We start from the raw sequence: 51,918 nt of genomic DNA, 5'->3' as shown, positions 1-51,918 counted from the left end.
GATCTCGCTTCCATACAGGGCAATAGGCAGTATAACACTATCGAAAATTTTTGTCCAAATTCTGATAGGGATATTTATTTTGAATAATTTTGTTCGTATGGCATGCAGTGCCCTGCGGGCTTTTATAAGTAATGTTTTTATTGGCACATTGAAATTTCCTGTGGGAGTTAAAACTAGACCAAGATAGCTATATTGTAAAACATGTTGTAGTGTGGTGTTGTTTAACGTAAATATATGTTTATGTTCTAGATTTGTGTTTTTTTTTCTGAAATATCATAATCTTAGTTTTTTGGATGTTGACTTCTAAGGTCCAGTCATGGCAGAATTTAGTTAAAATGTCAAGGTTGTTCTGGAGACCTTCAGGTGTTTTAGATAAAATTAGCAAGCCATCTGCATATAGTAAATATTTGACTTCTGTGTCAAATAATTGTAGTCCAGGACTGTTTGATTGATCCAGTAGATCTGCCAGTTCATTGCTATATATGTTAAATAAAGTCGGGCTGAGGCAGCAGCCCTGTCTCACTCTTCGTTGTTGAGAAAAATAATCAGTCCTTTGGTGTCCAATTTTTACTGCACATTTATTTTGGTTATGCATGTTTTTAATTAAGTCATATATTTTACCCCCTATGCCACTTTGAATGATTTTATAAAACAGTCCATTATGCCAAATGGAGTCAAAAGCCTTCTTAAAATCTACAAAGCATGCATATATTTTTTTTCATCTTTCTTTTGGTGTACATGTTCATTTATTAATGTGTGTAGTGTGTGAATATGGTCAGTGGTTCGATGTTTAGGAAGGAAGCCAATTTGAGATTTGCTGATGACATTGTGCTGCATTAAGAAAGTTGACATTCGAGAGTTGATTATAGAGCAAAATACTTTTCCCAGATTACTGGTAACACATATCCCTCTGTAGTTATTAGGATCTGTTTTGTCTCCACTTTTAAAGATAGGAGAGATGAGTCCTGTATTCCAGACCTCAGGGAAAACGCCTGAATTCAAAATCATATTAAAAAGTTTGAGAAATGCAGTCTGAAATTCAGGAGAGCTGTTTTTAAGCATCTAATTTTTTATGTTGTCAGCGCCACAGGATTTCTTACATTTGAGGGATTTCAGTTTTCCATTAAGTTCTTGTTGGGTTATTGGATAATGTAGTGGATTTTGGTTGGTTTTGATACACGATTCAAGAGCGTTTAATTTTTCAAGGACTTTTAACTGGTTGGGATTATTCAGAGGGTCAGTTTGATGTGAATAGATCTTCTCAAAATAATCTTTCCAAATTTGACCATCTTGTATGGCTAGTTCTTGTGGCTTTGTATTATTTAGACTGTTCCAAGTGCTCCAGAACTGACCCTGATCAATTGTGTTTTCAATCTTCTGAAGTGTGCTGTTATAATAATCCAATTTCTTTTGTCTCAGTGTGTTTTTGTATCGTTTGAGAAGTTCTGAGTGCTTTAAGCGTAATTCTAAATTGACTGGATCTTTATGTTTTTGATTTGAAATTAATCGTAACTCTTGTCTCATTGTTTTACATTCATGGTCAAACCACTTTTCAGAAGCTTTTTGTTTAGCTCTATTTTTGTGTTTATATGTAGTAGATTCGTTTAAATTTGCCTTTTTTGCTATATTTTCAAAAATTTAATTAATATGTTTAATTGCTAAATTTATTCCTTTCCAATTATTATCATATGTTGAATTGTTAAACATTGTTATGGAATTAACTATTTAATTTGACTTTAATACTTTAAAATATGTTTCAGCAGCACTATGAGTCCATCTATACGGTGTTTTAAGTTTATGTAGATTAATTGGCTTTTTATGAATTTCTCTTGATCTGATGTTTTCACCTTTAATTAAAAGATTTATGTGGCTGTGATCAGACAGGGGTGACTGAGCTGTGACGATAAATGCATTGAAATGGGAGGGGCGTATATTTGATATAGTATAATCTATAACACTGTTCCCGAGGTTTGAGCTATAGGTAAATTGTCCACAGGAATCTCCTTTGATTCTACCATTGAGGATATAAAGACCTAAAGTTTGACAAAGATGGGCTACCTCTTTCCCATGCCTATTGACTCCAGTATCCTGGGGCCTCATGTACAAAGACTTGCGTTGAATTAATACTAAAACATTGCGTACGTACAAAGCTGTAAATGTGCGTACGCAGTAAAAAAATCAGATGTACGAAACACTGCGTACGCGGAATTCCACGCATAATCTCTTTGTACATCTGAATTAACGTGAATTGCCTCCTCCCCCGTATTAATATGGTAATGACTCCACTTTGGCAAAACCAAACGAAAAAGCAAGCAAGAGAAACTTAACAGAATGTGAATTGAAGGTGCTCCTACCGGAGGTAAACCGGAGAAAACTGTTATTTGCAAGCTTGTAAAAAAATAAATAGAAAAAAATAGAGTGGGAGAGTTTAGCTAACGCGGTTAACGCAGGGGGGTCTGAACATCGCACTGTGAACAAATTAAAAAAGAAATGGTCCGATGTAAAGGTGCAGGTAAGAGGAGAACAGCGGCGACTTACGTTTCAGCGCATCAGTCAGTCATAGAGCGGAAGCAGATTGTCTTGTAATGGTAAAATATATTGTTGTTTGAATAAGTACAACGTTGTCTTAAAGGCTGTATCAGCGATTTCTAGCCTAAAACATAAAGTGTCAATTTCAGCTTACCTTTCTTCACGATCCGCTCGCTGCCTGCCCCATAAATTGTCTGTGAAAAAAACGCGTCTCTCTGGTCAGCCTAGGGTCCGAGATATGCCAAAAAAACAATCGGCACTACCAACCTTTCCACACAAAAACAAACAGTGTTCCAACCAATCAGCGTCAGGGGTTTGGTGTTGTGGACTTTCGCTCCGCCTCCCTCACGTCCCTGCACCAGTAGGAAAGTCCACAACACCAAACCCCTGACGCTGATTGGTTGGAACACTGTTTGGTTATCTGTGTTGTGTTGATAGCACCGATTGTTTTTTTTGGCATATCTCGGACCCTAGACTGACCAGAGAGACGCGTTTTTTTCACAGACAATTTATGGGGCAGGCAGCGAGCGGATCGTGAATAAAGGTAAGCTGAAATCGACACTTTATGTTTTAGGCTAGAAATCGCTGATACAACCTTTAAAGTAGGCCTATGTCTATAAAGGTTCATATAATGCATCACCACACGGTGTGATGTTGACATAATGTGATTTAGTTTGACACAAAGCAACCGAGTGATCCTTGTCAGCTAGGTAAAATATATTATAAGAAATTTCTATTTTGATTTTATGGCTATCTGCTGAATTTGCTGATACTTGTAAATTACATGATGTAATTTATTAACATTTCATCATATTATATAGCCTATATAGCCATTGAGAGGGACATCCCAGTGGATCACAGTGTTGTTTTAATTAGTTTACATAAGATATAAGATATTTACATAAGATCCCCTCAATATGTATGTATTATCTGTATAAAAGTTATTAATACTTATTAAATATAATATAAGAATATTATTGTGTGTGTGTTTTATTTTTTGGTGGTGGAGAGGTTGGGGGGGTGCCCTTTTTTCAGTTTCAGCACATGCCCCTCAAAAGGTCTGTGCCAGCGGAATTTCAGTTGCCCAATCGCCCGCTACAAGTGCGAGAATGGGCATCATTGTATCTGCGCTCTTGGTCAGTTTGTGGGTTGTTGAGGGGGGTTAACAGCCACGCCTTTAATGGATAACCGCGGTCTCCTGATAAATAATAACGCTCAATAAAATTAAAAAAAAGTAAAACTTGGCTGTTTCCGATTCACGTATCCAAATTGGTCTTCAGATGGCGCCTTTATAGCAATGTCCGTGCAGTCGATCGCTTGCGGTTATATTAGGAAAACCGGGGATCACTGAAAATTGCGCTTTGTTTGGCTGGTCAACTGCATGGTATGGAAATCTTATATACCTGCTAGACATGCGGATGATCCCGTCCCATACATCTGGCATTGCACGGCTCAAAGACGACTGGCTTAACCCAGAGCGGTCTGCCAGTTCTCTTGGGAAAGAACCATTTGCCAGGAAACCGAGCGTTATCAGCACCTGTAAGGGAACGGGTAATGCGTGGCTCCTCGCTGTCTCCAAATTTGGACCCAACTCAGCACAGAGCTCCAAGAGGAGCTCTTGGAAATCTGAAACAGCTTATAAGCCAGTCATCATCGTGGGCCAGAAAATCACCGTGGTCCCTAAAAACGCGTTCCCTTCGGATTTGGCCATTGACAAAGTCCTCCAATAAGGCCAACACTGCCATTGCCATAGACTAAGGGATGTATACATTTGCAAATGCTTTTATATGTTCTTAATCACATAACTGGTAGAAAAATATTGTCTCAATTAACCCATTTTATCAATTATAAATTTTCCACGTGTTGGTGCGATACTTTGTAGTGTGCAATTTAAAATAATTGCCTCTAGGAGTCGCCAAGGGGCATAAAACAAACACACGCACAAAAAATACACGTACGCCAGACATGGAGTTGGCGTGGATCAACGCACATTCTCACGTTAATTTCATCGTTAGTAAATCCAAACGTGAGCGTGAAATCTGGCGTACGCAAAGTTTTTGTGCGTACGCAGCGTTGATACATGAGGCCCCTGGTTATTTCTTCTAGGTAGAGTATTGAAGAGATCTTGGGGTATATGTGTGAACACAAGTTTGTCTCCTGAATTATCAATATAGTCTAATTCTGAACCAGTTTGAGCATTTAAATCTCCACATAGTAAAATTTTCCTCAGAGTTTGATATTGATTAATTTCTTCTTGTAATATGTAATATACTTCATCGTCACAGTATGGGGAATCTGATGGAGGAATATATATTCCACAGATAAAAAGGTCTCTATCTAGAATTCCAAAGCTTTTATCTAATTTTAACCAAATGTGATTTTTGCCTTGCTCTACTGGTGATGTAAAAGGAGCAAGGTAATTTTTTTATCCATATGACTAAACCACCAGAATCTCTACCACAATGTATTGAGTTGAGTTTCCAGGAGGGCACTGTGATTTCAGAGTAACTTGCAGGACACTGAGTGAACACATCTGATCTACACCATGTTTCTGTTAGAATTAGGATGTCAACATTTGTGATGCTGTTAAAAAAATCTGCGTTTGTGCTTTTTAATCCAAATGTTTTGGAGCACAAACCCTGAATATTCCAAAAGCTAATATTTAACATTTTGATATGATCAACAATTAAGCAATACTGCTGTTTATCTGGAGGCAAAAAACAAACAAACCAAAAATAAAATAAAAAATTCATTCAAATAGATAAATAAATAAATAAAATTAAGTAATATTAATAGTGGAGCAAGTAAAAAAGGTAGTCAAACTAATTCAAATGACTTAAAATAATAACAATAATAATATAGCATTTTGTTGCAGATAAGGCTTAGCAGACGTTTAATCTCTCCAACATCATTATTGAGATTCACCTCAGAACGGTGAAAACAGCAGCGAGAGATTTCTGTAGTGGCTCTCAGTTTTCCGACATAGATATAAAAAAAGAAGTATTGTTCTTTTTTAATTAATAAACATCACAACAGTTTCTAAAACTCAAAATAAATACTTTTTATTGCACTATTTATATTAATTTGAGTCTAGAAAATTAATTCTGGACCTGTATAGATATAGTGGTCTCTGGACTCTAATGACAACATACAAATGCATATACTGCATTTGTATGTTGTCGCAAATGGTGCCCAGTCTCGGCACCATTTGCGGAAAGTGATTTTCAACCCAGGCCCACTCTAGAAATACTTCTATATATCTCAGAATACAAGACATTTCTTATGTTCTTGTCATTTTGGGTCTCCAGTAAATGCATCTTGATTTAAGAAACTTCAGACTTTGCATGGAAAACATGACAAAATCACTGAGGTTTTACTTCTTACCCACTTAGGAGAAGATGTGCATTTCAGTTCGAGAATCATCTGTAAAAACTAAAGAAAAGTGTCAAGAAAACAAAAAACCTTATTTAACAATTGTCTAAGAAGATCATTGATAGGATAATGTCGAAGTTGGCATTACACCAGCAAAACTGGCACTACCAAAAACAAGGACTCATGTTTTCTTGTTGGAAATAAAAACTGACTAAATGTGTGTAATGCTTACTATCTAGACAGTTTGGACTGTTTCTTTGACAATTTATGAATTGCTAAACTTTTAAACATAGCACTTCTAAGGGATGAAATCTGACCATTGAACAGAAAATCTTAAACAAAGGCAGCTCTCAGGATTAAATTTGTGGCCCCTGTCATGCTAAATAAGAACTATTTTAATTTGCACTTAAAAGCATGAATATTAGGCCGTGTGACTTTACTTTGTTTATCATTAAGTGTATCACACTTCTGACACCTTGGGGTGTGAAAGTCTCTTTTTTTATTCTCCTAACAGGATAAAATAAATACAAAATGTTTACTCAAATTGTGGCTGCTATAATCAGAAAGCAAGCAATAAGCGCTCAGTTTACAACAGGGATCTACCGTCCTGCAGACTTCACTTCTAACTCTGCTCCAACACAGCTGACTATAATTATGAAGGAGCTATTAATTATCTGGTTCAGGTGTGTTTAATTAGGATTGGAGCTGAACTCTGCAGGATGTAGCTCTCTAGGAGCAGAGATGGCTTTATAACGATTGGAGCTCTCAACACTTCAAGATTTCTGCATCTTCATTTTGCACAACATTTAGAGGAAAAGCTGCCTCTATATTTCATATTTCAACAAGTTTCACTTTATTTCACTTGATATGTCTGACAGTATAGTTTGGGAAAAGCCCAATATGTAAAATGTGTACTTGTGTCATGGTAAGTTACAATAAAAGATTTACTCATCAAAATACATTTTTAATACACTTAGTAAATTTAGTGAAAAAAGTTTCCTGACTACTAATATAAAAAGGGTTCTGCATCAAAGCAATTTTGATTTTTAGATAAAAACTCAAACGCTCACATTTATAGTTTTTAATATGTTTAGCACATATTATAAAATATATTTAAATATACGTTTCAGTGAAAAATAATCTTAGGGGTTATCCTGAAGTTTCAACGTCACAACAGAAACTTACCCACTCATATCTTAACTATTTCATGTGGTGAAGGTACGCACAGCTATGAATAAATGATAAAGAAACCTAAACAATTACATTTAAAAGAATTAGATTTGCAGAAAACACATAGTTTGAGCTTAAAATACTAAATAATAAGCCTAATCAAGGAACGTAAGAGAGTCAAGCCAAGCATCAACATAATAAAATATATGAAAGTCTGAAAATATTAAATGCAATTAGACAATATTAACCCTCTGGGCCTCTTCGGTCATTTTTGACCGAAAAATTTTATGTTTTGAATTTTTAAAAATCGTAGCTTCATCAGAATGAGATGACGCTTGGTGACTTTTGTTGCATTAGCTATGTGAGTACAAAAAAAAATCAGTGACATGATTCGGATATGTTAAAGGGTCAAAAAAAAAATAGTCACACTTGGCTCCTTCGCGGTCAGAAATGACCGACATAGGAAATGAATGGGAAATACGAAAAAATGTGATAATTCAGATAATCTTTTGGTAATACAAGCTACAAATGAGCAACTGTGCTGAAAAGAAGTGTTCAGCAAGCAAGGACTGACACTCTAAAATAACAAAAGTACAGAACTGACACACACACGCACACACACACACGCGCACACACACACACACAGACACACACACAGACACACAGAAATAAGCAGAAAAATGCAAAACCTGATATTTATCCAATCAAAAAAATATCTAAACCTTGCCAAAATTTATCTTTTAGAATGTCTGAATATATTTCTAAATGCAAAGCCTAATAAAATGAAGAAACAGTAAAAAGAAAAAAAACAATAGGAATCCCAAAGCCCCTGTATATATGTATATAGGGAGACACAGGAGTTTACATGGCATTACACAAGTTTTTATTTTTTATGCCACTAGATGGTGCAATTTTCACTTTAAAAAAATGGATTTTAAATGCTTTTACTCTATTTTAATGTGAAATGTTGTATTTTTTGAAAAATAATAAATACATAATTAATTAAAAAATATAATATAAAATATAATTCTACTGGGAAAAAATTGCTCATTAAAACTGTATAAATATTGCATAGATTCATAAAAAATGCTCAAAATTCTAAATAATAATTACAAAATATTATTGAACAAAAATATATTTAATTGATTTTCCTGAAGAAAAAAAAAAGTTACTTTTTAAGGCTTCGGTCACTTTTGACCGCGAGGGAGCCAAGTGTGACCCCTTAATGAGGAGGCCCAGAGGGTTAAAAGACTATTCATAGGCATAAATGTAGCCAGATCTTTAATTTGGCTGGTAGTCGATTATGGATAAATTTCACCACGTGCAGTGATTTAACCAAAAATCACTAATTCTTGACACCAATAATAAGCTTTAATTTGACATAAAACATTGAAGATTTTATTGTATTTTACAAAAAAAAAAAAAAATGTGATTAAGATCTGCACACAGTTTCTTAGTACATCTTGTGAGTGATTAAGGAGCGACTGTTTTAATGAATATGAAATTGTGCATTTATTTAAAACAATGTGAACTGTAAACATATATATATATATATATATATTAAAAAAAAATCTATTTATTCAAAAAATAAATTGTACCAATAACAAGCTTAAATTTGCTATAAAACACATTTATGTTGTTTGGTCAAAGGGAATTTTGTACCACAAAAACTGATCGATATATTATTTTGTTTAAGGCAGAAAAAAATAAATAAACAACCCCGACGACAGTGGGATAGAAAATAATGGCGGCAGTAGTGTAGGTACTAATAGAAAATAAATAAAATGTAAATTGTAAAGATAGTGAATATTTTTTCATTACTTCATTATTTTTTCCACAGGCCACTACAGAAATGATCACTAGAACTGTGAGTTTACACTTGTAATTCAGTTATAAAAATATTTTCAGACTGATAATTCAATTATGTCTGGTTTGACAGCTGTTGTATTTTTGCAGGACACAGAGCACAGCTCATCCAGGGAGGAGGGGGGGACCCCTGAATTTTCTACCTCCTCTTCCTCCCGCACCACCTCCATCACCAGAGCTTCGTCCTGCTCCTCCTGCTGAAGATGATGAGGAAAAATGTAATGTATACAGACTATACTCTATAACTTTGTATTGTATGAGGAGGAAGAGCAGGACGAAGTGCAGGAAGAAAATATTTTTTTTTGTTTATAGTTCATAGTTCTTGTTTTTTAAATAAATAAAAAAGTTTAAAATGTTTTATTTTTTATGTAAATAGTTCACAATTTATTTTGTCTTAAATACATTTGTTTTAATACATATTTTTCATATATTTATTTGTAAAATTCACAATTATTTATTCGCTCCTAAAGAACTTCTCATTCAATGCATGAAAACATTCGGTTTAAAGGTGTTGAAATCAGACCAGACCTTTGTGGATTATACAGTCAAAACATTTTTTAAAAAGACAACACATTTTGAAGCTATTGCCGATGTTCAGTTCTGTCAAATTAAGCCGCAGAGTCCACTCCTGGTGGTGCCCTTCCATCAATTTCTTTAAGTTTCAGCTTTGCAACCATAGTCCCCCCGGAACCGGAACCCAAAGACGGTTTCCCCCGCGCTGCCAGACCGGTCATGGGAATAACGCCGCCAGATTGTGAGTCGGCATAGTTTACGGTTGGAACTACGACAGTATCTGATCGTCTTCGAACCTCTGACTTTCGTTCTTGATTAAAGAAAAAATTCTTGGCAAATGCTTTCGCTCTTGTCAGTCTTCATAGTTTACGGTTGGAACTACGACAGTATCTGATCGTCTTCGAACCTCTGACTTTCGTTCTTGATTAAAGAAAACATTCTTGGCAAATGCTTTCGCTCTTGTCAGTCTTGCGACGGTCCAAGAATTTCACCTCTAGAGGTGCAATATGAGGGGGGGGTGGCTCGGGAAGGCGGTAGCCAGCCTGCCGAGATTCAACTACGAGCTTTTTAACTGCAGCAAGGTCAGTATATGCTATTGGAGCTGAATTACCGCGGCTGCTGGCACGAGACTTGCCCTCCAATGGGTCCTCACCCAGGGGTTTAGGATACGCTCATTCCGATTACGTTATTTTTTTTGACACAACCTCTCAGTTTTGGAAATGGGTAATTTGTGCACCTGCTGATTGTCACGTTCGTGAGATGCTGAGAGATGAGGTCAGGCTCCAAAATGCAGGGAAGGTAATTTTAATTAAACAATAAACAAACAAACAAACAAAAGGCCAACACGGCACAACACGACTTGAAAATACAAAGTAAACAGAACTAAAACACGAGCAAGGAAAACAGAGATCAGGAGCGTGAGAAACAGACATACGAAGACAATGCAGCCAGAATGAGCAGTGAGACATGAGCAGCTTTAAAGTCCGTATAATTGTGAACAGGTGTGAGTAAACGAGTGTAACGATCACAAGACAGGTGTATACAATCAGGGAAGTGCAGTGCAATGGGAACAGCGACCTCAGGTGGCTGAGGGAAAACCCCCAGCCAAGATCATGACACTGATGTGGTAGCTGTTTCTCAGGCTCCCTCTCTGGAATTGAACCCTGATTCCCCGTCTCCCATGTTCACCATGGGAGGCGCCGTAAGTACCATCGAAAGTTGATAAGGCAGACATTCGAAAGAGACCTGTATCCTTATTTAACCTCTCAATTTCTGGCACCACTCAATCAATACTACCAATAATAAGCTTTAATTTGACAAAACATTTATATAGATTTTAGTTTGGTCATATAATATTATATATACAGTGGTATGAAAAAGTGCTGCCCCCTTCCTTTTTTGAATGTTTGTCACACTTTAATGTTTCAGATCATCAAGGAAATTTAAATATTAATCAAAGACAACACTAGAAAACACAACATGCAGTTTTTGAATGAAGTTGTTTTTTTTATTATGAAGGGAAACAAATTCCAAACCCACATGGCCCTGTGTGAAAAAGTGTTTGCCCCCTAAACTTAATAACCGGTTGGGTCACCCTTAGCAGCAACAACTGCAATCAAACGTTTGTAAAAACTTGCAGTCTGTTACAGCGCTGTGCAGGAATTTTTGGCCACTCATCTTGGCTGAATTGTTGTAATTCAGCCATATTGGAGGGTTTTCGAGCATGAACTGCCTTTTTAAGGTCATGCCACAGCATCTCAATAGGATTCAGATCAGGACTTTGACTAGGTCACTCTAAAGTCTTAATTTTGTTTTTCTTCAGCCATTCAGAGATGGATTTGCTGGTGTGTTTTGGATTATTGTCCTGCTGCAGAACCTAAGTTCGTTTCAGCTTGAGGTCACGAACAGATGGCCGGACATTGTCCTTCAGGATTTTTTGGTAGACAGCAGAATTCATGGTTCCATTTATCACAGCAAGTCTTCCAGGTCCAGAAGCAGCAAAACAGCCCCAGACCATCACACTACCACCACCATATTTTACTGTTGGTATGATGTTCTTTTTCTGAAATGCTGTGTTACTTTTACGCCAGATGTAATGGGACACACATTTTTCAAAAAGTTCAACTTTTATCTCGTCAGTCCACAGAGTATTTTCCCTGGAAGTCTTGGGGAATCATCAAGATGTTTTCAGGCAAACCTGAGACGAGCCTTTATGTTCTTTTTGCTCAGCAGTGGTTTTCGTCTTGGAACTCTGACATGAAGGCCATTTTTGCCCATTCTCTGTCTTATGGTGGAGTCATGAACACTGACCTTAACTGAGACAAGAGAGGCCTGCAGTTCTTTAGATGTTGTGGAGTCTTTAAATTGTTGCTGCACTCTCAGGGTAATTTTGGTCAGCTGGCCACTCCTAGGAAGGTTCACCACTGTTCCATGTTTTCACCATTTGTGGATAATGGCTTTCGCTGTGGTTCGCTGGAGTCCCAAAGCTTTAGAAATGGCTTTATAACCTTTTCCAGACTGATAGATCTCAATTAATTTCTTTCTCATTTATTCCGGAATTTCCTTATATCTCAACATGATGTGTAGCTTTTGAGGATCTTTTGGTCTACTTAACTTTGTCAGTGTAGGATTTTAGTTGCGCAAGACACAAGTAATGAACAAATCTCCATACTCCAAGCAAGAACAAGATTCTTTCGTCTGCACCATTTGCCGAAACGGCGCGAAGACACTGGCGTCACGGTGTCTACCCTATGGTCCGTCTGCTGCGCCGCAGGGAACAAAGCGGCCATAAACTTAATCCCATCAGGGAAACAACAGTGATTTGTGTTCGGCGTAAACTAGCTAATCGCTAATTCATGACTACAATCTTTTGAGCCTTGTGAAACTCCCGGGAAAGGACAATCCCCAGAGATCGTCTCCCCCTTCGACATTCCACAAAGAACCAGTTGTCCGGCGCACTCTGACCGAGACCGTCATAAAACTGAGTCACGAATAAACAAAGAACAATGATCGATTCCAGATTGTCCATTCTGGCCCGCCGAACTCTTACTGACCTCCTGTTCAAGCAGCGTGGGGTTTTTCCACTCAAAACCCAGAAATACCCCACCGCGCAACGAATGTGCGAACAAATGTGATGCAGAGGGAAAAGAAACAAAGAACGCTATTTCAATCAATCGAACTTACTATGCAAAGGGATAGGGCACCCTTCTTCCTGTATGCTCAATGTGTGCCGTGTAATCGTGTTCTTTACTATTGTGTGCCTTAATTAACCAAGTATTAAATATGTATCCCATGTGTAACCTTATATTTCTATATTTGGTATCGTTTGAAAGATCATAACGATTGCAGGTTGTCTGAGTGAATGAGAATTTGATATTGTGTGTATTTTATGCATTACACTAGTTAACAGAAGTTAATAACTAAAATCGCAGAGAAATCTATATTCAAATAATTCACATGCACAACAATCCACTCCATTGGTCCGCAGCCCTCGGGGTCGTGTTTAGGAAGACCCTTTAAAACTTACTGACCCGAACCAGAACGGGGGCTTGAATTGTGCTTGAAGTGCCGACTTGAACTGATTGAAGTGAGCGAGAAGAGCCCTGAAACATCCTGAAAGACTCTAAACTTTCTCTGCCGAAGATCGCCTGCTCGTTCCAACTACAAGGCATTCTTGCCCTCCAGAACTCACAAGAAACTGAAAAGACTTTCGCATCCCGGTTTGAACCTTCAGAGCCTACGCGCCTTGCAACCCAGGCGCCAATCGAACTCTGAGAGCAACTCCTGTTGTCCAACCCTCATCGTTCAGGAATTATAGTTCAGACATCTCTGCCGAGGCGAGCCTCCAGCCCAGACGGAATCCCCATTCGGCACAAGCGCAAGTAAACAAGGTCTCCCATTTCTTGTTGAAATCTGGTGCGTTTTGTTTAAGTTAGATCTCTGCTTGATGATTTTCTGAGGATGTGATTTGAGAAGCTAGTAACAGTAATATAACAAGTCTTGGGTTTTCTCAAAATTCATAAAATCCCATCTCTGAAACTGTATGAGTGTGCGTATGAATGTGTGTGTGTGTGTGTGTGTGTGTGTGTGTGTGTGTTCGTGTTTTGTAATCCTAGTGTAGTTTTCAATAAATCATTGTTTTCATTGAGAGATTTGTCTTGCCTTTTTTGTTCACAAAGTACTATTTTGCCTAGATCAAGCTACCTGGCTTTAGTTTCCCAAAGTAATTTTTAAGTTTATTTACGCTCCTGACAATGAGAGTGAATAGACTTTGGAATTGATAAAGTGTATTGATTTGACCGATTCGGTGGACGACCGGTCAAGAAACATAAACTATTAATTCTAAATTGATTTCCCTGAAGTTTGGATTCGATTCTATACCCGAATCAACTTTAAATTTGAGTTAATTTCTACATCAGGCAGGTCCTATTTAAGTGATTTCTTGATTGCGAACAGGCGGGACAGTATTCAGGACTGGGTGTGGCTAGAGAAACTGAACTCAGGTGTGATAAACCACAGTTATGTTTAATATTTAAATTTGTTTGATCTGAAACATTGAAGTGTGGCAAACATGCAAAAAAATCAAATCATTAATCATCATTAAGGGAGAGCTCAGATCATACTTCATTGCTGGCTTTCTCATGCTGCATCCTATCGGGTTATTGCCCCAGTCTTCACATTACTTTATCAAAACTACTAATCAGGGCTGTCCGTGAGCTGTTGAAAAACGTGGTGCAGATATCTCAAGGTGAAGAGCTAGACGAGGATGCTTTTTACATGGCAGTCGGGGCTAATGACAACTGCCATATTGAAAAAAAGTCCCCAGTCATCAATGCAGAATGTTAATTAACCCTCTGGGGTCGTCGGTCACGCCGGCGTGACCAACCTACTTTTTTTAAGATCAGTTCAAAAGACACTAAAAATACTCTGTAGGTTTCAGTCATACAAATTTGAGCTATACATCATTGGAAACTGTTAAGTGTGTACTTTTATTTGTCCACACTCAGAAGAGCAACAGAACGCTGTGCTTTTTTTAGAATAAAGAAAACAAACAGGATAATTTCTCAGTCTCCGCGAACTGCTTTTAGAAATGCATCACTTAAATAATTCAAACTCGGTGAATACTCGGCACACAAACAGAAAAGTGGTTTCTACAGAAAGCTTGAAATGTATGCTTTTAAACGAAGTAAGTTTTATCGAAAACAAATATTCGTTGATAAAGTAATCCATATGAAACCAAGGAGATGTCTAGTCTATCCAGTTGCAACTGATTATATTTAATGTGATCCCGCCCACGAGCTACATCCCATTGATATTCAAATTAGCCATGTGCTACAAGGACCGGAGTATCTGTATGCAAGGAAACTCCCACATCACCGCAAACAAAGCAATACGACTTTTCAAGTTCATCTTGGTTACTGTTCGTTTCTGAAAGAAGACGCGCTGTAAGGAATAAGACTTATATTTACCTCGATCAGAAGAAGGACGCAATGCAACGCAAACCCAGCAGGAGGAGACATTTACATGAGTAAGTCTTTTATTTGCCTTCTTGCTTTCGCTGTTATTTTCTTTGAAAAAACGTATACACATTTTACTAGTTAGACTTATTCCAAACTATAATTCCTGACTATATCAAATGGAACATTATGAAGTACGTTTGATCGCATTGCATCTCACACGATGCCATTAGGGTGTAAAAGTAATATGGGTGTAAAAGTAATATGCGTGTTTACACTGAATGTATGTTTACATCACGTTTATTAGTAATATAGTGCTAAACAATAATTATTACTTTCTCAGATATTACTTTTTGTTATTTAGTGATCTGAAACCTGCTCAACAGATGAATCCTGCTGTCTTTCCCTTGAGTCTCATCAAACTGTTTTCCACTGAGACTGCTGTACAAACTTCAGATGATACAGATAAAAATACAGTACAAATACAGATAAATTGTGCACACACTTTATTATTATTATTCTTTATTTGGCATGGACATCACAATTACATTGGACCATATGTATTTGCTTAAGTGTTTTAGCATACATGCTAATTATCAACACCTGTCCAAGGGAGGCTAGTTGTTAAAAAAAACAAAACCCCCAAAAAATAATAATAATAAGTTACAATAAATTAAAAGAAATAGTAAGAATAAAAATATTAGTAACAATACAAACAATAAAATAAGATACAAAAAATTATATTTACATACACAAGCCATAAAGCAAAAGCAACAGGATCAACCAATAACCAATAATAGACTATTTATGTAAGCACAGCTGTTTTGTTTTTAACCATCGTTTGAGTCCTATATTAAAAGTATTCCCATTGTTTTCTAATTTTAAAGTAGCAGGTAAGGCATTCCACAGTTTTGGCCCCTTCACAGAGAAAACAGACTGACCAAAAGAGGACTTATAATTTGAAACAAGACAGTCACCACTAGTAGTGGCTCGTGTGTTTGCTCTATAAGAGCTTTGACGCCTACAGATTAATTCAGAAAACAGCAGTGATGCATGATCTTCAGACATTTAAAAACCAGTTTAAGGACATTAAAATCAATGAAGCTATCAAAACTAATAAGGTTATGCTTTCTTAAAACATCACAATGATGCCATCGCATAGGTTTCTGGTCCATAACTTTTATTGCATGTTTGTATATTGAGACAATAGGCTTCAGTATAGTTGGATAAGCTTGCGACCATGATGTACAGTAATGCAATATGATAAATGTGACAAAATCATTGCATGCATGTGTAACAGAGTTAGAATTGTTGTTGTGAATCCTCCTGAATTCAATGGCAGCTATTAATTCAATGTTGTAAGGGTGCCCTCTTGTGGTTTATTTTTGGAGCTGCAGACGAGAATGTTTAGTTTGATTGAAGATGACGCAACACAGCAGTTGCAAAGAGAAAAGCACGCTGTGGGTACGTATTTTCATACTCCGTCTCAATTTGGCGATCTTATTGTGAATAATACAAAATAAGTGGTGATTTCATGCTATTTTGTTTATTATTTGGATTTAGTTATTATTTTGAGCATTTAATCCAAGTAGCAATGTATATTTTATTAGTTATATGGCCTTTTGTAAATTGGATGGTGCTCTCGTTATCAAGGCCATGAGGTTAATTTTGACTTATATTTTATTCAGATGCCTAATGTCTGCAGCGAAACACCACTAAAGGGATGTTATTTCACCCTTTCAGGTATGTTTTTATATAGTTTTCTGTTTATTACGAACGTTGTTTCATACAAATTGTGGTCGCGTGTTGCGATACTGCTGTTGGTTTATATGTAAATTTATGTTGATATACTTTAGCAATGCAACGAGCAGTTGCAAAGAGAAAAGCACGCTGTGGATGCCTAATGTCTGCAGCGAAACACCACTAAAGGGATGTTATTTCACCCTTTCAGTAAAGTCAAGAGTCAACGAAAACGCTGTGTCCTGGTCTTTATTGGGGGGAATTGAGATCGCTGACTCCTGATCGTATGGACGGGTTCGCCAAATCACAGCGCAGAAGAAAGAGTAAAGAAAAACAAGACCCGTGACACATGTATAATTTTGCAGTTTGACAAGACAAATCCTTTCTAATAAAATGGAAACAATTTAGATTTGGTTTGACCTTCCTACAAATATTCTTAACTTGACGATCAAATTTTAAATTCTTATCCAAACTTATGCCAAGATACTTGACTTCATTCACTACTTCTTAATATGCACCTTGTCTTACCTCCATTCCATTGATTTCCTTTTTCTTTCTAGTAAACATTAGTGATTTAGCTTTTTCTACTGAAAACTTAAAACCCCATGAATATGACCATTTTTCAACCCTGATCGACTCTTGTATCTTTATTTTAATGTGGTCAACATTCCTTCCCCTTTTCCATAACGCTCCATCATCTGCAAATAAAGATTGATTAATATCATGTGGTACTTGGGAAAAAACATCATTTATCATGATAGAGAAAAGCAGTGGACTAATGACACTCCCCTGAGGAGTGCCATTATCTACCAAATACTTCCTGGGCAACGATGTACCAATTCTAACTCGAATAGGAGACAGCTGGATAGTGGTAAATACTTTTTCCGAAAATTTGATATACTAATATATAGGTCTGCAACAACTAGTCAATAATGAAAATTATCGATTAGTCGCATCTGCCCACGTACACAGGAAACTTCCGCCAGCTGCATCAAATTATACCACTGAATAACAAGTTTTCTATGGGCAAAATTAATTAAACTAAGTGAGCTGAACAAATGACAGCACTTCAAACAGGTGCAAGTGATCTAATATACATAGGAGCCCAAGCTTTACAAAAGTTTATTTTTTGTTAATTTATTAGCAGTTATTTGAGAATTGGCTTACTGGTCATATGGAGCATAGCATCCTAGCGTTTTTTGCATTTAGTTGTCTGTTCGAATGGCAGCATGTGGAATAGTGCATTTTGTCAATAAAAATAAAAAAAACTATGATTTTAGCTCAATTGAAATAGTACAGATTACTTGAAGGAGTGCAAAACTCTCAAGCGCTAATTCAGTGTTTTCAACAGGTGAAAATATATCTATGCTGAATTTATAATCTAACACACACAGGGGTTTTAAATCTTAACAGTTTATTAGCCAGTGGCTAATGATAGACATTATTTAGTTGCCCAGAGTTAAGATTAAGTTTCTCTTTTTTGTTTTACTGTTTTACTCGCATTTATTGGTATATTGAGATGTTGTAACATTACCATTATAATCTGTTTTAACTAGGTGATGATGAAGACTCACCACCACCAAAGACACGCATTGTAAGCACGCCTAAATGTAAGTTAATTGTTTAAAACCTTTTTTTATATCATTACATAGCTGTGTTCAATTAAATATTTATGTAACGTTTTTTCATTTTGTTTCAGTCACCCCAAGAACAGAATATTTTGGAGAACAAAGAAAGTGTGAGTTTACTTGTTCTTTCTTGTCAGGAACCTCATTCATAGAAAAAAAATCCTTTGATAATACAGCATTGTCATGACTGTTTTTTTTTATCACTTTTTTTTTTGCTTGTCAGTAAATACTGCAAGTTGTGACCCCACTCAACAAAGTGAGTGCCACACCACCATTTTTTAATAACAAAAAAGCACTCCTAAATAATTGCCAGAAAACATATTTTTTGTGTCTTAAAAAAACATAAAAATAAATCTTGTGTTTCAGGTTTTGTAAATGCCCAAGAACCAGAAACTGCCATATCTGACAGGGAAAGTCAACATGAAGGTGGGACAAGATTTAAATGATTATAAAATTTTTGTGTGCAATAGTGTGTTCATGTTAGAGATGCACCAAACCAGTAAGGGACCTGATCAGACGATTTTCCACATGACTGGCCCAAACCTGTGACTGGCCAGTCAATCTCATGTCTTTCAGAATTTGAGCAGGTTGGCAGTGGCACGTACAATGTCAGCTGCATATTTTAGCTCTATTCGACAGCACAGTGACACTCGTCTCAAATTCAGAAAAATAGATATTTATTTATATATGCTGTCAATTGTAGTTCTTAGAAAGAAAATCAGAATCAGCAAAAATCTGCATCGGCAAAAAAAAAAAAGGAACTTGTCAGAAAATTGCAATCGGTGCATATCTAATTAATTTATATTTTTGATGCTGAATACAAATGCAAAAATGATTTATTTTTACATTAAAATTAACAGATGTTATTTGTGTGTAATGTGTAAAATATTATGAGCTTGCCAAAAATGTATAATATTTTCATAAACTTGAGATTGTATTTCTCATTTTCAGCTGATGTGACTGAAGATGTTCCAACATCAGCCAGGGAAACCAATTTGTGTGAGTACAAATTATAGAAATTTCTTTCATTTAAAGGTTTTGGCCAATGTTGGACTTTCAAATAGTCCTCTGCGTGTTCAAAAATGGTTCAGGAGTCAATCTATCAAAGTTTAAAAGTTTTATTCAAGCTCAGCAAATAGGAGAAAATCAAGAGCAAAAACAGCGCTGGAGAAGAATTCTGTTCTTCCGAGTTCTTCTGAATTCTCTTTCAGAAAACACTCCCTTAAATATCATAGTTGTCTGCTATCTATTGACGTCTTCCGTGTATCTTCTCTTGACTGCTGGCGTCTAAAGCAGAAGTTTCTTTCCACCACCCACACACAGCTCACGTCCTGCTAAACCTTCAAAAGTATCTGTTCTTATCTATGCAGGACATAACAGGACGTGTTATCCTCAGCAGTCTGCAACATTTCTCTGCACTGTGCACATAATTTTTCAGTTAACCCTTTCAGACAGTTTCACAGTGATTAGCACTCTATAGTTTAGTTATTAAAGCTTTTTTATGCAAATGGAAAATATATAAAACATATTCAAACTGAAAAGTACCACACCAATGAGATTTGTTAATGTTTTAGAAAGAAGTCTTTCTGCTCACCACGGTTACATTTATTTGATCAAAAATACAGTAAAAGTCATATTGTGGAATAATATTACAACTTAAAATTTAAGTACTTAAAAACTCTTTCAGTTTAATAATTCCAAATGTTATTTATTCATGGGATCAAAGCTGAATTTTCAGCATTATTACTCCCGGCCTCAGTGTCACATAAGCCTTCAGAAATTATGCTGATATTCTCATTATACAATAATATACTGTTAAATATATATACTGTTATATATTATTTTATATTTAATTTCACAATTTATAAATGAGCAGTCATGCTGTACAGTTTTATATAGTGTATAACAAATGTCCTGTTGTGTTTCTCTCTTTCTGTATCTTTGTGGCAACATTGATAATATAACTACCTGAAACTATCTCCATAACTTTCCAACATTTGGAAGAAATTATTAAATAATATGAAATTATATAAAGTACATCAATAAATGTAGATACATTTCTGACAGGTACAGTTATTTTCACCTGCTTCTCTTTTGCATGTTAACATGTCAACTGCACATTTCAGGCAACACTGAGTTGAAGAAACTTGAACGAGCCATGATTGTTCGACTTGACCAAATGAACCAAAAGCTGTCAACGATAGAATCACTTTTAAGAAGTGTTGCCCAGCCATGCGACGTTTCTGGTTAATCCTTGCAAAAGCACTCAGGAACTGGAGGATTTGTGCATTAAAATCAAAGACGGTGAATACAGGACAAAAACTGTAAGTAAATTTAACTATTGCACAAAAATATGCACAAAAATATGCACTCAACATATCAGTTTGCATAGGAAACTAAGAGAGTAACGGGTTTTGTTACTCACGGTTCACTGTAAAAAAAAGAAGAAGAAATGTACCCTTCTTCACATGCACTTGTGGCTTAGTATATCTCCTACCTGACGATGAATGTGTATTTATAATATGGTTTGTTAAAAATAAATGAAGCAGACCGAGTAAGGCTAATGTTTCCCGTTTCAGTTTTGCTTTAAATAAGTACATTTACATTTGCCTTTTATAATAAATGTTGATTATAAACAAATGCCACAATGTTTATTTTCATTTTTCATTTTTCAGTCTTCTGTTCTGAATACCATTAAATGAGTGGAATTAAAATATACATTTACAAACATCATAAAGATTTATTTTTATGTTTTGGCATTTAGTTTTTTTTCCTGACTAGTAAAACAGGAAAACATGATAGTTTTCTTACTAGTCTCAAGCTTACTTTTTACAATGCAGGTGTCCACAGTGATACATGGAATTGGAATGGAAATAGCTATCTTTCCCAAAATTCCTTAAATTCCTTGTTTTTTTTTTTTTTGTTTGTTTTTTTACAGGTCAATTACTTGAGCCTCCTTGGAGGCAGAACTCCTGGAGAGGCAGTCCGCAGGGTATTGCGGACAGTTGGAGTGAATAGCCTTTGGTCGCAGTACAGCATGAAGGGAAGGAAGGGGAAAAAGAAATTTCAAGACCTTGAAATTTGCAGTGTAATCATTCGTACGTATTAAGTTTTGTAACACTCTCACTGCATTTTAAGATTTTAAGATTTTTAAGACTTTCAGTGATCAGATCTCCGAACACACATCAATACAAAGTAGGGATCATGCTGTGCACACACACAAACAATCACGATCACTACAACATGTCATTAGTGCTCCACTGCAAAATTTATAAAAAAAATAGCTTTGCTACTGAGTCACTGCATTATATTACTCAACAACTAGAGGGTTAAGTAATTAATCAGTAATTAAACGTTGTTAATCAGACCTTAAACTAAATAATAGTTATTAACTGAAATATACCAAATTATACTATAGCTGTATTTATTATTAAACGGATTGCAGTTGATTTGTGATGCATATGGACTGGGGTGCGTTTCCCAAAAGCATCATTAACTATGTTCGTTAGTTTCATTGAACTATTGGTAACGACAAAACCTTTGCCACCTTTGGCATGTGATTCACAGATTAATTTGCCAATTTAAACCCACAAAAAGAAGAAACAAAACAGAACTCGGTTTGTTACTTACACGCTGTTCTCTTAAAGGCTAGTTCACACTACAGCATTTTAAGCCCGATTTTAGCCCGATTGAGCTCGCCGACAGGTTGGGCTGTAATCGGGGGGAAATCAGGGGGTAATCGGCGTGTCAGTCTTTATGTGTGAACTACTCAACGACGCATCAAAGAGGCTCGCTGACGCGTCGCAGATGAAAAACAAATATCTAGCATGCTAAATATCTGGTCGGGTCGGCCGACTCTGCATCACATCACAGCCACAATAGTCAAACTAATATTCACTTAAATTCTAACCACCGGAACAGCGGAGTCGATAACATAGGGTTAACGTTTAACACTCATTAGTTAACTTTACTCAGGAAAAATGTGGATAAACATGTTTTACTCACCTCCAACTCTCTCTGAAGCACACACAATCCGTGCTGCCCACGTTTACCGATCCACTCTTTTACCCATTTTCTAGTTTTTTCAGATCATTGCGCAAACAGTTTTCAGTGTAGGGATACTCATTTCGGTTAATTTTCCTGACCGACAACTGATAAAATTAGAATAATAAATTAGTAAAAAAAAAAAAAATAGAATGCCCGATTATCTTAGCCTGGAAAAAATCCAGACCCTAATCTATTAAGATTAAGGGTCTGGTATCGAGCAATGAAAAGGACCTAACTCGAGGGGTGGCACCAAGCATGCATTTGAAACTCTCACTGCACGCAATTGGATAACGCCACGACCAATCACAAATTCACTAAGCCCCATACGCTTAGCTACCAGCGGAGCTAACTGATAGATTAAACTCTTGCCGTATCCAGTCGGCAAAACAGCAAAAACGTGTCTTGCAGAGACAATTCAAATTGTGCTCTCGTGAGACCTCTGGATTTCCAGGGTACGAGTATCTGTGATGATACATAAAAAAATACAAGCAAATGTTTTATTACACTAAATATGTATAAATTAAATAACTAATTAATTAAGATGACAAAACTAAAACACATTTAATCCTTCTATGCGCTTTGAAGAACAGTACCGGTCTTATTCTTCTTGTCGGACATAAAAATATATAGCAGGGCAGCCTATACCTTGGTGTACCTAGTATTTAACATGTCGACATGCTACACGGATAGACTGGTGTCTGTTAACTCTTAGATCCGCGACAAAAACACTTCACAAAAATCCTTTGAATTTGTGGTTTGGGTCTTTTCATCCACTGCTCTTTCAGACAGTGCAACATACTAAATTGATTCCTCTTTCACGTCTTCCTGCATTTAGAATACATACTGTTTTAAACCATAAAGACGAGCCAATAGATATCAAACTTTGCGGAATAGTTAGTAGTTACGCAAATGTCTTAACTTTAATTAATTCACTTACAGAAAGTAAAAGTAAAAAAAAAACAGACAGAATTTTCTAACGCTGCATTTACTAAACTACAGTAGCAGCAGAAGCAGAAATAATACTTTTCATCTACATATTTGTCCTGTTTTCATTCGTTTCTTAGCAAAATGAACAAACATCATACATTTTGTTTATTCTTTATGTCACGTAAGACAATTGTGAATCTAACATTATGCATTCAGATATATGTTATTATAATTATAAAAAAAAGTTTGTACACATTTTTGGAAATTACCACCACAAAATTAGAAATTTGGATAGCAAAATTCATGAAAAAAATTTGTAAAATGTGTGAGAAATGCTAAACAATCAAAATCTGTTACAAACACGTACAAATATGTTATTTTATTATTAAATGTTTTTATTACTAAATTTCATTTATTTAAAAAAATTCTTACACACTACTTTATCTCTGTCTGTGTCTGATTTAAAGTTGCAAAATGAAATATTGCACTGAAAACATAATTAACAGCTTTAATTGTCAATGTTAGCAAATGACCATGAAATAAGCAGCATAATGCTGGGCAAGCTGTGCATTAAATAATTTTAATACACAACACGGAGGTATTTAGCAGAAGCAGTATTCAAATCACCAAGGATTATGTGACGATACGTATTGATATTTTGCAAACAGCCCTACAGTGCAATGTAGTCAGTGACATCATGCATTTGCGGCTGATTTTAAGTGGTCTGATCATAATTTGAGACATTTTTTACACCTGTATTTAGCAAATGTTAAAGTAAGTAATAGGGACTAAGGTTCTTTAAAAATGTCATGACATAAATATTTTTTTTCTTTGAGGACCGCATACTGGTTTTCCAAACATTTTTTACTGAAGTACTTTGCTAAGATGTTGTAAACTTCTGTTTAGAGGCTTGTCAAAGGATTCACCTGAAGGTGCAAGTAAAGGTGTTGGAAGACTGCATTGCCGAAACATTAAAGTATGCTCCTCACCGGGATTCAAGGGTGAGTAACATTCAAGAATTATAGCTTGTTTTCTTAACCCTAAAAATTTAGTTTTTGTTTTTTTTGTATACTGTGGGATAAAAACATTTTGGGATGGGGGTACTAAATGTGTTTTTGTATTGTTACCTAAATATATACATTTTGTACATTATCATTAAAAGTACTTGGTGTACTTTCTGCTTACATACTTTAACAAATGAATGCATAAGAAAAATAATCGAAAACATATGCCATAAACACCTTTTCACAAGTGAGTTTAAAATATTCTAGCCTCGAGTCCCCAGGGTGATTTTTTTTAGGGCTGCACGATTTAGAGAAAAAATCTAATTGCGATTTTTCTGATCAAAATTGTGATTTGCGATTTAAAATGCGATTTACTACTATTTCATAAAAGAGCTACAAGTTTGATATGGTGGTTTTAACAACACCAAAGAAAGACCAAGCATAATCACAAAGTATGCTACACTGTTCTACTGTTTATTTAAAACCTCTTAAACATTGTTGTCATTTTTTAAATAAAGTTGTCATGACAAATTAAGAAAATAACTACAGTATCTTAAATAAAATTGAATTAACAATTAAAATGATATAATAAAATATTATTTAAATCTTTTAAAATAAAATGTATACTATTATACAAAATTAATTAATAAAAATATTATATATTTTATTATATAAAATCCTAAAAGATTACATACATACATACATACATACATACATAAATAACATTATTTTATAACAAAATATAATTAAAATCTTTTAGGAATCCAAACACTCTGTAAACTATTTTACATTAGTAAAACACTGATGATAACCTACATTAAGAGACACTTTGTTGGGAAGTTTAGCCGCTGCTCCCGCTCATCTTTTCCAAATGGCGTTACCGTTATTTGCTCAGTACATGCAGTAGATACGAGAGTACAGCGGGACCCGACGCAAACGAATGCGGCGCGGAACATAACTTGATGGGAGAGTGCGGCTGTGCGGGACGCGGGAAAATAAAATGATTCGCGGGACTCCCGCAAAATAGAAAATACAAACAACAACAACTATAAAGGTTACTTTTATGCGGGCTTTTGCGGACAGAAGCGGGACAAAACATGAATGTCGAGGCGGGAACTGAACGAGATAAACGTATTTCTGCGGATGCAGGATTGAAAAATACGTCCTGTGCACGTCTCTACATGCAGTGTTAAAATGCCCCCTATTGGTTAAACTCTGCATCTAACGTAATATAAGCATGAAGATGTAATATGCACATGAAGCGACCTGTCAAAAACGATTTATATGGTTGTTACCACAGTTGATAATTAATCGAAATAATCGCAGCTCTTGCGATTTGAAAATCGCACCCTTTCAAATCGCGATTTCGGTTTAAAAACGATTAATCGTGCAGCCCTAATTTTTTTTAAAGTCATTATTATTTTGGAATGTATGGCTTTACTGTTTCCATGGTGATGTGGCACATGTTTCACACATACTCTGTATGCAGTGCTTTAGAGAGTTCACACTGCATGCGGTTGTGGTCCAGCAGTGTGTTCCAATTGCTGTGCGTCTGCAGCAGTGCAGCAATTTTTCCACACAGTCTATATACTTGTTGTGCTCCATACGCTGAATTAAAGTGACAACGCTTTGTTCGCAGGAAACATGAACATGGATTGACACAGAGAATTGCATATAAACAAAGTCTACTGTGTTTCACAGTCAGCACGTAGCTTTTGTGCTTAAAACAATGAAAAGTGTACTTTTAGATTAACAAGGCAACATAATAAATGCACTTGTGGAGGTAGAAAGGTAGAAGATTTATTTTAATAAAGATTTAATGCAACATAAAGGCAAAAGAAAGGATAGTTTTTATAAATATAGTTAAGGGCTAACTTTTAGAGAGTGGCTGCACTATTATTATTGAATGCTTATGAAATAATATATCACCATTAGTAACATAAGTCAATCTGTTTATTTTACAGGCTGAGCATGAAGAGACTGGACCTGGAGTTAGTGTGGCAGCACCACCACAACCATAAGTGATACACCACTTATTAGTACAAGCTTCAGTGTTCAATATTTGTTGTCGTTGTTTTCGTTTCAAGTTTTTATAATATCATTTTTCTTTTAAGTGTGCTGTTTATACTGTTCATTTTTGTTGTTCACACTGTTAAGTTATTGGAATGGATGTAGTGTTAATAAAAAAGTTCAAAGAATGGTTCAGGGACATTATTCTATCCATAAATTAATATTAAAGAATGTGGGCATTTTAATGTTTTTGGAATGTTCTAAATAAACGTATTAATAGTGAAATTGTGGTGGAAAGAACGTTGTAGGAATCTTCTGCTAACCTTAAGATAACGTTGTTCTAACATTAAAAGAACTAGACAACTTAACGTTTTTAGAACGTTACAAATAAATGTTCTTTGAAAGTTGTATTAATAGTGAAATTGAGGTGGAAAGAACGTTGCAGGAACGTTATTCCAACCTTAAGACAACGTTGTGCTAACATTAAAAAAACTGGACAATTTAACATTTTTATAACGTTACAAATAAACGTTCTTTGAACGTTGTATTAATAGTGAAATTGAGGTGGAAAGAACGTTGCAGGAACGTTATGCTAACCTTAAGATAACATTGTGCTAACATTAAAAAAACTGGACAATTCAACATTTTTAGAACGTTACAAATAAACGTTCTTTGAACGTTGTATTAATAGTGAAATTGAGGTGGAAAGAACGTTGCAGGAACGTTATGCTAACCTTAAGGTAACGTTCCAGCAACGTTAAACAAACTGGACATTTTAACGTTCTTTGAACGTTGTATTAATAGTGAAATTGAGGTGGAAAGAACGTTGCAGGAACGTTATTCCAACCTTAAGACAACGTTGTGCTAACATTAAAAAAACTGGACAATTTAACATTTTTATAACGTTACAAATAAACGTTCTTTGAAAGTTGTATTAATAGTGAAATTGAGGTGGAAAGAACGTTGCAGGAACGTTATGCCAACCTTAAGACAACGTTGTGCTAACATTAAAAAAACTGGACAATTTAACATTTTTATAACTTTACAAATAAACGTTCTTTGAACGTTGTATTAATAGTGAAATTGAGGTGGAAAGAACGTTGCAGGAACGTTATGCTAACCTTAAGATAACGTTGTGCTAACATTAAAAAAACTGGACAATTCAACATTTTTAGAACGTTACAAATAAACGTTCTTTGAACGTTGTATTAATAGTGAAATTGAGGTGGAAAGAACGTTGCAGGAACGTTATGCTAACCTTAAGATAACGTTGTGCTAACATTAAAAAAACTGGACAACTCAACATTTTTATAACGTTACAAATAAACGTTCTTTGAACGTTGTATTAATAGTGAAATTGAGGTGGAAAGAACGTTGCAGGAACGTTATGCTAACCTTAAGATAACGTTGTGCTAACATTAAAAAAACTGGACAATTCAACATTTTTAGAACGTTACAAATAAACGTTCTTTGAACGTTGTATTAATAGTGAAATTGAGGTGGAAATAACGTTGCAGGAACGTTATGCTAACCTTAAGACAACGTTGTGTTAACATTAAAAAAACTGGACATTTTAACATTTTTAGAACGTTACAAATAAACGTTCTTTGAACGTTGTATTAATAGTGAAATTGAGGTGGAAAGAACGTTGCAGTAACGTTGTGCTAACATTAAAAAAACTGGACATTTCCACGTTTCTAGAACATTTTTAAATCACGTTCCCACAACGTTCTCAGAACATAACTTTGTTAGCTGGGTGAGACTGCTTGAAAGCTGTACATGTTTTAGACATCAAATAAAGAGTTGCTTAAAAAAATGTTAGATGTGAATGTATTTTTTTTGGACTGAAATATATGGAGGGCAAAATATATTTTTTTATGATTTTAAAATATATTTTCAAAAATATACAAAAAATGGCCAAAAAATGTATTTGTAGAAAATATATTTCTGTGAATATATTTTTTGGCCAATTTATGTATATTTTGAAATATATTTCAAAGTACATTTAAAAATTTATTTTTTTATCGTATGGGAACATTCAGTGAAGAACAGTGTTAGGAATCAAGTGGAACTTTTCAACGGAGTTATTATTTTTTTATAAATTCAACTATAATTTTCTCTTGTGGACTATTTTATGTGAAATATCTTAATCAGGTCAGTGTGTTTTTCTCCTCTTATATTCACTTTCAAAGACTGTTGATGATCAATACCATGATGCGAGTCTATAACTTTAAGTCTTTTTCATTTTTTTGTGCAGATCGGCTTTTTAAAGAAAAACAACAGCGCACATTATAACAAAGTCATTTCACCCGCATTATTTTCCTCCTTTCGGCACTTCACACTCCAGTCCAGCGTGTGGCACTAAGACACTAACTTCTGTTTGACAGACACCATTAAACCTAAGAGCAAGAAGATTAGATTCGCTGTGCTCTCTGTTGTTTTGTAGTGATTCTGTTTTAGTACAATCTGTGACAAATGTAGTTTCTGTAAACAGAAAAGTACAGTTTTGAATCAGATCAGTAAATACCTTTAATTCTCATTCTTATATCTGTGACTAGGTTTTGAAGCAAGCAGGAATATCTGGAGAAGTATGAGCTGAACTGAGATCTGCTGCTGTGAAGATGCTTATTAAAGTGGAGAGTGAGGAGAACATGAGTGAACTAGAAATCTGGAGAATAAAACAAGAGGAACCAGAACCTTTTAGAATAAAACAGGAGGAACCAGAGCCTTTGAGAATAAAACATGAGGAACCAGAACTTTTGAAAATAAAACTTGTGGAACCAGAACATTTTAGAATAAATCAGGAGGAACCAGTGCCTTTGAAAATAAAACATGAGGAACCAGAACTTTTGAGAATAAAACTTGTGGAACCAGAACATTTTAGAATAAAACAGGAGGAACCAGAACCTTTGAGAGTAAATCAAGACGAACCAGAACATTTTAGAATAAAACAGGAGGAACCAGAACCTTTGAGAGTAAATCAAGACGAACCAGAACCTTTGAGAATAAAACAGGAGGAATCAGAACCTTTGAGAATAAAACAGGAGGAATCAGAACCTTTGAAAATAAAACAGGAGGAACCAGAAGCTTTGAGAATAAAACAGGAGGAACATGGAGGTTGGTGTTTTATCTTCATTCATCTTTAGTTTGTGGTACATCAGGCTTTCATAATACTTCATAATAAGCTTTATTTTAGCTAGATTTAGTTAACTGTGATAGAAACAATCTTTAAAGCGGATCAGTTTGTTGAAAAGTATATATGGGGGCAGTAACAGTTTCGATGAAGCCCCATTCATAATACATTACAATGGTATTTTTAAAGCATTATAATGAACACATAATGCATTATATAAAAAAAAAAACCTAAGTTATATCATCTCATGAATAATCATAACAATTTTAATACATTATAATATTTGAGTATTTGTGGTTCTAACCTAAGATTGTGATTATTTATAAGACACAATGGACGGCACATTAAATCTACATAATTTATAGTGTATTATATCATATCACATGTATTTTTTACATTATATTTTACAGTTTTATTTTGATGGTCCCCTGGTCTATTAACTATAAGCAACTTTCCAACTACATGTCAACTACCACTCCTTTATTATTATAATTATTATTAATACTAATAGTAATAATAATTACTGCTAGCTGTCATGCAGTTGCAGAGTTACTTATCAAAAGCTGTCTAAAGGGTCCAATCAAAATAATCAAACTGATAATACAAATGTGTCATGTTACACATTCATCTGAAACATGATGATACGAGATGATACAACATACTATAAGATTTTTATAATGCATCATTAATTCATTATAATTCCTCAAGAATACTCTTATAAAGTATTATAAATGCAGGCTTCACAGAAAGTGAATTATGTTTTTAACTGATCAAACAAGGCTGATACAGAAACAGTAGTGTTAACTAAAGTCGTGATAATGCGGCAGAAATACTCCAGTGCTATTACATCATTAGTTTCAGGGTTTGTACAACATTTTGGGAGAGAAATTCAAGAACTTTTCAATGACTTTTAAGTATTTCATACAACTTTTTACAGCTCTTTAAAGCTCTAAAATAATCCAGTTTAAACGAGGTGTTTCTCTGATTGGCCAGCTATCCGTGGTTTGTGATTGGCCGAAAACCTCAAGTGTGTGTTGGAAATGTAACACCCCTAACCATGTTGTGATGCCATTTCTTGGTGCATCGAGACAGAAATGATAAAACCCATTATAAATTAGGCATTTGATGCATACATTATTGTTTATATTGATTCTTGATTTTGATGATTGATTATAATGACTCATACTGTCTTTTTATGCATTTTGTCACGGCGTGTAAACATAACAGCATGTCTGCATTTGCAAAGGTAGAACGTGAAACAAGCACTACCCTACACTGCTCAAAACTCGCATTCAATAGTCAGTACTGAATTCTTTAATGTACTTACAGGCCGTCAGTCGGAAGCACCGACCCACTTTATAGCCTTAATTTTATATTTAAAACATTAATCTCAGCTCTAAAACTTTTAGTTTAGTTACTTTTTTATATTATCTGTTTTATATATTTAATACTTAGTCAGTTTGGTTAACTTTGGTTAAATATTATGTTAATACTGTGCAGTGCACAAAACTTAAGATCTGAGAGATGGTTCAAGTCAGTGTTCATGATGTTAAGTTTAGAGATGTTGTGCATCCACTTATTATTAGTGTGACATTTTAGCATGCAAATAAAGGGGAGAACTTTAAGATATCGACCCTAAAAGTCGGCCAAAAAATCGGTAGCACATATCGGCAATCGACTGACGCTGACCTCTAAACATCGGCATCGTTTATAGAAAAATCCTAATCGGTCGATATCTACTTTAAATGATCATTATTTTTGATATCCCACACACCAGCTCGACCAAATCTGCTTCTGGCGCCATTGGCACTGCTGTCAAATGTTAGTTTGTTCATGTTTTTCAGCTTATAACAAGTTCCTAAATATTAATCATTTTATTTTAATTTCAGAGTTGATTAAAGAAAAAGAGGAGAATGAAGAATCAAGTCAAGTTGAGGAGAAAAATCATTTCAAAACAGGAAAACCTTTGAGTTGCTCTCAAGTCAAACAGAAAGATTTAAAGAAATGTTGCACCTGTACTCAGTGTGGAAAGAGTTTCACAAGAAAAACAGATCTTGAGCGTCACATGAAAACTCATACTGGAGAGAAACCATTCACTTGTGATCAATGTGGGAAGAGTTTTTCAAGCTCATCAAACCTTAAGGAGCACATGAACATCCACACTAGAGAGAAGCAGCACACATGTGATCAGTGTGGTAAAGTGTATTTAGCAGCTTCAGGTCTGAGGAATCACTTGAAAGTTCATACAAAGGTGAAGCCACATTCATGCCATTTGTGTGGAAAGAGATTTTGCCGTCTACAAAGTTTGAAAGTATATGAGAATATAAATACTGGTGTGAGAGAATGCATGTGTTCAAAGTGTGAAAAGATTTCTATTTCAGTAACTTATTTAAAACTGCATAAAAGGATCCACACTAGAGAGAAATCTTATGAATGCTCACACTGCAACAAGAGATTTAGTCGGTCAGGAGACCTGAAAACACATGAGAGGATCCACACTGGAGAGAAACCTTTTAAGTGTTCAAACTGCAACAAGAGATTTAGTCAGTCAGTACATTTGAAAAGGCATGAGAGGATCCACACTGGAGAGAAACCTTATAAGTGTTCACACTGCAACAAAAGTTTTAACCAGTCATCATATCTGAAAATACATGAGAGGATTCACACTGGAGAGAAACCTTATAAATGCTCACACTGCAACAAGAAATTTAACCAGTCATCATATCTAAAAATACATGAGATGAACCACACTGGAGAGAAACCTTATGAGTGTTCACAGTGCAACAAGAGATTTAACCACTCATCATATCTAAAAATACATGAGAGGATCCACACTGGAGAGAAATCTTATGAATGCTCACACTGCAACAGGCGATTTAGTCAATCAGGAGACCTGAAAACACATGAGAGGATCCACACTGGAGAGAAACCTTTTAAGTGTTCAAACTGCAACAAGAGTTTTAGTCAGTCAGAACATTTGAAAAGGCATGAGAGGATCCACACTGGAGAGAAACCTTATAAGTGTTCACACTGCAACAAAAGTTTTAACCAGTCATCATATCTGAAAATACATGAGAGGATCCACACTGGAGAGAAATCTTATGAATGCTCACACTGCAACAAGCGATTTAGTCAGACAGGAGACCTGAAAATACATGAGATGAACCACAGAGAAACCTTATAAGTGTTCACACTGCAACAAAAGTTTTAACCAGTCATCATATCTGAAAATACATGAGAGGATTCACACTGGAGAGAAACCTTATAAATGCTCACACTGCAACAAGAAATATAACCAGTCATCATATCTAAAAACACATGAGATGAACCACACTGGAGAGAAAACTTTAGTGTTCACACTGCAACAAGACATTTCATCAGTCAGTACATTTGGATCCACACTGGACAATAACCGTATCATTTAACTGCATGTGGGAAGCGTTTTATTCGTCATCTGCTATACACAGTCATGCAGAAACAATCTTTTTTTTTTTTTCAATCTTGTGTGTATCTCTGGCAGATTTACACATACTAGTCTGGCATGTATATGTATACCCATCCCTACTTGTAAATTAGTAGGAGAGAGATCAGTCTCATTAGTTTCTCTTTTACTTTCGGTAATGATCATTTTGCTTGAGTCATTATTAAATGTTACTTTTTTATTAATACATTATCTTTACATTTCATATTTTATTAACAACATTGCGGTCAACTGATTGTATTTGCATAAGAAAAAAATATTTTAGCTTTAATAGTTGAAAGCCATGATGTTTTAGGTTTTGTTCGAAATATCTAAATAATATCAATGGAATTGAGTTAAAAGCCTTTATTGTCTTTGTATTTTTTTGCATACAGTGAAATTATGATCATTACTGCTGACTGGTGTTAGAAAACATGTACCACAGACAATATATGAGACTAGAGACTACAGACTGTACAGTATCATTATAAAAGTAGATACAACAACTGATGTGTTTTCCCTGTGGGCCACTGTACAATGTGGGTTGGCCCATTGCTTCTTGTTACTCACCTGTGCTGTTTTGGAAAGCGCAGTATTTGAATCCATTGGGGATGATCGTGCGGTAGTAATATTGTTTCGTTTGGCTTCAGTCGGTTTTGTCCAGAGCGCTGGTTTTTTGATTCTATTTATTAAATGATGAGCTGTTTCCCCACAAAAGCTGTTTATTTAGCATAATGAACCCATCACCTCTGTTGACATTTAATCAAACTAAACAGCCTCTGGTCTCCTTCCCTGCATACTGCCAAAGCAGCAGCATTAGCCATTTAACTTTTTTGGCTAAAGGCTGAAGACCTTACCCCTTGAGTCAAAAGCAACGTCTTTACTAATAATCCACAGGCAGGGAAATTCACAGACAGGAATAAAGACAGGTTAACCAGACAAAGAAAGATGATGGGAATAACTATATGACAGGAAAACCAAATATGGGTATATGGGAGAAATCAAGACAGAGAGAATGATGGGGATGTAACATTATTCCCCCCTCCCGGAAGGCGCAACTTGCCGTAGACAAGGAATGAAGAAAAAAGTGGACAGGTAGGAAGAACAAAAGAATGGAGAGGGCTGGGAAACAAAGTCTATTCGGCGGAGGATGATCAACAGAGTCCAGGCCGGATCCGACAGAAGGGTCCAAGGTGGATCAGACGGAGAGAGGAGCCAGGTCACAACCATGATTGTAGCCCCTGGCAGAGCCGACAGATAGAGGAGCCATGGTGGAGGAAGGGCTGACGACTCCAGGGGGTCGCTTGACAGAGGCTGAGCAGGTGGCGATGGAGACGGAGAGCCGAAGATCCTGGGCGACACCGAGGATAAGCAGGGCCAAGGGTCTGGGAACCGAGGCAGAGATAAAAAAAATCACATTTAAACTACTATTACTTCAAATGTATAATTGAGAAAGTTAATTTCTGAGGAAAAATAAAAAAGGCGGCAAGTAAGGAGGAGAAGAGCCGGGTGGCAGGTGAGCTGGAGAGGACCCGGGTGGCAAGTAAGGAGGAGAGGCTGCAATGTGGTGGGAATGTAAGTAGTACAATTCCCTGGCCTTTGCAAAGAGTGGTTGTCAAGCATGAGCAACACCTTTCTTTTTGGACTTACCTTTGTATGCTTCACAAAGTGAACAAGGAATGATAGGAAATCCTCTTCCTGCATCCAGTCTGATGCATAAGCACTTCCTGCACTCCCCAAGTTGAGTTTGCATGAAAGGTCCTATAGAAATTAAATCTTGAATCTTGCCTTTTCTACCCTGTTCTGAAGACGCTTATCCATTGTGCTCACCTCACGTGGATTTAGCCCATAGTATATATCGGCTGCCTGGCTTATATACTGTGACAAAGTCTCCTCCTGCTCCCTGTTGAAGACCTGTGAGGACTGCAGTATCCTACATGAGGAAAGTCCCTTGATCCCTAGTCTTTCAGTTCCTTATATTTCCTCCAATATCTGTTCAAGGTGACATGGCAGATTCCTTTGGATTTTGCCTCTGCCCTGACAGACATTCCTAACTTCCTCTGCTGCTCTTTTTATAACATTGGCATCGACTCCTCGATTTGTTTTTCTCACCCATTTTCTAGGCATTCTGTAGAATTAACAAAATCACAAAAATGTTCTAAGTTGTATATAAGGGGGATGGTTGTGACACTTTGAACAGGACTTTTATTTTGATCTGGTGTATGACGCCATAAGGCTGCACCGCGCTCCTGCATCAGTGTTTCAGCTGAAGAAAGGTTTGTAGTCTTTACTGTTTAAATTCATACCAAGCGTTCAGTCTGTTTTGTATGGCTTACAAGCGATGTAAACGTAATAATTATTGAATGCAACATGGTAATATTTTATATAATGATGAACGTTATTAAAGCGCATCCACACAGCGTCTGATTTCTCTCTCTGTAGTGATTCAGATCAGAAACACGAATTACAAACTCCGAGTCAATTGAATCGGTTGACTCACAAAATGATTCACTGTTTCGAGTCGCCGCTCGCTGAGAGACCTGTTGCTCAAAACAGTGAAAATACAACGAAAACAAACTCAAACAATGAGTAATGACAACTTTTACAAACAACTGCAATTGTTTTGTTGTAATGACAACCTTAAAATACAATAGCATTTTGAACAATTAATGTAATATAATATAATACTTAATGTTATATACTAATAATTAAATACCTGACTGAATAGTAACTTAAAGTTTTGAGTGTTTCTCTAATCTGGGCCCGTATTCACAAAACATCTTAAGGCTAAAAGTAGCTCATAACTTGCCGATTTAGGAGAAAAACTTAAAAATAATGGGCGTGTCAGTCCTAAATTTAGGACTCATAAGTTTTTGCTCTAAGAGTGTTTCACAAACCGTTTAGCGCTAAAACTAGCTCCTAAATCAGTGCAATGTAAAGACTGATTTTAAATCAGTGATTTTTAAAGCTCTTTTGGCTGAACAGGTACACCTGTACAAACATCTCTATAATCCATCAATGCGTGACCATATATAGAACCACTATTGGAAAGGACGAAAACTTTTGCAAAAAAGTTTGTGAAACTGTACATTTTAACACTGTTGTGTTGGTTTTACTGTTGAAGCCTGCTGCAATAAAAATATTTTCTCATAATTGCTTTTGTTAGTGTTTCACATTACTTATTTTCATAGGCGTAATTCACGGGTGGGATAAGTGGGACACTTTTTGCAAAGCTCGATATTGTCCCACCACTTTTTTGAACATCTCGCAGCACGGACGTATCTAATGCTAATGAAACATTCCTTTCTGTTAAATAAGGTGCTGACGCTGGAATCTGTAGTTTTTTTCTTCTGAAATCATGCTTAATGTTAGTTGCGATGTTAATTAGCGACGCAACTTTCTCAATGCGGCTCGTGCTCAGTGTTCACATGTGAGCACTTCATTCCCTCGCTTATGACTCATTGCGGTTAAAAATCAAAACAAAATAAACACAAATGTGTCTCTGATATAGGATCACTGATAAACATAGGCTACTTAATTTTATTAAGGGATGAAAAATTTGTGTGACGGTGGATTAGATCCGAAACCCTCTAACTCATCTAACGAACATTCTACCACTAGACTATTGGATACTACTACTAGTTGTTGCATATATATGGATTTATTCACTGCAACATTTATCTCGAGGCTAATAACATATTATTAAAGTACATGTAAGAATAAAATTATCATGTTAAAAACTAGTTTAATATCAGTACATTTTGTACACATGATCAGAGCCTGTAACCACAAAACATTTCATCTTACCACTAAAAGTTCTCCTAAATGCTAGTAAAAGTTTTTAGCTAAGAGTTTTCTCTTAAAACCTATTCACAAAGCTGCTGAGACAAACTTTTACTAAGGAACAGAGAGAAGTCTTACGCTAAAAGTAAGGGCGGGGTTGACCTCGTTACTATGGATGATTTGGACATGCTCATTAACTATGCACACAATGATTGGCTGATAGGGGAGGGGTCTCTGTCAGACATTCATTCATAGAAATATTGTAACATGCAATATTATATCATATTTAAATAAAGGTTTTAAAATAAAAATGTTGCAATATTCAAATAAAGATTTTAAAATGCAGGCTAAGTGCAGACTAATTAAACGTGTATCTTCAGCCTTATGTGCGCTCCTCGTATGCATATAAACAGCCTTTTAATTAACAGGGTAGAATAATCATAGGTGATAGTAAGGCAAGTAAACGTAAAATAATATTTTACGTTCTCTTACTTCTTACACAACTTGTTCGTGAAAACAAAGTTGGGATAACCTCAAAAACTAAAAAAGATGTGTGGGAAAATATGTGTGCAAATAAATGCAGCTTTCCCACTTTTGTCCAGAAGCAAATATGACTGTGAAAAGCGCTGGTATTCTTCGCAAAGTCTGGCAAATTAAGGCAGAGATTGTAGAATTTAAGTGACAAACAACTGCTACAGCTTAACGGACATTGCTTTCAAGTTGCCGATAATGTTTTCATGTAACCTTTTTATGCTTTTGCAGATTAAAATCCTTAGCCTCATTAAAATATTTATTGCATTCATAGGAAGCTGCCATTTGAGTCCTTTGCGATTAAGACCGCACCTTCTGAAAAGCTCATTATCATCCAATGCTTCTAAAATGTTTCTGTCCCGAGGCAGACAGCCGGCAACAGCCATTATAGGATAGTTTTAGGACTTGATCTTAGTGACTTAGGAGTCCTCTCCACCACTCCTAACATTTCGCAGATTTAGGAGCTAGTTTTAGTGCTAAAACGCTTTGTGAAATACTCTTAGAGCAAAAATTAGGAGTCCTAAATTTAGGATTGTTTTAAGCATTACTTTTAAGATTTTCTCATAGGCAGCACATGCAGAAGAACGCGTCGAGTATAAATCGGACTAAATCATGCTTAAATCAATTCTAATCTTCCTAAAATTGATGTTGCTGGCGATTGCTTCGGAACTTAAACGTTTTAGAAACACTCTGCATATGCACACATATTCCTACACAATTTTTTTTTAGTCTTGAAGGTTATCCCAGCTCCAAATTTTCATTTGATTATATCCTACTTTGGGCAAGAAGTAACAGCTGTTCTTGCGTCCAGTTTGGTTTGGTTTTACGTTTGTGTATCCCGCTATCAGCCATGATTATTCTATCATGAATAAAAAGCCTTTTACGTCGGCACCGATAGACTAGTGGTTAGTGCGTCAGTATAGCGTATCTCCGCTCAAAGCGCCCCGAGTTTGATTCCCGTTTTGAAACATTTTGCTGCTCGCCCCTTCTCTTCACCCAATTATTTTGTGTTAGTTATCCGTTATTCTGTGTCATTAAAAGCATAAAAAGCTCTTTAAAATGTCTGTGTACATGCATATCAGCTAATTGTTTATTATAAGAAGCACACAGGTAAGGATGTCAATCATTTGAACACTTGTTTAATAAGTGACACTTGCCCTGTATTTTAAATTCTTTATTTGAATGTGGCAACATTTTTGCTAACTTTTTAAAACTTTATTTGAATATGGAAATATTTACAACAATATTTCTGTGAATAAATGTCTGACAGACCCCTCCCCTATCAGCCAATCACTGTATGCATGGTTAGTGATCATGCTGACATCATCCATAGTAACGAGGTCAACCCCGCCCTTACTCTTAGCTTAAGACTTTTCTCTACTGCTTAGTAAAAGTTTGTCGCAGCAGCTTTTTTAATAGGTTTTAAGAGAAAACTCTTAGCTAAAAACTTTTACTGCTATTTAGGAGAACTCTTAGTGCTAAGATAAAATGTTTTGTGAATACGGGCCCTGATCTTTTAAGTCCATTAACTATCACTCTGACTCCATTACAAGTGCACTGACTACTGAACTAGAGATGATTGAGATTTATTTATTCTCATCTCAAACAGGAAAAAGTTTCCAAACACAGAAAAAAAAAAAAAATGGTGGAGCAACTAAAATCCTTGTGACACGCTATTATATAGATGGCGTTAATTAAAGAGGAGAGTGAAGACATGAAGATTGAAGAAACATTCAGAGTCAAACATGAAGATACTGAGGAACAAACAGGTTGGTTTTTATTCTCAAAGCTGAACTATCCTATGAACTGTCCTCTACATCTTCTCAATTCATTTGTCTTTGGCAGGTATTTTTTTACTTTGTTTGCCCTCCTTCTCTAAAAGGTTATTTTCTACTCTTATAGTGCTTTGGTTTAAAAACAGAAGAACTGTATCTTATTTAACATAAATGTTAATATTCACTGCTAGGATTAAGTAACATTTTTCATTTGAAATGGGTAAATAAGGGCTGTGTGCATGTGGTCTAACTTGCTCTGATGTAATGATGAAGTATGTGAAATAGAGTCTGGCGACAGCCGTCACTTTCCCTCGACTAGGGCTGCCCCCTTAATAGTTTACTGAATGTTAGTCTCCGAGAAGAGGCTTAGTCGACTAAAATTTTATTAGATGGTCAGTCACAGAAAAAATGGTCCATGTCAAAGATAAACAGATCTTTAATAGCTGGTCCTTGAGGTAGGCCTAATTCCAGTATATCGGGCAGGAAATAAAAACATTCACTTATCATTCATCAAGCTCACATCTGGCTTATCATTTGAAAGTGAAGTATGTAAATAAGCAGCGGACCGCTTCATCTGGTGACTCAAGCTGGACTGAGACACACACCAGTTTATCAGCCGTCTCAGTATTTAAGGTGCTTTTCCTAATGCTCTTTACAAGTTTTGCCACTTGTATGATAACTTTGTCTACATCAGCATTTATTATTTATTGCATCGTTTATGGCAAGTCTGCTTTCTGTCTCGCTAAGAGCATTTGGCATCATAGTATAACATACTGTACTGTAGGAGTGTGAATCGTGACATGTTTCTCGATTAAATTTGATTACGATTATCAATAAATGATTTGATTTGATATCATGATACATCATGTATTTTTTGCATTTTTAATAAATAATGTAAGCAAGCTACTTTTTTTAAATAATTACAAATTTTAAGGAAGATTGTAAATGAGATATTGGATTAATACAGTTAAATAAGCAAGATGTTATTTAGTGACTTACATTGTCTGACTATAACACTATTGCCTGATTTTGCAAGTTATAACTGACCCGCTGCACATCTCTATCCAAACAGTGTTTAGTTTATGAATGAACGTGCGTTTTTAAATGAATCTAGTAAAATGAATTACTTTCACATTCAGAAAGAATGTCATTTGCTTTATTCCTGAATGAATGCCGTTTCGAATAAATCAATTAAATGATATGATTCAGTAATAAAATCTGTGTCTTGCTGCTACCTGCTGGCAGATTTTTTCAGTTATTTAAATCATTTAATATTTCTGTATCCAATATGTTATATTTAAAACATTAATCTCAAAAAATGTATGAATTTGATCGCAGTCATGCCACCTCTGAACCTCATTAAACATGAAAGAATTTAAAACAAAGGTAAAAATATAAATTATTTTATGAAGTAAAAAATAACATTGTAATGGAAAGCCTAGGTTTTTAATCCGATTTTTTGATTATTGTTTAGAGTGTGCTCATAAAATGTTAAAAGTTGAGACAGATGCTCCTAACAAGAAACGTAAGTGTAGAGCCCTGATTACTAGTGATAAACAAAAGTACTTATCTGAGAGAGCTTGCAGACAATCATAGTTTTTTTTCCCTCAGCCTAATTGCCTGTGCAATAAAATTCACTTCTACGATTTACTTTCATTCATAAAGCTGCCATTTCAACTCCCTTGTTTTTTTAAGATGTCTTGCTTTTATTACTGTCAATCACAGCAATGACTCACGCATATTTATCTGATTTAATGCATATTTTTGTAAACTCGCATTTGTCATTCTTAAAATGGTATCCATGGATGTTTGGTCCTGTTAGACAAACAACTTTTCGTCAATTGTGAATGGATTGTGTAGAGAAAATAAGCAAAATCCACTCATATTAAGGCACAGCTCAGTTGACCAGGAATTACTTAGCTGGCTTGTCTAAACAAGGATGTAATCCGTGAATATGGTCAATTGCCTTCAATTAATTGTTCAGCCCTGTTTTTTACTACATGCAACATCTCTTGTAGTTGATTAGTGCATATAGAATGTAGTTGTATGTTAGTTCTAACACTTTACATGTTTGAATGTTTTCATGTCTGATATTTTGTGCCATTAAACTGGGGTTAACTTGTTTTTTTTCCACCATAGACCTTATGACACTAAAAGAGGAGAGTGAAGTATTGAATGAAATTAAAGAGTATTAGATTCCATAAATAGAGAAAAATCTTTTAGTTGTTCACAGATTAAAAAGACTTCCTCAATAAAAAGGGCTCAAAAGACAGGAGAGAAGCCATACACATGCCAACAGTGTGGAAAGAGTTTCACTCAACCTGGACAGCTTAGAGTCCACATGTGAGTTCACACTGGAGAGAAACCTTTTACCTGCCAACAGTGTGGAAGAAGTTTCAACCAGAAAGAAAGCTTTAACAGACACATGAAAATTCACAATGGAGAGCAGCCTTACACGTGTGATCAGTGCAGAAAGAGTTTCAATTATAAACGGCACTTTGAAGATCACATGAGATTTCACTCTGGAGAGCAACCCTACACATGCCCTCAGTGCGGAAAGTGTTTCAATTATAAACAACACATTGAAGACCACACAATGGTACCCGGGTACCCTAGCAACCACTCCAGGCACAATAGCAACCGCATAGCAACACCTTAGCAACCACCCAGAGTACCCTAGCAACCACATAGCAACACCCTAGCAACCACCCCTGGTACCCTAGCAACCGCATAGCAACACCTTAGCAACCACCCCGGGTACCTTAGCAACCGCATTGCAACACCTTAGCAACCACCCTGAGCACCCTAGCAACCTGAGAGAAGCCTTTCACCTGCCAGCAATGTGGAAGAAGTTTTAACCAAAAAGGAACTCTTAAACAGACACATGAACCGTCACACTGGAGAGAAGCCATTTATATGTGGTCACTGTGGAAAAAGTTCAAAAAATAAAGCAGAACTTAAATACCACATGAGATTTCACCGATGAGAAACTAGTTTTACGTCATCATTGTGACATGAGTTATGTAATAACACCAGAGAGAAGCCTTTGCTGTGCCAAAACTGTGTAAAGACTTTCAGAAACAAGACAATCTTGAGGTTCACAGCAGATTTGTGCTTTGTTTACACCTTTAAAATGGGTTTTGGTTGATCAGATCACAAATACAATAAACTGTCTCTGTATCACACTCTCTTTTGTCCACTTTTGGCACTTCTCTCCTCATTTTGTCAAGGGGAGGGTAAATGCATGGGATCTTTCAGATCTTCCAATCAAATATGTTTGCTAAATTTACATAATATAATCATAAGTAAGTCTGGGTAAAACTACTAAAGAGAGAAAAAAAAGGACTTAGGACACCCAGAGTGAACGGTGTTGATACACTGCCCATTCATAGCTATTGGTGCTGACAAGAGAGCATTTTGACTATCATGTACATTGATTTTTTTTTTTTTTTTTTTTGTAGATACTTAAAAATTTTTTGAAAATGTTTCAATAGGAAAGACTCTGAACTCACAAAATCTTTTCTTTCAGATAAAACATCAGACATAACCTTCCAATATTGCTATCGAATTGTGGTCTAATTGTATGTATACTGATCAATTGCAACTCATATCACCAATCTCTGCCAAAAAAAAAAAAAAACATTTTTGGCTTTGATTATCATGTATATCAGAGGTCTCAAACTCAATTCCTGGAGGGCCGCAGCTCTGCAGAGTTTAGCTCCAACTATCACCAACTCACACCTGCTTGGAAGTTTCTAGTAATCCTGAAGACCTTGATTAGCTGGATCAGGTGTGTTTGATTAGGGTTGGAGCTAAACTGTGCAGAGCTGTGGCCCCTCAGTAATTGAGTTTGAGACCAGTGATATCATGCTGCAATTATGAGTTTTAAAGCCATTTCAGTTTCAATTTCTGATACATTTTTCTGGACGCACACGTCCAAAGCACGCGGAAAAAAGTGTCTGTCACATGGCTTGAATACTAAACTAAGTAGTCTTTCACACTGCACAAAATGTTTTTCTAGCTTTGCTTTTTTTGTCTTGTTTCCAGCCAAAATATCTGAAAATTCTTGAATCAAGAAGGATCTTCTAGACAAGTAAAAATTATTTTCTTGTTTCAAGAAAAAACAAGTCAAAATTAAGTGCATTTTTGCTTAGAACAAGCAAAAATTCTGCCAATGAGGTAAGCAAAATTATCTTATTTCAAACAGAAAACAAGATTATTTTTCTTACCCCATTGGCAGATTATTTTGCTTGTTTCAACCAAAAATGCACTTAATTTTGACTTTTTTGCTGAAAACAACACAATTTTTACTAATCTAAAAAATCTTTCTTGATTTAAGAATTTTTTAGATATTTTGGCTGGAAACAAGACAAAAAATCTAAGCTAGAAAAGCATTTTTTGCAGTGCACTAATAAGTTTGTTAAGTCGGTTATGTCTGTGAAGTTAAACAGCTGGGAAAGAAATCATGTTTATATTAGACTGGTGTATTAAGTGACAGCAGCGTAATATTCTGTACTGATACTGCTGTTTGGGTCTATGCTGTTAATATGCAGAAAATCACCCACTGCACTTGACTGAACGACTTCTGTAGCTGTAATAAGATGACATTTCTTTCTTAAATGCTGTTTTTAAATGCTCTAGTGTGAAGATAAACATAGTGGATTGTGTGCAGTTGTAACAGAGGGGTCTGAAGTGTGGGTCCAAACGCAAGCTTTATTGAGTAAGAACAGACGTAGTCAAAATGGGCAGGGTCAGAGACGGCAAACAGAAGCATCCAAGATCATCCAAAGAGTATGGGGATGACATGACAAAAACAACTGATGGGAAGTGAACACATGGAACAGAGGAATCAAACAGAATAAGACACACAGACAAAGGTGAAACATGGTAGATTGAATGAACAAAACATATTTAGAGTCCTACTGGAGTGCCCTCTAGTGGAGTCCATAGGCACTCCAGCTGGTGACCATAACATAGAAGCCCTCCAGGGCGGCACAGACAGAGCAGGAGCCCACCAGAGCAGAGCAGACGAAGCAGGAGCCAACTAGGGTGGCACAAATGGTGCAGAAGCCCACCAGAGCGGAGCTGATAGAGCAGGAGTCCTCCAGGGCAGAGCAGACGCAGCTGGAGTCCACCAGAACAGAGTCGGCAGAGCAGGCAATTCTGAAACACACAACACCGGTAGAGACAATATGGGACATTCTGGGAAGACATTATTGGCTTCCTTCACTGTGACTTGGCAGGCAGAGTGTTCATATGCGGCCTCCATGGCCATAACAGGAAGGGCAGAGAGTTCAACAATGGCCTCCATAGCTGTGACAGGACAGGCAGAGAGTTCTTGGGCTGAGTATGTGTCACAGGACGATATCACCGTGCAAGAAGCAGATGCAGTCATCCCCATTTTATGAGGTTCTGCGGCCTCAGCCGCCGCCTCTGGATAAACTGCGATGACCTCTGTAGCCATGGAGGATGCTGCAGTAGATGAGGCTGCCTCCAAAGGTTCTGCAGCGTGAGCTGCTCCCTCTGGAGACTTGATAGTGGTGTACACGGCCCAGACTGGAGAGCAACTCCCATAATGGGAAGTGTTGTGGACAGGGGAGTCAGTTCGTGGGTAGGAAGCGTGAGGTGAATTGGCTTGGGGATTCCAGCAGAGTGTACGGAATGACAGCGTTGGTTCCTCCAAGCTAGATGCCAGACTAGGATGACGAAGGACTGATTTTAAATCAGGTTGGACGGCTGAGGTGTGACTTGGCTTTACTGGAACAACTGCGATTTGACTTGGCTTTGCTGGATCAGTTGTGACTTGACTTGGCCTTGCTGGAACAGCTGTGGTTTGACTTTACTGAAGCAGATTGGGCATGGCTTGACTTAACTGGAACAGCTGCAACATGACTTGACTTTGCTGGGACAGCTGGGACTTGATGTGATTCAGGAGGTGCTGTAGTGTCTTGACTTGACTTAGGATGTAAAACTGTGTCTTTGCTTGAATCAGGATGTGAGGCTGAATCTTAACTCTAAAGGAACAGCTGCGACAGAACTTGACCTTGAAAGAACAACTTGACTTGGCACAGGAACCACAGCTGTAATGTGACTTGACTTTGCAGGAACAGTAGTTGGTGCAGGCTCAGGAGAAGCAGACATGACGTTAACAGGCTGTGGCTTGGCAGGCCTGATGCTAGCAGGCACTGGCTTGGCTGATGCCATGACTTAAGGTGGCTGTGGCTTGACAGACATGGCGTAATCTGGTTCTGGAGCAGCAGACTTGATGTGGGCTAGTTCTGGCATCAGGACCATGGCTTGGCATACCTACATTGTTTTTTTCCAAGTAAGACATAGGCAACAAAGAATGTTGGATTGTAGAGTAATTTACAACAGCTTCAGATGTGGCTCAACCAATCAGAATCAAGGACCGAAACTGTTTTATACATTTTGGTTGGTTTGGCCTTCTCTATTGTGAATTTTAATGTGCCTGTTAAGATTTTCTTTTACAGTGAAACTCTTTCCACACTGTTGGCAGGTAAAAATGCTCTCTCTATTGTGGATTTTCATGTGCTTGTCAAGGCTTCCTCGTTGACTGAAACTGTTTCCACATTGACTGCATGTGTAAGGCTTCTCTCCAGTGTGAATTCTCAGGTGGACTCTAAGGTTTACAGGATTAATGAAACTTCTTCCACACTGACGGCACGTGAAAGAGTTATCTCCAGTGTGAATTCTCATGTGACTTTCAAGGGTTGCTTTTCGAGTGAAACTCTTTCCACACTGTTGGCAGATGAAACGCTTCTCTCCAGTGTGAATTTTCATGTGGACTTTAAGGTTTATATTTTGAATGAAACTCTTTCCACACTGACGGCACGTGAAAGACTTCTCTCCTGTGTGAATTTTCATGTGGTCTTTAAGGGTTCCTTTTTGTCTGAAACTCTTTCCACACTGTTGGCAGATGAAAGATTTCTCTCCTGTGTGAATTTTCATGTGGACTTTAAGGTTTGAATTTTGACTGAAACTCTTTCCACACTGTTGACAGAGGAAACACGTCTCTCCAGTGTGAATTTTCTTGTGGACTTTAAATTCTCCTTGTTCATTGAAACTCTTTCCACGCTGAAAGCAAGTGAAAAAACTCCTAGTTCTTGCCTTCTGAGCTCTTTTTTGTGCAGATGTATTTTCTGACTGTAAGGAACAAAATGATTTTTTTCCAGTTATGAGAACATGGACATTCTCAAACTGATCTTTCTCTTCAGTTTCATTCAGATTTTCTCTCTCCTCTTTCAGTGCTGTTGGGCCTAAGGTGGGAAAACAAAGAAATAATAGTTAACCCTAGTTTAATGCCACAAAGCAGGTAACACCAATCATGTAGATTCGTAATGCATGTATGCTAGATCTCATATCATGGTGTCCAAACCTGATCATAGTCTGGTGTCCTATAGAGTTTAAACTGGCTGCTATACAATTTATTCAATCTAATAATAGTTTAAGAAGCCTAGATAAAGACTGATCTCAATTATGATGTAGCATTTTTATGTCTTCTAGGGGATCAAATGCAACAAATATAAGAAAGGCAAGGAAAATGGACAAACTCAACCATCAGATGAACAATTCATCACACAATAATTTTTATTAAGGGGCAATGATGTTAGCCAATCATAAAAATGGGCTGTTACGGCGAGTCCCAACCACGTTCCTGGAGGCCCCTAAACACTGCATGTTTTTCATGTATCTCCAATTAAGTGATTAATTAACTGGTTCAGGTGTGTTTGATCTGGGTCAGAGCTAAACTTTGAACAGGTTTGTAAATCTTTAGGAACAGGGTTGGACACCCCTGCACTGAGACCTAAAATGGATGACAAATGGTCAGACAAAGGAGAGATGCAAAATATGCAGTGTTGGGGCCTCAAAGAACGTGGTTGGGAACCACTGGTCTGTTACACTGAAGTGTACACACCTGGAGCACTGGGCAACTCATGCAGTTAAACTAACCTGGTTCAAGGCAGGTTAATCTGTCCAATCTGAGTCCTCTAACTCTGAGCAACTGAAATGCATTGATATTACTTACCACTGACTCTCTCCCACACAATTATTTCACTTTATTATCACTTTAAACAAATGTAAAAAGGAAACGCAACTCAAATAAAAAAAAAAATAATAATAACCATAGACTACAGACAACTGTATTTACTGTTTTGTGCTCAAAATTTAATGATATTAATGATAATGATATTAAAAACATTACAAATCTTTAAGGCACTAAATTAAAAATGAAATCAGCTTACACTTTAACTGGAAACACATTTACTCATTTGAGCTAGTAATTAAGACTATTAGTCAGCTTACATTTTATTTTCATTTACTGCTATTATGAAAACACACTTATACATGTACAATTATAATTGCACATGTGTTACATTTTATCTCCAAAAACAAATATTTGAGCAAAATGTCTACTTTTCCCAGAATTATTGAGCTACTACTATATTGTGCTCAGACTGTTTAGCGTGCAGCAGCACTCGTTTACTTGTGTGAACCTCGTCCACTCCTTACAGTAAACTTGATATGTCTGCATGGCTCTATCCGAAATCGCCCCCTATACCCTCAAATAGGGCACTATTTGAGGGGACAGCCATTTTAAGTGGTGTTCGAAACCATAGTGGACATTCTCGAGTGCACTCATTCAATCCCACAATGCACCGCAAAAATGAGTGTACAAACGATGTACGCTCAACAGCTAGAGATAACCCATAATGCACTGTGAGAGTCGCGCGCCGACTGAATTCATGCGTCTCTCCAGACGATGGCGCCGCAGCTGAATCATCCATCTGTTCATTTTACAATGCGCTGGTCCATTGTTAAACAGCAAGCAATACTATGCAAAAGCGGCAGTTCTTCTGGAGCACTTAGTGTCCGAATTCACTCACTCGTTTTTATTCACTCCTTCAAGTGAACTGTACGAGTGGACTAATGTAGGGAATAGTGAATGAGGGTATAGGGGGCGATTTCGGATACAGCCCATGACTTTCTAACATTTACAGATGTAGAATATGCCCTGAGGAAAACACAACATCTCAAATGTATTAAACAGTACAAATAGATCCATAATCAACATAATGGACTGCTTAAAAACAAGCGTGCACATCAAACTGCCTTCACTCACTGAACCAGGATCACATTAGTGAGATTGTGTGACCTTAAATGGTCATTTATGGAACCACTTTAACCCAGATTGATTTGTTATTTAATCTCAAATCAGGTTTTGGACTTTAATGCCAGCTTCTCTTAGCCTAGAATCTAGACGCGCCCCTAGCGGCAGCAAATTACATTTGCTTCCAAGGGCAGTCTAGTAACTCTCCGTTCACTTGAGATTTCCAAAAATCCAAAATCGACCGGGCCAATCACGAGTCAGTGGGCGGGTTTAACATGATGACGACTGACCTGCGACCATAAGTTCCGTCCATAGCGAACAACTTTCTTTCGAATCGGCCCTGGCCGCCACTCTGAAAGACTTGAAGTTAAGCTTTTCTTTGAGAAAATAACATGAAACTGCACTGAGGTCGTTCTTACAAAAGAAGGATGTATTTGGAGTTGACTACGTCACTTTCTACGTTGCTCTGATTGGTTGTAGCGCTATCCTATTGCGTGGAGAGGGAGTTTGAAAGACAATCGTTTATCCCACCCCTCCGGCTGAGCCCTGTCTATGGAGAGTGCCCAGACCCTACATTTATGTGGGTCTGGCTTGTCAGGCTAAGCTTCTCTTAGAGTCTTTTTGAAACAGCCCCAAGAGCTTGACATAACATAACATAAAATGAGTTAAGGTTAGGAGACACTGCCAACTAAACCATAAGGGCAGTCATGATTGGAGCTCCAGGGAGAAGCTTACATATAGAAGCATAATACACCTGGTATGGTTGCCTCACGAAGCTCCATGGAGCAGAGGACTTCATTCTGAGAGATAAGAGGTGGACCCAGATGTTTTCTTTGGGAGCGATGTGCTAATAGGAGACCCTCGAGAGCAGGGTGGTGAAACATCTGTCCTGGAGAGCCACAGACCTGCAGAGTTTTGCTTCAACCCTTAATCAAACACACCTGAACAACATAATCAAGGTCTGAAGGGTTACTAGAAAGCTACAGGCAGGTGAGTTTTAATTTGGGCTGGAGCTGAAATCTGCAGGACGGTGGCTCTCCAGGACCAGAGTTTGTTCCCCCTGCTCTAGAGTGAATGGAGTACTGCCAAGCTCAAAGACAGGAGCAGCCTAACAGGGAGGGGAAAAAAGCCTAAGAACCTACACAGACTGGAGTATGTTTGCTTCTCAGGCCACCTGTGGCTCTCACATGGACATTGACAGATACACTTCCTCTGTTTTGGATTACATTAATACTACCATAGACAGTGTTACAACCCAGAAACAGATCACCACATACCCAAATCAGAAACCATGGATGAACAAGGAGGTGCGTCTCCTGCTGAAAGCACGCAACACTGCCTTCAGATCAGGTGATGCACAGGCCTACAGCACTTCCAGGGCTAATCTGAAGAGGGGCATCAAAAAGGCTAAGCACTGCTACAAACTTAAGCTAGAGGAGCACTTTTCTAACTCTGACCCTCGACGCATGTGGCAGGGCATTCAGGCCATCAGCGATTACAGACCCAGCCACTCCACCCCCACAGCCACTAACGTCTTCTTCCTGGATGAGCTTAATGACTTTTATGCTCGCTTTGAGAGAGACAATACAGACACTGCCACCAAGATCGTTCCCTCAACCGACGACTCACCCATCACACTAACCTCATCTGATGTACACACCGCACTGAGCCAGATCAACGCGCGCAAGGCTGCTGGACCAGACGGTATTCCTGGCCGCGTACTGAGGGCATGTGCAGAGCAGCTCGCTGGGGGTATTCACAGACATTTTTAACATGTCCCTTGCCCAAGCAATTGTTCCCACATGTTTTAAATCCACCTCCATTGTGCCAGTGCCAAAACACTCCAACCAAACATGCCTGAATGACTACCACCCTGTAGCACTCACACCCATCATTATGAAGTGCTTCGAGCGGCTGATCCTCTCACACCAGTTTGCCTACCGTGGCAATAGGAGCACAGATGATGCAGTCTCCATAGCGCTGCACTCACACACCTGGACAATACAAACGAGAAATATAGTAGAAACGCTATGTGAATGGCAGTAAATTACTGAAATCTGACATAAAAAAAAAGATTTTTATTTAATGTATTTTTTTTTAATCTGGACTTTTATTATGTATACGAATCCGCGATCAACCTTGAACCCGCGCATCGTAAGCACCGGCGGCAAGCACCTGCCAGCGCACATGGGGTCTGTTCTGCACCCTTTATCATCCATCTCCTCAGAGACGAAAAGTGTGTCAAACCATGTAGTTTATTGGCTTTTTTTCTTGGGTTTATTCAGTGAGGATTTTGAGCCGTTCGATGTGGCATGTGCAGAGAACACACGCGGCCTTGTTACCGAGTTCCAAAAATTCTAGAGTGTGTCTGAGTTTTTAAGTACGGATTCCCCGCGGATCCCCATCTTTGCCACTGTATTAGACAAAGCCTGCGAGGTAGTGAGGTACTCGTATGATTTCGACGGGGTCGTCATCCACCTAGAGGATGTGAGCTGCCTGAAAGCTGGGCTCCACTACCTCTTCGTGGGCAAAGTTGACCCATCGAAGGTGATCAACCACTGGCACATTCTCAGGAAGCACCTGGACTTGACCGCCTACACTGCGGAGGGCATCATGTCCTTCCGCAGGTCGATGGGCAGCGTTTTGGCCTATGTCGACGGTGGCTACTTTCTAAATATAAGTTGCGTGCCGGTCGACCCGAACAACACTGCCCCATGTTCCGGAGCGATATTATGGCGAAGGCGCACGCCATTGGCATGATCAACGCCGTCTACAGTAACTTCACCGCCCGGCTGAAGGGCCTGCCTGCGCGCGACTTGGCCAGAGCCAGCATCATAAAGAATGACCTCGCCAACCTGACGAAGATGGACGTCCTGGCCGGCGACCAGAGGTTCCTGCTTGACCTCTTCGTGAGCTCAGTCAAAGATGTGAACGTCGACGTGGACATGGGCATATACCTGACACTCACCAAGTTCGGGCAGAGGGACAGAGGGTGGTTCGACCTGAGGCGGCTTGTCGACACGCGGGGAGTTGCCGACATGTCATATCACGTGGCCGTCAACATCCTCCCCTCTAGCGACGGGACCGTCAACCTCCTGTGGTCACGCTGTGGGCTGCAGGAGGTGGTGGGTCAGCGGGGGACCCTGTTCTCCTCTTATTCCATGACTGAGACGGCGAACTTTCAGAATCAGAATCAGAATCAGAATGAGCTTTATTGCCAGGTATGTTTGCACATACTAGGAATTTGTTTTTGTGACAGAGCTCCACAGTGCTACAGAAAGACAGTGACAAGACGATACATATTATAAAAAGAACAATATAGAGGTATACAAGACAGACAATGTGCAAAAATAGCAAAGACATTTGAATGGAGTAAGTATGTGCTTTAAATAAATAACGGAAAAAAGAATAAAGAATGTATAGTGTTGTATGTTCCACGATCAAGTGTTCATGAGATGGATTGCCTGAGGAAAGAAACTGTTTCGGTGTCTGGTCGTTCTAGTGCTCAGTGCTCTGTAGCGCCGACCGGATGGTAACAGTTCAAAAAGTGAGTGTGCTGGATGTGAGGGTGTGAGGATGTTCAGAGTAACCTCGACCACCTGCCCATGGACGTTGACCCGAGGCTCATGGACGTCATGCTGAGCCAAGATGTCATGGTCAACTTTTTGCAGCTGTACACCGTGACGCCCCATTGCCACACGCCGGCCGCGGCGAAGCACCCGGTGAGCCGCGTCGTGACCATGTGCGACATGCACAATGAGCGACACCGGAGGACGATCAACGCTTTAGCAGACCGGTAAGTCGGGCATCCATGCACAAGAGCACGTGTGTTTATAAAACTACA

The 51,918-nt window shown here is 37.3% G+C and overlaps 1 protein-coding gene across 1 annotated transcript; it reads left to right on the top strand.

Annotated features, from left to right (window-relative positions):
* Positions 1 to 16,328: 16,328 nt before the first annotated feature.
* Positions 16,329 to 33,447, top strand: LOC141326068 (uncharacterized). Its single transcript, XM_073834768.1, has 5 exons — positions 16,329 to 16,370; positions 16,595 to 16,649; positions 18,203 to 18,256; positions 18,641 to 18,700; positions 31,285 to 33,447. The coding sequence occupies exons 1-5, from the start codon at positions 16,329 to 16,331 to the stop codon at positions 32,577 to 32,579; spliced, it is 1,506 nt and encodes a 501-aa protein (XP_073690869.1). The 3' UTR covers positions 32,580 to 33,447.
* The last annotated feature ends 18,471 nt before the right edge of the window (positions 33,448 to 51,918 follow it).

The sequence above is a fragment of the Garra rufa genome, chromosome 2 (assembly GCF_049309525.1).
Source record: "Garra rufa chromosome 2, GarRuf1.0, whole genome shotgun sequence".
Taxonomy (NCBI): domain Eukaryota; kingdom Metazoa; phylum Chordata; class Actinopteri; order Cypriniformes; family Cyprinidae; genus Garra; species Garra rufa.
Note: the sequence above shows the minus strand (reverse complement) of the source record. Positions and strands in the feature narration are given on the sequence as shown.

Coding starts and splice junctions, on each gene's coding strand:
- LOC141326068 (XM_073834768.1), top strand. CDS start 16,329: ATGACGCAACACAGCAGTTGCAAAGAGAAAAGCACGCTGTGG. Junction 16,650..18,202: donor ATGTTATTTCACCCTTTCAG/GTATGTTTTTAT, acceptor TGTTTTAACTAG/GTGATGATGAAGACTCACCA. Junction 18,257..18,640: donor CATTGTAAGCACGCCTAAAT/GTAAGTTAATTG, acceptor CTTGTGTTTCAG/GTTTTGTAAATGCCCAAGAA.